General features: G+C 43.6%; 2 protein-coding genes across 3 annotated transcripts in view; both read left to right on the top strand.

Annotated features, from left to right (window-relative positions):
- Nucleotides 1–10,435, top strand: part of pidd1 (p53-induced death domain protein 1) — a 104,022-nt gene extending 93,587 nt beyond the window's left edge. Inside the window, exon 16 of the mRNA XM_055924283.1 lies at nt 6,431–10,435. Within this exon, the coding sequence (XP_055780258.1) occupies nt 6,431–6,719 (289 nt within the window). The 3' untranslated portion in view covers nt 6,720–10,435. The remainder of the gene's footprint in view (nt 1–6,430) is intronic.
- A 4,436-nt stretch (nt 10,436–14,871) lies between these two features.
- Nucleotides 14,872–60,369, top strand: LOC129856198 (mitochondrial glutamate carrier 1-like). Of its 2 annotated transcripts, none has more exons than XM_055924338.1 (11): nt 14,872–15,147; nt 28,790–29,047; nt 30,048–30,173; nt 32,337–32,392; nt 32,973–33,063; nt 35,668–35,725; nt 46,221–46,281; nt 49,254–49,398; nt 50,314–50,468; nt 50,794–50,869; nt 52,216–60,369. In XM_055924338.1, the coding sequence occupies exons 2-11, from the start codon at nt 29,028–29,030 to the stop codon at nt 52,361–52,363; spliced, it is 936 nt and encodes a 311-aa protein (XP_055780313.1). In that variant the 5' UTR covers nt 14,872–15,147; nt 28,790–29,027; the 3' UTR covers nt 52,364–60,369. The 2 variants fall into 2 exon arrangements, with proteins under 2 accessions (XP_055780313.1, XP_055780314.1); XM_055924339.1 differs by lacking the exon at nt 14,872–15,147 and adding an exon at nt 15,359–15,699.
- Nucleotides 60,370–62,496: the final 2,127 nt, after the last annotated feature.

Below are 62,496 nucleotides of genomic sequence, written 5' to 3' on the forward strand. Positions count from 1 at the left end.
TCTCTCTCTAAACAGTCTCTTTCTAAACAGTCTCTCTCTCTAAGCAGTCTCTCTCTAAGCAGTCTCTCTCTCTAAGCAGTCTCTCTCTAAGCAGTCTCTCTCTCTAAGCAGTCTCTCTCTAAACAGTCTCTCTCTCTAAGCAGTCTCTCTCTAAGCAGTCTCTCTCTAAGCAGTCTCTCTCTAAACAGTCTCTCTCTCTAAGCAGTCTCTCTCTAAGCAGTCTCTCTCTAAGCAGTCTCTCTAATCAGTCTCTCTCTAAGCAGTCTCTCTCTAAGTAGTCTCTCTCTAATCAGTCTCTCTCTAATCAGTCTCTCTCTAATCAGTCTCTCTCTAATCAGTCTCTCTCTAAGCAGTCTCTCTCTAAGCAGTCTCTCTCTCTAAGCAGTCTCTCTCTCTAAACAGTCTCTCTCTAAACAGTCTCTCTCTCTAAGCAGTCTCTCTCTCTAAGCAGTCTCTCTCTCTAAGCAGTCTCTCTCTCTAAGCAGTCTCTCTCTCTAAGCAGTCTCTCTCTCTAAGCAGTCTCTCTCTCTAAGCAGTCTCTCTCTCTAAGCAGTCTCTCTCTCTAAGCAGTCTCTCTCTCTAAGCAGTCTCTCTCTCTAAGCAGTCTCTCTCTCTAAGCAGTCTCTCTCTAAACAGTCTCTCTCTAAACAGTCTCTCTCTAAGCAGTCTCTCTCTAAGCAGTCTCTCTCTAAGCAGTCTCTCTCTCTAAACAGTCTCTCTCTAAGCAGTCTCTCTCTAATCAGTCTCTCTCTAATCAGTCTCTCTCCTAGCAGTCTCTCTCCTAGCAGTCTCTCTCTAAGCAGTCTCTCTCTCTAAACAGTCTCTCTCTAAACAGTCTCTCTCTCTAAGCAGTCTCTCTCTAAGCAGTCTCTCTCTAAGCAGTCTCTCTCTCTAAGCAGTCTCTCTCTCTAAGCAGTCTCTCTCTCTAAGCAGTCTCTCTCTCTAAGCAGTATCTTTCTCTAAGCAGTCTCTCTCTAAGCAGTCTCTCTCTCTAAGCAGTCTCTCTCTCTCTAAGCAGTCTCTCTCTAAACAGTCTCTCTCTAAGCAGTCTCTCTCTAAGCAGTCTCTCTCTCTAAGCAGTATCTCTCTCTAAGCAGTCTCTCTCTCTAAGCAGTATCTCTCTCTAAGCAGTATCTCTCTCTAAGCAGTCTCTCTCTCTAAGCAGTCTCTCTCTAATCAGTCTCTCTCTAAGCAGTCTCTCTCTAAGCAGTCTCTCTCTCTAAACAGTCTCTCTCTCTAAACAGTCTCTCTCTCTAAGCAGTCTCTCTCTCTAAGCAGTCTCTCTCTCTAAGCAGTCTCTCTCTAAACAGTCTCTTTCTAAACAGTCTCTCTCTCTAAGCAGTCTCTCTCTAAGCAGTCTCTCTCTCTAAGCAGTCTCTCTCTAAGCAGTCTCTCTCTCTAAGCAGTCTCTCTCTAAACAGTCTCTCTCTCTAAGCAGTCTCTCTCTAAGCAGTCTCTCTCTAAGCAGTCTCTCTCTAAACAGTCTCTCTCTCTAAGCAGTCTCTCTCTAAGCAGTCTCTCTCTAAGCAGTCTCTCTAATCAGTCTCTCTCTAAGCAGTCTCTCTCTAAGTAGTCTCTCTCTAATCAGTCTCTCTCTAATCAGTCTCTCTCTAATCAGTCTCTCTCTAATCAGTCTCTCTCTAATCAGTCTCTCTCTAAGCAGTCTCTCTCTAAGCAGTCTCTCTCTCTAAGCAGTCTCTCTCTCTAAACAGTCTCTCTCTAAACAGTCTCTCTCTCTAAGCAGTCTCTCTCTCTAAGCAGTCTCTCTCTCTAAGCAGTCTCTCTCTCTAAGCAGTCTCTCTCTCTAAGCAGTCTCTCTCTCTAAGCAGTCTCTCTCTCTAAGCAGTCTCTCTCTCTAAGCAGTCTCTCTCTCTAAGCAGTCTCTCTCTCTAAGCAGTCTCTCTCTCTAAGCAGTCTCTCTCTCTAAGCAGTCTCTCTCTCTAAGCAGTCTCTCTCTCTAAGCAGTCTCTCTCTAAACAGTCTCTCTCTAAACAGTCTCTCTCTAAGCAGTCTCTCTCTAAGCAGTCTCTCTCTAAGCAGTCTCTCTCTCTAAACAGTCTCTCTCTAAGCAGTCTCTCTCTAATCAGTCTCTCTCTAATCAGTCTCTCTCCTAGCAGTCTCTCTCCTAGCAGTCTCTCTCTAAGCAGTCTCTCTCTCTAAACAGTCTCTCTCTAAACAGTCTCTCTCTCTAAGCAGTCTCTCTCTAAGCAGTCTCTCTCTAAGCAGTCTCTCTCTCTAAGCAGTCTCTCTCTCTAAGCAGTCTCTCTCTCTAAGCAGTCTCTCTCTCTAAGCAGTATCTCTCTCTAAGCAGTCTCTCTCTAAGCAGTCTCTCTCTCTAAGCAGTATCTCTCTCTAAGCAGTCTCTCTCTCTAAGCAGTATCTCTCTCTAAGCAGTATCTCTCTCTAAGCAGTCTCTCTCTCTAAGCAGTCTCTCTCTCTAAGCAGTCTCTCTCTCTAAGCAGTATCTCTCTCTAAGCAGTCTCTCTCTAAGCAGTCTCTCTCTCTAAGCAGTATCTTTCTAAACAGTCTCTCTCTCTAAGCAGTCTCTCTCTAAGCAGTCTCTCTCTAAGCAGTCTCTCTCTCTAAGCAGTCTCTCTCTAAGCAGTCTCTCTCTCTAAGCAGTGTCTCTCTCTAAACAGTCTCTCTCTCTAAACAGTCTCTCTCTCTAAACAGTCTCTTTCTAAACAGTCTCTCTCTAAGCAGTCTCTCTCTAAGCAGTCTCTCTCTAAGCAGTCTCTCTCTCTCTAAGCAGTCTCTCTCTCTAAGCAGTATCTTTCTAAACAGTCTCTCTCTCTAAGCAGTCTCTCTCTAAGCAGTCTCTCTCTAAGCAGTCTCTCTCTCTAAGCAGTCTCTCTCTAAGCAGTCTCTCTCTCTAAGCAGTCTCTCTCTAAACAGTCTCTCTCTCTAAGCAGTCTCTTTCTAAACAGTCTCTCTCTCTAAGCAGTCTCTCTCTAAGCAGTCTCTCTCTAAGCAGTCTCTCTCTCTAAACAGTCTCTCTCTCTAAACAGTCTCTTTCTAAACAGTATCTCTCTCTAAGCAGTCTCTCTCTCTAAGCAGTCTCTCTCTCTAAGCAGTCTCTCTCTCTAAGCAGTATCTCTCTCTAAGCAGTCTCTCTCTAATCAGTCTCTCTCTCTAAGCAGTCTCTCTCTCTAAGCAGTCTCTCTCTCTAAGCAGTCTCTCTCTCTAAACAGTCTCTCTCTCTAAGCAGTCTCTCTCTAAGCAGTCTCTCTCTCTAAGCAGTCTCTCTCTAAGCAGTCTCTCTCTCTAAGCAGTCTCTCTCTAAACAGTCTCTCTCTCTAAGCAGTCTCTCTCTAAGCAGTCTCTCTCTAAGCAGTCTCTCTCTAAACAGTCTCTCTCTCTAAGCAGTCTCTCTCTAAGCAGTCTCTCTCTAAGCAGTCTCTCTCTAAGCAGTCTCTCTAATCAGTCTCTCTCTAAGCAGTCTCTCTCTAAGTAGTCTCTCTCTAATCAGTCTCTCTCTAATCAGTCTCTCTCTAATCAGTCTCTCTCTAATCAGTCTCTCTCTAATCAGTCTCTCTCTAAGCAGTCTCTCTCTAAGCAGTCTCTCTCTCTAAGCAGTCTCTCTCTCTCTAAGCAGTCTCTCTCTAAACAGTCTCTCTCTAAACAGTCTCTCTCTCTAAGCAGTCTCTCTCTCTAAGCAGTCTCTCTCTCTAAGCAGTCTCTCTCTCTAAGCAGTATCTCTCTCTAAGCAGTCTCTCTCTCTAAGCAGTCTCTCTCTAAACAGTCTCTCTCTAAGCAGTCTCTCTCTCTAAGCAGTCTCTCTCTCTCTAAGCAGTCTCTCTCTCTAAGCAGTCTCTCTCTCTCTAAGCAGTCTCTCTCTCTAAGCAGTCTCTCTCTAAACAGTCTCTCTCTAAGCAGTCTCTCTCTCTCTAAGCAGTATCTCTCTCTAAGCAGTCTCTCTCTCTAAGCAGTCTCTCTCTAAACAGTCTCTCTCTAAACAGTCTCTCTCTCTAAGCAGTCTCTCTCTCTAAGCAGTCTCTCTCTCTAAGCAGTCTCTCTCTCTCTAAGCAGTCTCTCTCTAAACAGTCTCTCTCTAAACAGTCTCTCTCTCTAAGCAGTCTCTCTCTCTAAGCAGTCTCTCTCTCTAAGCAGTCTCTCTCTCTAAGCAGTCTCTCTCTCTCTAAGCAGTCTCTCTCTAAACAGTCTCTCTCTAAACAGTCTCTCTCTCTAAGCAGTCTCTCTCTCTAAGCAGTCTCTCTCTCTAAGCAGTCTCTCTCTCTAAGCAGTCTCTCTCTCTAAGCAGTCTCTCTCTCTAAGCAGTCTCTCTCTCTAAGCAGTCTCTCTCTCTAAGCAGTCTCTCTCTCTAAGCAGTCTCTCTCTCTAAGCAGTCTCTCTCTCTAAGCAGTCTCTCTCTAAACAGTCTCTCTCTAAACAGTCTCTCTCTAAACAGTCTCTCTCTCTAAGCAGTCTCTCTCTAAGCAGTCTCTCTCTAAGCAGTCTCTCTCTAAGCAGTCTCTCTCTCTAAGCAGTCTCTCTCTAAGCAGTCTCTCTCTAAGCAGTCTCTCTCTAATCAGTCTCTCTCTAAGCAGTCTCTCTCTAAGCAGTCTCTCTCTCTAAGCAGTCTCTCTCTAAGCAGTCTCTCTCTCTAAGCAGTCTCTCTCTCTAAGCAGTCTCTCTCTAAACAGTCTCTCTCTAAACAGTCTCTCTCTCTAAGCAGTCTCTCTCTCTAAGCAGTCTCTCTCTCTAATCAGTCTCTCTCTAAACAGTCTCTCTCTCTAAACAGTCTCTCTCTCTAAACAGTCTCTCTCTCTAAGCAGTCTCTCTCTAAGCTGGCTTGTCTCTCTCTAAGCAGTCTCTCTCTCTAAGCTGGCTTGTCTCTCTCTAAGCAGTCTCTCTCTCTAAGCAGTCTCTCTCTAAGCAGTCTCTCTCTAAGCAGTCTCTCTCTAAGCAGTCTCTCTCTAAGCTGGCTTGTCTCTCTCTAATCAGTCTCTCTCTAAGCAGTCTCTCTCTCTAAACAGTCTCTCTCTCTAAACAGTCTCTCTCTAAGCAGTCTCTCTCTAAGCTGGCTTGTCTCTCTCTAAGCAGTCTCTCTCTAAGCAGTCTCTTTCTAAGCAGGCTCTTTCTAAGCAGTCTATCTCTCTGACTGGATTGTGGAGGCTATTTATCTGGCATATGACAGGAATGACCTAGCGGTGTACGTTGTTTAAAAGGTTGCCTGTTGGAGATATTTGTGCTGCGGTGAGTTGACTATTCTTTTGGAGGTTTTATCTCTTAGATGCCAGAGTGCTGTAAGGAGAGAGTGTTTTATCTCTTGGATGCCAGAGTGCTGTAAGGAGAGAGTGTTTTATCTCTTAGATGCCAGAGTGCTGTAAGGAGAAACTGTTTTATCTCTTAGATGCCAGAGTGGTGTAAGGAGAGAGTGTTTTATCTCTTAGATGCCAGAGTGCTGTAAGGAGAGAGTGTTTTATCTCTTAGATGCCAGAGTGCTGTAAGGAGAGAGTGTTTTATCTCTTGGATGCCAGAGTGGTGTAAGGAGAGAGTGTAGCCCCACAGTGTGCTTATGGCTGGGACTGGAGAGGGTCATTAGACAGCGAGCGGATTTACGCCATACACGGGTAACTGTCGGGTTGTAACTCTGGGTGGTCTGTCGCGGGTCGTTTCATTTGGTGTCTACTGGGATCGGCTTTGGGGCTTATGTATTTCATATCCCCATAGCTGTGTTGTGCCGAGCCGACCGACTGAAAGGGAACGTATAGTTATAACTATAACACCTGTTTTGACTCGCGTCGCCCGGTTCTGGAATCGGTGAAGACCGCTACTGAAGGAATGAATCTGTACCTCGGGTTTATCGCCTGTGGAAGGCGGAGCTTCTGGTGAGGCACGGTGTTCATTGGCCTTTTCAGGCGTGATTCTAATGTTCTTCAGTAGAGGGCTTACCCCATAGCTGTGTTGAGCCTTATTTACCTCCTTCAGGGAACATAGTTATAGTCACCACTGTACGTTTCTCCTGCTGTTTTCTCTCCCTGTCTCTCTCTCTCTCTCGGTCTGTCTGTCTGTCTCTCTCTCTCTCTCTCAGTCTGTCTGTCTGTCTCTCTCTCTCACGCTGTCTGTCTGTCTGTCTGTCTCTCTCTCTGTCTGTCTCTCTCTCTCTCTCTCTCTGTCTCTCTCTCTGTCTCTCTCTCTCTGTCTGTCTCTGTCTGTCTCTCTCTTTGTCTCTCTCTCTGTCTGTCTGTCTGTCTCTCTGTCTCTCTGTCTTTCTGTCTCTGTCTGTCTCTGTCTGTCTCTTTCTTTCTTTCTTTCTTTCTTTCTTTCTTTCTTTCTTTAGATTCCCTATTGGTTACATAGAGGTCGTTTTGGTTACACGAAAACCCTACATTTGTGGAAGCCCGTACAGATACCTCTCTCTTGCTCTCTCCTTCTCCTCTCTCTCTCCATCTCTCTCGCCTCTCTCTCTCCTCTCTCTCTCCCCCAGAGACAACCTAGGGGCCCTGGTGTTGGAGATGCTGTTCCACTGGGCCCGGGGTCAGCAGCAGGAGGGTGTTGGGTCACGTCCCGCTGGAGGTCCAGGCCAGCAGGATATTGGTGCAGTGCCCAGGTTGGTAGATGCCATGGTGGAGAGCGGCAGGAGGGACCTGGCTGAGGAGATTAAAGACATAGTGAGGCTTGGAACCCGGAAGTATAATGAGTCACTGAGGAGGGTGGGCCTAGAAGAGGAAGAGAAGAGGCCTTCCACAGACACAGATCCCTCACCGTCACACTGAACCAACTGACAGAGGAAGTATAATGAGTCACTGAGAAGAGTGGGGTTACAGGAAGAGACCAGCTCATCTTCACACTGAGGAAGAGGGGGGTTACAGGAAGAGGAGATGACTGAAGTCAGTAAAACACTGGGGTTTAAAGTAACTGTTTCTATGAAATGTGACCTATAATTAATTACGATATGAGTGAAATAGTCTTCCTTCTAAATAGTTTTATTTAAATATGTTAAAAAGCAACTTTTCTGTGTTGTAATGGTGTGGGCGTATATGGTCATTGAAAATATTCACGTAAGTAGAACGCTGATTGGATATAGCAAGCATTTTTTAAACTTTCTGTTTTTAGATACAAGTTTAAAGTGGGTTTTTTAAAGTGTTTTGTCTCCAATTTATGCTCTGGCCACAAATACGAGTATTGAATAAGTCAACAACATTATTTGGGTATGAGTTAACAGAATATGGACTTTTAAATTTGAGATTTTCACTGGACAGTTACTTGAATCCCATGGAAAGCCTCAGGCCGGACCAACCGGTTCTGCAGTGGAAAGCCTCAGGCCAGACCAACCGGTTCTGCAGTGGAAAGCCTCAGGCCGGACCAACCGGTTCTGCAGTGGAAAGCCTCAGGCCGGACCGACCGGTACTGCAGTGGAAAGCTTTAGGCCGGACCGACCGGTACTGCAGTGGAAAGCTTTAGACCGGACCGACCGGTACCGCAGTGGAAAGCTTTAGGCCAGACCGACCGGTACTGCAGTGGAAAGCCTCAGGCCGGACCGACCGGTACTGCAGTGGAAAGCTTTAGGCCGGACCGACCGGTACCGCAGTGGAAAGCTTTAGGCCGGACCGACCGGTACTGTAGTGGAAAGCCTCAGGCCGGACCGGCCGGACCAACCGGTACTGCAGTGGAAAGCCTCAGGCCGGACCAACCGGTTCTGCAGTAGAAAGCCTCAGGCCAGACCGACCGGTTCTGCAGTGGAAAGCCTCAGGCCGGACCGACCGGTACTGCAGTGGAAAGCCTCAGGCCGGACCGACCGGTTCTGCAGTGGAAAGCCTCAGGCCGGACCAACCGGTTCTGCATTAGAGACATGGACAAACTGAGCTGAGAACATCAGCTGTAGAGAGACATGGACTATTTCAGTTGTTTGTTCCAGCCCTGCTCAGCTGCAGAGATGGTGGCTCCACACTAGGTACAGATGGCCGTCTTACACTTGACTAACTTGAACACCCGCCATGTGTGGTACGGTCTGGATGGTGTGTACCATCACCCAGCCGCCAGCCATTCAGCTGCTCTAATGGAGGCTGTTAGAACTGTAGCACAGAGAGGAAGGAAAACAACACATGCTGCTGACAAGGATGGGGTCAATGTCAATTCCAGTTCATTCAGGAAGCACACTGAAATTATTATTCTCTTTTTAAGTTTTCAATTAGCAAAATGTGGAATTTGAATTTTTGTTTACTTTCTGAATTGACTAGAATTGAAATTAAATTGACACCAAACCTGTTTGTTGGACTGGTGTTTTATTCAAATCCTGGCACCTCTATTGAACAGTGTGTTCTTGACTTGCTGATAAACAGACAGATGAAGGAATGGACTCATCACTCTTGTGTTCTAGTCCTGTTATTTGTGGCATAATTCCTGTCAGATATACAATATACACCTGTTGAAATCACCAGAGGAGGTCTTTGTAAACCTCCTGTTGCCTCTGAGCTGAACTGTGAAGTGATTCATTTGTGATGTTATGAAACAGTGCCTTGCAAAAGTATTCATCCCCCTTAGCATTTTTCCTATTTTGTTGCATTACAACCTGTAATTTAAATGGATTTTTATTTGGATTTCATGTAATGGACATACACAAAATAGTTCAAATTGGTGAAGTGAATTCAAAAAAAGAACTTGTTTAAAAAAAATCTAAATCTAAATGATTAAAAATGGAAAAGTGGTGCCTGCATATGTATTCACCCTCTTTGCTATGAAGCCCCTAAATATGATCTGGTGCAACCAATTACCTTCAGAAGTCACAGAAGCACCATTAAATCCATTATTAACAAATGGAAATAATATGGCACTACAACAAACCTGCCAAGAGATGGCTGCCCACCAAAACTCACGGACCGGACAAGGAAGGCATTAATCAGAGAGGCAACAAAGATAACCCCGGAGGAGCTGCAAAGCTCCACAGTGAAGAGTATCTGTCCATAGGACCACTTTAAGTGGACCACTCCATAGAGCTGGGCTTTACGGAAAAGTGTCCAGAAAAAAGCCATTGCTTGAAGAAAAAAATAAGCAAACACGTTTGGTGTTCGCCAAAAGGCATGTGGGAGACTCCCCAAACATATGGAAGAAAGTACTCTGGTCAGATGAGACTAAAATTGAGCTTTTTGTCCATCAAGGAAAACGCTATGTCTGGCGCAAACCCAACATCTGTCATCACCCCGAGAACCTCATCCCCAGTGAAGCATGGTGGTGGAAGCATCATGCTGTGGGGATGTTTTTCATCAGCACGGACTGGGACACTGGTCGCTCTGGATAAGAGCGTCTGCTAAATGACTTAAATGTAAATGTAATGTAAATGGTCAGAATTGAAGGAATGATGGATGGTGCTAAATATAGGGAAATTCTTGAGGGAAACCTGTTTCAGTATTCCAGAGATTTGAGACTGGGACGGAGGTTCACCTTTCAGCAGGACAATGACCCTAAGCATACTGCTAAAGCAACACTCGAGTGGTTTAAGGGGAAACATTTAAATGTCTTGGAATGGCCTAGTCAAAGCCCATACCTCAATCCAATTGAGAATCTGTGGTATGACTTAAAGATTGCTGTACACCAGCGGAACCCATCCAACTTGAAGGAGCTGGAGCAGCTTTGCCTGGAAGAATGGGCAGAAATCCCAGTGGCTAGATGTGCCAAGCTTATAGAGACATACCCCAAGAGACTTGCAGCTGTAATTGCTGCAAAAGGTGTCTACAAAGTATTGGCTTTGGGGGGGTGAATAGTTATGCACCCTTAAGTTCTGTTTTTCTTGTCTCATTTCTAGTTTGTTTCACAATAAAACATATTTTTCATCTTCAAAGTGGTAGACATGTTGTGTAAATCAAATGATACAAACCCCCCCCCAAAAAAATTGTTTTTATTTTAATTCCAGGTTGTAAGGCAACAAAATAGGAAAAATGCCAAGGGGGGTGAATACTTTCGCAAGTCACTGTATGCCTAAGAGTTGTGTATGAGTTGTGTACGAGATGTGTACGAGATGTGTATGAGTTGTGTACGAGATGTGTATGAGTTGTGTACGAGTTGTGTACGAGATGTGTATGAGTTGTGTACGAGATGTGTACGAGTTGTGTACGAGATGTGTATGAGTTGTGTACGAGATGTGTATGAGTTGTGTACGAGATGTGTTCGAGATGTGTATGAGTTGTGTACGACGTGGTCCCGTGTGGCTCAGTTGGTAGAGCATGGCGCTTGCAACGCCAGGGTTGTGGGTTCATTCCCCACGGGGGGACCAGGATGAATATGTATGAACTTTCCAATTTGTAAGTCGCTCTGGATAAGAGCGTCTGCTAAATGACTTAAATGTAATGTAATGTACGAGATGTGTACGAGATGTGTACGAGATGTGTACGAGATGTGTATGAGTTGTGTACGAGATGTGTATGAGTTGTGTATACCTCTACCTGGTTTATATGTATTTGTACTCACATGTTCTGTAAGTAAACCACGATGATGACGTCCTGTAAATGTCTGTTATCTCGATCCTCTACTCTATTCCTGTAAATGCCTGTTACCTCGATCCTCTACTCTATTCCTGTAAATGCCTGTTACCTCGATTCTCTACTCTCTTCCTGTAAATGTCTGTTACCTCGATTCTCTACTCTCTTCCTGTAAATGTCTGTTACCTCGATTCTCTACTCTATTCCTGTAAATGTCTGTTACCTCGATTCTCTACTCTCTTCCTGTAAATGCCTGTTACCTCGATCCTCTACTCTATTCCTGTAAATGCCTGTTACCTCGATTCTCTACTCTCTTCCTGTAAATGTCTGTTACCTCGATTCTCTACTCTATTCCTGTAAATGCCTGTTACCTCGATTCTCTACTCTATTCCTGTAAATGCCTGTTACCTCGATTCTCTACTCTATTCCTGTAAATGCCTGTTACCTCGATTCTCTACTCTCTTCCTGTAAATGCCTGTTACCTCGATTCTCTACTCTATTCCTGTAAATGTCTGTTACCTCGATTCTCTACTCTCTTCCTGTAAATGCCTGTTACCTCGATTCTCTACTCTCTTCCTGTAAATGTCTGTTACCTCGATTCTCTACTCTATTCCTGTAAATGCCTGTTACCTCGATTCTCTACTCTCTTCCTGTAAATGCCTGTTACCTCGATTCTCTACTCTCTTCCTGTAAATGTCTGTTACCTCGATTCTCAACTCTCTTCCTGTAAATGACTGTTACCTCGATTCTCTACTCTATTCCTGTAAATGCCTGTTACCTCGATTCTCTACTCTCTTCCTGTAAATGCCTGTTACCTCGATTCTCTACTCTATTCCTGTAAATGTCTGTTACCTCGATTCTCTACTCTATTCCTGTAAATGCCTGTTACCTCGATTCTCTACTCTATTCCTGTAAATGCCTGTTACCTCGATTCTCTACTCTATTCCTGTAAATGCCTGTTACCTCGATCATCTACTCTATTCCATAATATTCTATTAGACCCCAGTCGATGGTAATCCATGCCGTCGGCGTCCCTATCAAGCGTCCCTCGATTTATCATCTTTCATTTTCCTATTTTTATACTCAAGGTCATTGGGTTCAGAATAACCTTCACAATGATGCCTTGTGTCTCCCTCCTCCCGTTCACCGTTCTACTACTAGGCTAGCTTTCTACTACTAGGCTAGCGTTCTACTACTAGGCTAGCGTTCTACTACTAGGCTAGCGTTCTACTACTAGGCTAGCGTTCTACTACTAGGCTAGCGTTCTACTACTAGGCTAGCGTTCTACTACTAGGCTAGCGTTCAGGTAACTGTTCTACTACTAGGCTAGCGTTCAGGTAACTGTTCTACTACTAGGCTAGCGTTCTACTACTAGGCTAGCGTTCAGGTAACTGTTCTACTACTAGGCTAGCGTTCTACTACTAGGCTAGCGTTCTACTACTAGGCTAGCTTTCTACTACTAGGCTAGCTTTCTACTACTAGGCTAGCGTTCTACTACTAGGCTAGCGTTCTACTGCTAGGCTAGCTTTCTACTACTAGGCTAGCGTTCTACTACTAGGCTAGCGTTCTACTACTAGGCTAGCGTTCTACTACTAGGCTAGCGTTCTACTACTAGGCTAGCGTTCTACTACTAGGCTAGCGTTCTACTACTAGGCTAGCGTTCTACTAATAGGCTAGCGTTCTACTACTAGGCTAGCTTTCTACTACTAGGCTAGCGTTCTACTACTAGGCTAGCGTTCTACTACTAGGCTAGCGTTCTACTACTAGGCTAGCGTTCTACTAACAGGCTAGCGTTCTACTACTAGGCTAGCTTTCTACTACTAGGCTAGCGTTCTACTACTAGGCTAGCGTTCTACTACTAGGCTAGCGTTCTACTGCTAGGCTAGCGTTCTACTGCTAGGCTAGCGTTCTACTGCTAGGCTAGCGTTCTACTACTAGGCTAGCGTTCTACTACTAGGCTAGCGTTCTACTACTAGGCTAGCGTTCTACTACTAGGCTAGCGTTCTACTACTAGGCTAGCGTTCTACTACTAGGCTAGCGTTCTACTACTAGGCTAGCGTTCAGGTAACTGTTCTACTACTAGGCTAGCGTTCTACTACTAGGCTAGCGTTCAGGTAACTGTTCTACTACTAGTCTAGCGTTCCTACTACTAGGCTAGCGTTCTACTACTAGGCTAGCGTTCTACTACTAAGCTAGCGTTCTACTACTAGGCTAGCGTTCTACTACTAGGCTAGCGTTCTACTACTAGGCTAGCATTCAGGTAACTGTTCTACTAGGCTAGCGTTCTATTACTAGGCTAGCGTTCTACTACTAGGCTAGCGTTCTACTGCTAGGCTAGCGTTCTACTACTAGGCTAGCGTTCAGGTAACTGACTAAATAACGAAAACACTTGAGTTAAATGAGGGATACAAAGTCTATTGAAAGCGGGGTGCTTCCACACAGGTGTCAAATCAAATCACATTTTGTCGCATGTCGCATGTTCCCGAATACAGGCTTACTTACAAGCCCTTAACCAACAAGATGTTTTAAGAAAATGGAGTTAAGAAATTATTTACTAAGTAAAAAAAAAAAAAAAAAAAGTAACACAATAAAATAACAATAACGAGGCTATATACAGGGGGTACCGGTACTGAGTCAATGTGCGGGGGTACAGGTTAGTCGAGATAATATGTACATGTAGGTAGGGGTAAAGTGACTATGTATAGATAATAAACTGAGTAGCAGCAGTATAAAAACAAAGGGGGGGGGGGGGGTCAGTGCAAATAGTCCGGGAGGCCATTTGATATTTGTTCATGGCTTGGGGTTAGAAGCTGTTAAGGAACCTTTTATGGTTCCTGAGTTAATTAAGCAGTTAACATCCCATCATGCTTAGGGTCATGTTTACGTCCCATCATGCTTAGGGTCATGTTAACATCCCATCATGCTTAGGGTCATGTTAACATCCCATCATGCTCAGGGTCATGTTAACATCCCATCATGCTCAGGGTCATGTTAACATCCCATCATGCTTAGGGTCATGTTAACATCCCATCATGCTCAGGGTCATGTTAACATCCCATCATGCTTAGGGTCATGTTAACATCCCATCATGCTCAGGGTCATGTTTACGTCCCATCATGCTTAGGGTCATGTTAACATCCCATCATGCTTAGGGTCATGTTAACATCCCATCATGCTTAGGGTCATGTTAACATCCCATCATGCTCAGGGTCATGTTAACATCCCATCATGCTTAGGGTCATGTATAAAAATTCACAGTTGCCCATTATGGCTAGAAGAAGAGATCTCAGTGACTAAAAGAGGGTTCTCAAAGGAATATAGAGGATGTGTCTCAGTCACCAGATCTCAGTGACTGAAAGAGGGCTCTCAAAGGAACATAGAGGATGTGTCTCAGTCACCAGATCTCAGTGACTGAAAGAGGGCTCTCAAAGGAACATAGAGGATGTGTCTCAGTCACCAGATCTCAGTGACTGAAAGAGGGCTCTCAATGGAACATAGAGGATGTGTCTCAGTCACCAGATCTCAGTGACTGAAAGAGGGCTCTCAAAGGAACATAGAGGATGTGTCTCAGTCACCAGATCTCAGTGACTGAAAGAGGGCTCTCAAAGGAACATAGAGGATGTGTCTCAGTCACCAGATCTCAGTGACTGAAAGAGGGCTCTCAAAGGAACATAGAGGATGTGTCTCAGTCACCAGATCTCAGTGACTGAAAGAGGGCTCTCAATGGAACATAGAGGATGTGTCTCAGTCACCAGAGTGACTGAAAGAGGGCTCTCAAAGGAACATAGAGGATGTGTCTCAGTCACCAGATCTCAGTGACTGAAAGAGGGCTCTCAAAGGAACATAGAGGATGTGTCTCAGTCACCAGATCTCAGTGACTGAAAGAGGGCTCTCAAAGGAACATAGAGGATGTGTCTCAGTCACCAGATCTCAGTGACTGAAAGAGGGCTCTCAATGGAACATAGATTGTATGTCTCAGTCACCAGATCTCAGCCCAATTGAACACTTATGGTAGATTCTGAAGCAGCGCCCGAGACAGCGTTTTCCACCACCATCAAGAAAACACAAAATTATGGAATTTCTCGTGGAAGAATGGTGTTGTATGCCTCCAATAGATTTCCAGACTTGTAGAATCTATGCCGAGGTGCATTGAAACATGGCCGCGGTCAATGTGTGGGGTCGGGTTGCTGCATTTTCTTCTTTGACGGGCAGAATGTAATTTTTTGGGGCCTGCACTACCAAAGGCTATATCGGTCTGCTAATACTAGACTAGTAAAGGCCCAGTGCACTACTTTTGTGAGGATTATTATTATCCTTTTTTTAAAAATGTATTATATTTTTTTCTCCTGATTTTTCACGGAGCCATTGTGCATTGAAGTTGTGCTGACGTGACGTGGTGACCCAACATCCTATTAAGAACCTCCATTATTTTGTCAGTTACCTCGGCTGTACACCTTTGCAGTCACTGGAAATCTACCGGCCACTAGAGGCCATATATCCTCATTTCCCTTTAAAAAAAAATTATATATATATAAATCTCTCTTCCATCATCACCCCTTCTCTTCTCCCTCCCACCCCTTCTCTCTACCTCCCTCCAAGGGACACAAATGCTAGTAACACCGGCAGGTTAGCGAGCAGACTGCCAGCAAGCGAGAAGGACACCAGAGGAAAACGGTTCATTTCAACCCCAGATAATATCCATCTGAATTAACGGAAACTGCACCACACGGTATGTGAATAGTGCTTGAGTAAGGATTATCGAATCATTTCTGATAAAGCATGTCTTCATGGATAACGGAGAAATAGCGCGTTGTGATATTAGGCTAACCTCAACTACTTGATAAATATAGGATGCATTTTTTTGTTGTTGAGTTTACAGAATAGAGAATTGTTGTAATGCATGTGTAGTGAGTACCCGGTAGTTAACGTTTCATCTAATTCCAGCAATCTGTTCTGCGCAACGGCGATGCGCTGCTACCCTTCCTCTTCGGTCAAAAGAGCCAATCCTTTCCCGTTATGTGGCAGGATATGATTCCCTGTTGTGATTTGACATGAATACAGTTTGATTTAGGTCTTATGGAAGATGATTTGAAATAACGGTAACACTACCGGTGGCCTATCAATTTAAATAGCGGATGATTATTGCGACTTTTACCGTCCCTCACACGCTGAAGCGGGGATGTAGCCTAAAGCCTACCGTAGGCTACGATGATGCTGTGGTTTAGGTAACATCCAATACCACTAGAAGTAGCCGTGAGGACACGGATTTCATCTCTCGTTGGTAATAATTTAGCAGCAAATTTGCTAGGAAATGCCGATTTGGTGTACATGTTAGTTTGCTAGCTCCGACCGGGTCGAGATGTGTCTTTATCCCCTGATTAGCGGTTCGACAGGGGGATATACATGTTTCCCTTGCAGTCCCAGGAGACCTTGGAGGGTGGGCGTAACGATTGTCGTGTGACAGCCTGCCTGAAGCCGATTTCAGACACAGGCGTGTGTGTGTGTGTGTGAGAATCGGGGACTAGGAGCTCTGCGCATGTGTAGAGAATATGGAACTCAAATTGCTGGCGTCGTGATCGTTGCGTAATTGCCTGCGTGCATAGTTTGACATGTTGGTTATCATCATCGTTATGCTACATTCCCGACTTAAAGCATCATTTATAGCATGTCAGACAGTGCAGGACTGCTGTGTTGCTAGTCCCAGTCGTGTGTCAACCATTCTATTGCAGCTGTGAAATTATTTATCCTGTCCTTGGAGTCCTGTCCTTGGACTGACACGCGGAACGGTCCATGTCTTAGTTTGAATTGAAAGGTGTCTCATGTGGGTAGACCTACTTAACCTATAGAGAATTATCCACATGTTTGTCCTTTGGGTGTTTTCAGCTAAATTCCTTTTTTTTCTCCAAAATATAAATAAGTTATAGACAACCTTTGAGTAGAAGGTCCTCACAGCAATCAGTAGGCTATTGTATCTGTTGTTTTTACATTCCATTTGAATGAGGAGCAACTCTGCACAAGGCGTAGGACTAAACCTCACATGTGTTGCCTTCTCACTCTGTCTGGCTGGAAGATAAATGGATGTGTTGCCGGCCAGTGAGAGGAGACATTCAAGGCCACACAGTGTCTAGTAACAAAGACAAATACATAAAAAAAACCACAAGGCAGTTGATTCTCTCTATTTGTTAAAGTCACCGTAGGCGATCCACCTTTTCTGACACTGAGAAAATGCTAAATGCTGCTGTCTGTAAGACTGAAACACAACGATGTCCATAGACATAAACAGACTATTCTGAAGCTTCTCAATTAGAGGCTTGACAGGTCTATACCTCTCAGTCCAGATGTTGTAGAGAGATAGAGGAGATAGAGAGAGGCAGACAGAGGGAAAGAGATGGAGGTAGACAGACTAATCTGAAGCATACCTTCTCAATTAAAGGTGTACAGGCTTGACAGGTCTATACCTCTCAGTCCAGATGTTGTATACAGAGAGAGGCAGACGAAGAGAGAGAGGCAGACACAGAGAGAGAGAGAGAGAGGCATACAGAGCGAGGTAGACAGGGAGAGAAAGCGCGGGGGGAACAGACATACTGATCGAGAGAAAGAAGCACAGACAAAGAAGGGAAAAAAGGCAGACCGAGAGACGGACGGATAGACACACAGAGAAGGGAGAGGTCGATTATAGACAGAGAGAGAGAAATAGAAATAAAGGGAGAGAGTGATTCTGTAGATGGGTTTCAGGTTAATAATCCTTACTCTAGAGCAGGAAGAGGAAAGAGTCATCGGATTTATTTGTGAAACCACAAATATGATCCTTCCTGGTGCATAACTCTTGTCTAGTAGCCCCTATGCCCATAAATATAATCACACTCTAGCGTCCAAACCTGAGAGACCTTGACATCTCGGCTGAGGTTACGGTACACGGTGCTCTTTCAAACAGATGTGATTCAACAGTAGTGTAGAGATTGAGTCCTGTGTGGCTCGTGGAGCAGGCAACACCAAGGTGGTGGGTTCAATCCTTACAGGAATCTCGTAAATACAAAAATGATGTATGCACTCACTGTAACAACTGTAAATCACTTAGGGATGAAAGTGTCAGCTAAGTGTCCTAGCCTATATGTTATTAGATGCCAAATAATATCAAAGATTTAAGGCATGCCTGGTATCTACTGTAATCAACTGTAGTCTACTGATAACATAACAATAAATGGTCTGTGTCTATTTGTCAACAACAGCTGGTGTGTGATCACTAATATTAAGGAAGTGTCAAGGTATTGCTCACCTGAGGTAGAATACCTCATAATAAGCTGTAGACTACACTATTAACCAAGAGAGTTTTCATCTATAGTTTTCATAGCTGTCTATTTACCACCACAAACCGATGCTGGCACTAAGACCGCACTCAACGACCTGGTATAAGGTCAAAAGCAAACAGGAAACCGCTCATCCAGAAGTGGCGCTCCTAGTGGCCGTTGACTTTAATGCAGGAAAACTTAAATCCGTTTGACCTCATTTCTATGAGCATGTCACATGTGCAACCAGAGGGAAAAAAACTCTAGACCACCTTTACTCCACACACAGAGATGCTTACAAAGCTCTCCCTCACCCTCCATTTGGCAAATCTGACCATAATTCTATCCTCCTGATTCCTGCTTACAAGAAAAAAAACTCAAGCAGGAAGTACCGGACTCGCTCAATACAGAAGTGGTCAGATGAAGCAGATGCTAAGCTACAGGACTGTTTTGTTATCACAGACTGGAACATGTTCCGGGATTCTTCTAATGGCATTGAGGAGTATAACTCCTCAGTCAATAAGTACATCGACGACGTCATCCCCACAGTGACCGTACGTACATATCCCAACCAGAAGCCATGGATTACAGGTAACATCCTCACTGAGCTAAAGGCTAGAGCGGCCGCTTTCAAGGAGCGGGACACTAATCCGGACGCTTATAAGAAATCCCGCTGTGCCCTCAGACGGACCATCAAACAGGACTAAGATTGAATCCTACTACACCGGCTCTGACGCTTGTCGGATGTGACAGGGCTTGCAAACTATTTCCTCCAGATGTGACGCTTGGCATTCAGGCCAAAGAGTTCAATCTTGGTGTCATCAGACTAGAGAATCTTGTTTCTCATGGTCTGAGAATCCGTTAGGTGCCTTTTGGTAAACTCCAAGCGGGCTGTCATGTGCCTTTTACTGAGGAGTGGCTTCCGCCTGGCCACTCTACAATAAAGGTCTGATTGGTGGAGTGCTGCAGAGATGGTTGTCCTTCTGGAAGGTTCTCCCATCTCCACAGAGGAACTCTAGAGCTCTGTCAGAGTGACCATTGGGTTCTTGGTCACCTCCCTGACCAAGGCCTTTCTCTCCCGATTGTTCAGTTTAGCCGGCGGCCAGCTCTAGGAAGAATCTTGGTGGTTCCAAACTTCTTCCATTTAAGAATAATGGTGGCCAATGTGTTCTTTGGGACCTTCAATGCAGAAATGTTTTGCTACCCTTCCCCAGATGTGTGCCTCAACACAATCCTGTCTTGGAGCTAAGGACAATTCCTTCGACCTCATGGCTTGGTTTTTGCTCTGACATGCACTGTCAACTGTGTGACCTTATATAGTGACCTTTCCAAATCATGTCCAATCAATTGAATTTACCACAGGTGGACTCCAATCAAGTTGTAGAAACATCTCAACGATGATCAATGGAAACAGGATGCACCTGAGCTCAATTTCGAGTCTCATAGCAAAGTGTCTGAAAATTTCTCAAAACCTTTTTTAATTTTTTATTATGGGGTATTGTGTGTAGATTGAGAGAAAATATATTTTATCCATTTTATAATAAGGCTGTAATGTAATAAAATGTGTAAAAAGGGAAGAAGTCTGAATACTTTACTAATGCACTCATTCCCCCCTCCTATTGGTTATTGATCAGCGTCATCAGTCTTTAAAGGACAGATAGTCTGTGTCCTCTAACCTGAGCTCCCTACTCCATCTGGATTCCCTTTACTCTCTATGTACACCATCAGCTGTTTCCTGTCCCTGTCAGCTGTTTCCTGTCCCTCAGCTGTTTCCTGTCCCTCAGCTGTTTCCTGTCCCTGTCCCTCAGCTGTTTCCTGTCCCTCAGCTGTTTCCTGTCCCTGTCCCTCAGCTGTTTCCTGTCCCTCAGCTGTTTCCTGTCCTCAGCTGTTTCCTTTCCCTCAGGTGTTTCCTGTCCCTCAGCTGTTTCCTGTCCCTGTCCCTCAGCTGTTTCCTGTCCCTCAGCTGTTTCCTGTCCCTGTCCCTCAGCGGTTTCCTGTCCTCAGCTGTTTCCTGTCCCTCAGGTGTTTCCTGTCCCTCAGCTGTTTCCTGTCCCTGTCCCTCAGCGGTTTCCTGTCCTCAGCTGTTTCCTGTCCCTCAGCTGTTTCCTGTCCCTCAGCTGTTTCCTGTCCCTCAGGTGTTTCCTGTCCCTCAGCTGTTTCCTGTCCCTGTCCCTCAGCGGTTTCCTGTCCTCAGCTGTTTCCTGTCCCTCAGGTGTTTCCTGTCCCTCAGCTGTTTCCTGTCCCTCAGCTGTTTCCTGTCCCTCAGCTGTTTCCTGTCCCTCAGGTGTTTCCTGTCCCTCAGCTGTTTCCTGTCCCTGTCCCTCAGCGGTTTCCTGTCCTCAGGTGTTTCCTGTCCCTCAGGTGTTTCCTGTCCCTCAGCTGTTTCCTGTCCCTCAGCTGTTTCCTGTCCCTCAGCTGTTTCCTGTCCCTGTCCCTCAGCTGTTTCCTGTCCCTCAGCTGTTTCCTGTCCCTGTCCCTCAGCTGTTTCCTGTCCTCAGCTGTTTCCTTTCCCTCAGGTGTTTCCTGTCCCTCAGCTGTTTCCTGTCCCTGTCCCTCAGCTGTTTCCTGTCCCTGTCCCTCAGCGGTTTCCTGTCCTCAGCTGTTTCCTGTCCCTCAGGTGTTTCCTGTTCGTCGGCTGTTCTAAAGAGAACATCTGGCTTATACTCTTTCTAACATTATTGTTGTTTACTAGTATGTACACCTACTTATTGTTGTTTACTAGTATGTACACCTACTTATTGTTGTTTACTAGTATGTACACATACTTATTGTTGTTTACTAGTATGTACACCGACATGTTGTTGTTTACTAGTATGTACACCTACTTATTGTTGTTTACTAGTATGTACACCGACATGTTGTTGTTTACTAGTATGTACACCTACTTATTGTTGTTTACTAGTATGTACACCTACTTATTGTTGTTTACTAGTATGTACACCTACTTATTGTTGTTTACTAGTATGTACACCGACATGTTGTTGTTTACTAGTATGTACACCTACTTATTGTTGTTTACTAGTATGTACACCGACATGTTGTTGTTTACTAGTATGTACACCTACTTATTGTTGTTTACTAGTATGTACACCTACTTATTGTTGTTTACTAGTATGTACACCTACTTATTGTTGTTTACTAGTATGTACACCTACTTATTGTTGTTTACTAGTATGTACACCTACTTATTGTTGTTTACTAGTATGTACACCGACATGTTGTTGTTTACTAGTATGTACACCTACTTATTGTTGTTTACTAGTATGTACACCGACATGTTGTTGTTTACTAGTATGTACACCGACATGTTGTTGTTTACTAGTATGTACACCGACATGTTGTTGTTTACTAGTATGTACACCTACTTATTGTTGTTTACTAGTATGTACACCTACTTATTGTTGTTTACTAGTATGTACACCTACTTATTGTTGTTTACTAGTATGTACACCGACATGTTGTTGTTTACTAGTATGTACACCTACTTATTGTTGTTTACTAGTATGTACACCGACATGTTGTTGTTTACTAGTATGTACACCTACTTATTGTTGTTTACTAGTATGTACACCGACATGTTGTTGTTTACTAGTATGTACACCTACTTATTGTTGTTTACTAGTATGTACACCGACATGTTGTTGTTTACTAGTATGTACACCTACTTATTGTTGTTTACTAGTATGTACACCTACTTATTGTTGTTTACTAGTATGTACACCTACTTATTGTTGTTTACTAGTATGTACACCTACTTATTGTTGTTTACTAGTATGTACACCTACTTATTGTTGTTTACTAGTATGTACACCTACTTATTGTTGTTTACTAGTATGTACACCTACTTATTGTTGTTTACTAGTGTGTACACCGACATGTTGCTGGTACTGTCGTAGTTGTATGGTTCAGATGATGTCGCTAATATGTCATGTTTGACTACATAGCTACATGTTACAACTGTGACAGTAAAATCATTCTCCAGATGGATTCTAGTGGTGAGTCAGTGTTGAATCTCTCTCTCACACACACGCGTCAGATAGAAAACTATTATCCCTGCGTGGGAGTGCGTTCCTGGTAGGACTAATAGATATTAGTTCAGAGGATTGAGAGAGCCAGAGAGAGAGGCAGACAGATAGAACTCGCTGCATGAATATATCTATCTAGAAAGGAGGCGTGGTCTGGTCTAGGAAGGAGGCGTGGTCCGGTCTAGGAAGGAGGCGTGGTCCGGTCTAGGAAGGAGGCGTGGTCCGGTCTAGGAAGGAGGCGTGGTCCGGTCTAGGAAGGAGGCGTGGTCCGGTCTAGGAAGGAGGCGTGGTCCGGTCTAGGAAGGAGGCGTGGTCCGGTCTAGGAAGGAGGCGTGGTCCGGTCTAGGAAGGTGGCGTGGTCCGGTCTAGGAAGGAGGCGTGGTCCGGTCTAGGAAGGAGGCGTGGTCCGGTCTAGGAAGGAGGCGTGGTCCGGTCTAGGAAGGAGGCGTGGTCCGGTCTAGGAAGGAGGCGTGGTCCGGTCTAGGAAGGTGGCGTGGTCCGGTCTAGGAAGGAGGCGTGGTCCGGTCTAGGAAGGAGGCGTGGTCCGGTCTAGGAAGGTGGCGTGGTCCGGTCTAGGAAGGAGGCGTGGTCCGGTCTAGGAAGGAGGCGTGGTCCGGTCTAGGAAGGAGGCGTGGTCCGGTCTGGAAAGGAGGCGTGGTCCGGTCTAGAAAGGAGGCGTGGTCCGGTCTAGGAAGGAGGCGTGGTCCGGTCTAGGAAGGAGGCGTGGTCCGGTCTAGGAAGGTGGCGTGGTCCGGTCTAGGAAGGAGGCGTGGTCCGGTCTAGGAAGGAGGCGTGGTCCGGTCTAGGAAGGAGGCGTGGTCCGGTCTAGGAAGGAGGCGTGGTCCGGTCTAGGAAGGAGGCGTGGTCCGGTCTGGAAAGGAGGCGTGGTCCGGTCTAGAAAGGAGGCGTGGTCCGGTCTAGAAAGGAGGCGTGGTCCGGTCTAGGAAGGAGGCGTGGTCCGGTCTAGGAAGGAGGCGTGGTCCGGTCTGGAAAGGAGGCGTGGTCCGGTCTAGAAAGGAGGCGTGGTCAGGTCTGGAAAGGAGGCGTGGTTAGATCTTTCTTTTTGTTTCAAAGAAAAGTCAGCTAAAGAAAGGAAGCCCTGTGTTGGAGATGGAGGAGGGAGGGGAGGGAGGTAGAGAAGGAGGAGGGAGGGGAGGGAGGTAGAGAAGGAGGAGGGAGCTGGATATGGAGGAGGGAGGGGGGAGCTGGATATGAAGGAGGGAGGGGGGAGGTAGATATGGAGGGGGGAGGAAGGGGGAGATGGAGAAGGAGGAGGGAGGACGGGAGGGGGGAGGTAGATATGGAGGAGGGAGGGGGAGGTAGAAATGGAGGAGGGAGGGCGAGATGGAGAAGGAGGGGAGAGGGGGAGGTAGATATGGAGGGGGGAGATGGAGGGGGAGGTAGATATGGAGGAGGGAGATGGAGGGGGAGGGGGGAGATGGAGGAGGGAGGGGGAGGTAGATATGAAGGAGGGAGGGGGGAGGGAGAGAAGGAGGAGGGAGGCAGGGATGGAGATAGAGAAGGAGGGGGAGGTAGATATGGAGGAGGGAGGGGGAGGTAAAGAAGGAGGAGAGGTAGGTGGGTCACAGCTGGCAGAGAGAGACGTCGTGATTGGTTGAGGAAGGGGGTGGAGCGTGTGGAGGGGGAAATGGAAACAGATTTGCTGTGTTCACCGCTCTCTGTAGGCCACATCTCTCCTTCTCTCTACATCCTCCCACCAGTTTCAGATTTAAAACCATTACATGGAGATTTGTCCTTTCTGGTTCACCAATTCAACTCTGATTGCTGAAGAACATACATTTGAATGTAGGCTACCCTGTAAACGCATAACTTGCACGCAAGCGAGGCAAAACCCATGCAAATCAAATTGTATTGGTCACATACACATGGTTAGCAGATGTTAATGCGAGTGTAGCGAAATGCTTGTGCTTCTAGTTCCGACCGTGCAGTAATATCTAAGTAATCTAACCATTTCACAACAACTACTTATACACACACAAGTGTAAAGGATCGAATAAGAATATGTACATATATATGGATGAGTGATGGCCGTTGTGATGGCCGAACGGCATAGGCAAGATGCAGTAGATGGTATAGAGTACAGTATATACATATGAAATGAGTAATGTAGGGTATGTAAACATTATATAAAGTGGCGTTGTTTAAAGTGACTTGTGATACATTTATTACATCCAGATATTGTCTGTTATCAAGGCAAAACAAACGTATTGTCAGTACAGTATCCTGTGAGTTTTGGCATCATGTCACCCATCAATACCTACTGATTATTGTTACACATATTGATAAGCAGGAAATTATGCAAGATTATATACTGTAATAGCTTACCTAAATAAGTAATAACGAAGTACCTAAATACTGTAATAACGAAGTACCTAAATACTGTAATAACGAAGTACCTAAATACTGTAATACATAAGTACCTAAATACTGTAATACCTAAGTACCTAAATACTGTAATAACAAAGTACCTAAATACTGTAATAACTAAGTACCCAAATAGCCATAGCACTATTTTAGGAGAGCTGTTAGTCATGTTTTCACAAATATCTCATACTGTGGTTAGGTGGTTCTGGAATGTTCCCCTGACTAAAACCCACATTGTCACTATATTAGACCTGACACACCTGTAGTTCAGTGGACATAGACAGAATCCGAGGGAGAGAGGGACAGTTATCATTGCGTTAGCTGTAATTATGTTCCCCTCATTAAAACCCACATTGTCAATATATTAGACCTGACACACCTGTAGTTTAGTGGACAAAGACAGAATCCGAGGGAGAGAGGGACAGGTATCATTGCGTTAGCTGTATTCATTGATACACAGTATGTCAAACTGAGTAGCTCTTTACCTATCCCACACTTCAAGCCTGCACATATAATGCCTTATAACTTGCTATAAGCCTGCATAACCCTTTATAACAACCGTTTGGCGTGAGGATACTGTCAACTGAATGCATGTAGCAGCTCATGATAAGGGTACTTAGTCCATGTTGGAAACATCTTAGGAAATAATGTTGTATGATTACTGTGTGTGTGTTTACGTGTGTGGGTGTGTGTGCGGATGTGTGTGTGTCTGAGTGTGTATGCGTGTGTGTGTGTGCGGGTGCGTGTTCGGTTGTTTGTATGTTTATGTGTGTGCCAGACTTATCAAGCCACCAGTTGTTGACACATATCAGTGGACAGCTCTTTTATGTTATTAACCAACTCCTTTATGTTATTAACCAACTTCTTTATGTTATTAACCAACAACTCCTTTATGTTATTAACCAACTTCTTTATGTTATTAACCAACAACTCCTTTATGTTATTAACCAACTCCTTGATGTTATTAACCAACAACTCCTTTATGTTATTAACCAACTCCTTGATGTTATTAACCAACTTCTTTATGTTATTAACCATTCTTATGTTATTAACTAACAACTCCTTGATGTTATTAACCAACTCCTTTATGTTATTAACTAACAACTCCTTTATGTTATTAACCAACAACTCCTTTATGTTATTAACCAACAACTCCTTTATGTTATTAACCAACAACTCCTTTATGTTATTAACCAACAACTCCTTTATGTTATTAACCAACAACTCCTTTATGTTATTAACCAACTCCTTTATGTTATTAATTAACTAACTCCTTTATGTTATTAACCGACAACTCCTTTATGTTATTAACCAACAACTCCTTTATGTTATTAACCAACAACTCCTTTACGTTATTAACCAACAACTCTTTTACTTTATTAACCAACAACTCCTTTATGTTATTAACTAACAACTCCTTTATGTTATTAACTAACAACTCCTTTATGTTATTAACCAACAACTCCTTTATGTTATTAACCGACAACTCCTTGATGTTATTAACCAACTCCTTGATGTTATTAACCAACTCCTTTATGTTATTAACTAACAACTCCTTTATGTTATTAACCAACAACTCCTTGATGTTATTAACTAACTCCTTTATGTTATTAACTAACTCCTTTATGTTATTAACAGACAACTCCTTTATGTAATTAACTAACAACTCCTTTATGTTATTAACTAACAACTCCTTTATGTTATTAACTAACTCCTTGATGTTATTAACCAACTCCTTTATGTTATTAACTAACAACTCCTTTATGTTATTAACCAACAACTCCTTTATGTTATTAACCAACAACTCCTTTATGTTATTAACCAACAACTCCTTTACGTTATTAACCAACAACTCCTTTACGTTATTAACTAACAACTCCTTTATGTTATTAACTAACAACTCCTTTATGTTATTAACTAACAACTCCTTTATGTTATTAACCGACAACTCCTTTATGTTATTAACCGACAACTCCTTGATGTTATTAACCAACTCCTTGATGTTATTAACCAACTCCTTTATGTTATTAACTAACAACTCCTTTATGTTATTAACCAACAACTCCTTGATGTTATTAACTAACTCCTTTATGTTATTAACTAACTCCTTTATGTTATTAACAGACAACTCCTTTATGTAATTAACTAACAACTCCTTTATGTTATTAACTAACAACTCCTTTATGTTATTAACTAACTCCTTGATGTTATTAACCAACTCCTTTATGTTATTAACTAACAACTCCTTTATGTTATTAACCAACAACTCCTTTATGTTATTAACCAACAACTCCTTTATGTTATTAACCAACAACTCCTTTATGTTATTAACCAACAACTCCTTTATGTTATTAACTAACAACTCCTTTATGTTATTAACCAACTCCTTTATGTTATTAACCGACAACTCCTTTATGTTATTAACCAACTCCTTTATGTTATTAACCAACTCCTTTATGTTATTAACCAACAACTCCTTTATGTTATTAACTAAATCCTTTATGTTATTAACTAACAACTCCTTTATGTTATTAACCGACAACTCCTTTATGTTATTAACCGACAACTCCTTGATGTTATTAACCAACTCCTTGATGTTATTAACCAACTCCTTTATGTTATTAACTAACAACTCCTTTATGTTATTAACCAACAACTCCTTGATGTTATTAACTAACTCCTTTATGTTATTAACTAACTCCTTTATGTTATTAACAGACAACTCCTTTATGTAATTAACTAACAACTCCTTTATGTTATTAACTAACAACTCCTTTATGTTATTAACTAACTCCTTGATGTTATTAACCAACTCCTTTATGTTATTAACTAACAACTCCTTTATGTTATTAACCAACAACTCCTTTATGTTATTAACCAACAACTCCTTTATGTTATTAACCAACAACTCCTTTATGTTATTAACCAACAACTCCTTTATGTTATTAACTAACAACTCCTTTATGTTATTAACCAACAACTCCTTTATGTTATTAACCAACAACTCCTTTATGTTATTAACCAACAACTCCTTTATGTTATTAACCAACAACTCCTTTATGTTATTAACCAACAACTCCTTTATGTTATTAACCAACTCCTTTATGTTATTAATTAACTAACTCCTTTATGTTATTAACCGACAACTCCTTTATGTTATTAACCAACAACTCCTTTATGTTATTAACCAACAACTCCTTTACGTTATTAACCAACAACTCTTTTACTTTATTAACCAACAACTCCTTTATGTTATTAACTAACAACTCCTTTATGTTATTAACTAACAACTCCTTTATGTTATTAACCAACAACTCCTTTATGTTATTAACCGACAACTCCTTGATGTTATTAACCAACTCCTTGATGTTATTAACCAACTCCTTTATGTTATTAACTAACAACTCCTTTATGTTATTAACCAACAACTCCTTGATGTTATTAACTAACTCCTTTATGTTATTAACTAACTCCTTTATGTTATTAACAGACAACTCCTTTATGTAATTAACTAACAACTCCTTTATGTTATTAACTAACAACTCCTTTATGTTATTAACTAACTCCTTGATGTTATTAACCAACTCCTTTATGTTATTAACTAACAACTCCTTTATGTTATTAACCAACAACTCCTTTATGTTATTAACCAACAACTCCTTTATGTTATTAACCAACAACTCCTTTACGTTATTAACCAACAACTCCTTTACGTTATTAACTAACAACTCCTTTATGTTATTAACTAACAACTCCTTTATGTTATTAACTAACAACTCCTTTATGTTATTAACCGACAACTCCTTTATGTTATTAACCGACAACTCCTTGATGTTATTAACCAACTCCTTGATGTTATTAACCAACTCCTTTATGTTATTAACTAACAACTCCTTTATGTTATTAACCAACAACTCCTTGATGTTATTAACTAACTCCTTTATGTTATTAACTAACTCCTTTATGTTATTAACAGACAACTCCTTTATGTAATTAACTAACAACTCCTTTATGTTATTAACTAACAACTCCTTTATGTTATTAACTAACTCCTTGATGTTATTAACCAACTCCTTTATGTTATTAACTTACAACTCCTTTATGTTATTAACCAACAACTCCTTTATGTTATTAACCAACAACTCCTTTATGTTATTAACCAACAACTCCTTTATGTTATTAACCAACAACTCCTTTATGTTATTAACTAACAACTCCTTTATGTTATTAACCAACTCCTTTATGTTATTAACCGACAACTCCTTTATGTTATTAACCAACTCCTTTATGTTATTAACCAACTCCTTTATGTTATTAACCAACAACTCCTTTATGTTATTAACTAAATCCTTTATGTTATTAACTAACAACTCCTTTACGTTATTAACCGACAACTCCTTGATGTTATTAACCGACAACTCCTTGATGTTATTAACCAACTCCTTGATGTTATTAACCGACAACTCCTTTACGTTATTAACCGACAACTCCTTTACGTAATTAACTGACAACTCCTTGATGTTATTAACCAGCAACTCCTTGATGTTATTAACCAACTCCTTGATGTTATTAACCAACTCCTTTATGTTATTAACTAACTCCTTTATGTTATTAACCAACTCCTTTATGTTATTAACTAACAGGCTCTCTCTTTCTCATCTTCTATCTGTTTCAGATATCCCCTCAACCTCTACCGGCCAGCGCTTCAGACACCAGTTGACAGACAAGCAAACTGACTGACTGACAGAAACAAATAGAGTTTGAAAGACACAGAAACTAAGAAAGAGCTGACAAGCAGCGACGTGTCTCTATTAATAGACTAGAGAAAGAAACAACTGTTATCCTGCCTGGCTCAAACCTTCAGACAGACGGGACAGGTTGTATTGTGGAACACATCAACACAGAGAAATTAAATGGCTGACAAGCAGATCAGGTTAGCATGCATTAGCTGTTACCATTTAACTGTGGTGTCTCCCTCAAATGGCACCCTATTCCCTATATTGTGCACTAATATGCAGACCCTGGTAAAAAAAAAGTAGTGCACTATATAGGGAAAAGGGTGCCATTTCAGACACAACTTCTGTATAAGAAAACAGATCTGAAAATTGTTAAGCATGGCACTATATTCTTCAATGTTAAACAAGTGTGCTTCTGTCGCCTCCCTCGCAGTTTATTCAAGGTCCCCGTGTTCTATAAAATCTACATGTTGCATGTATCATATTTGTACCATAGCTGATAAAATTCACATGGCGCCACATTTGGTGTCAGCTGTGTGATATTGTCCCCTATGTAACCTTTTGGTGTCAGCTGTGGGATATTGTCCCCTATGTAACCATTTGGTGTCAGCAGTGTGATAATGTCCCCTATGTAACCATTTGGTGTCAGCAGTGGGATATTGTCCCTTATGTAACACTATAAAAGTGACAGCTGTGATCTGCAGCGATATTTCACCACAGCATTATTTCTCTCCTTCTTTTCCCCTAATTCCTTCTCTTCCTTCCTCCCTCCCTCCCCTCCTTCTTCCTCCTCTTCCTCCCTCCCCCTCCCTCCCCCTCCCTTCCCCTCCCTCTTTCTCCTCTCTCCATCTCCCTCCCTCTTCCTCCTCTCTCCATCTCCCTCCCTCTTCCTCCTCTCTCCCTCCCTCTCCCTCCTCTCTCCATCTCCCTTTCTCCCTCCCTCCCTCTTCCTCCTCTCTCCATGTCCCTTCCTCCCTCCCTCTTCCTCCTCTCTCCATCTCCCTCCCTCCCTCTTCCTCCTCTCTCCATGTCCCTTCCTCCCTCCCTCTTCCTCCTCTCTCCATCTCCCTCCCTCCCTCTTCCTCCTCTCTCCATCTCCCTTCCTCCCTCTCCCTCCTCTCTCCATCTCCCTCCCTCCCTCTTCCTCCTCTCTCCATGTCCCTTCCTCCCTCCCTCTTCCTCCTCTCCTCCCCCCAGTTTGCCTGCCAAGTTGATAAATGGTGGGATCGCAGGGCTGATCGGTGTGAGCTGTGTGTTTCCCATTGACTTGGCCAAGACCCGCCTGCAGAACCAGCAAAATGGATCACGCCTCTACACCAGCATGTATGTACACACTCACTCACTCACTCACTCACTCACTCACTCACTCACTCACTCACTCACTCACTCACTCATGCCAAGAGTGTGCAAAGCTGTCATCAAGGCAAATGCAGTTATGTTATGTTGTAGTAACTAGTTGTAGTAACTAGTTGTAGTAACTAGTTGATGGTGTAGTAACTAGTTGTAGTAACTAGTTGATGTTATATACTGTAGTAACTAGTTGTAGTAACTAGTTGTAGTAACTAGTTGTAGTAACTAGTTGTAGTAACTAGTTGTAGTAACTAGTTGATGTTATATGTTGTAGTAACTAGTTGATGTTATATGTTGTAGTAACTAGTTGATGTTATATGTTGTAGTAACTAGTTGATGTTATATGTTGTATAGTAACTAGTTGATGTTGTAGTAACTAGTTGATTTTGTAGTAACTAGTTGATGTTGTAGTAACTAGTTGATGTTGTAGTAACTAGTTGTAGTAACTAGTTGATGTTATATGTTGTATAGTAACTAGTTGATGTTATATGTTGTATAGTAACTAGTTGATGTTATATGTTGTAGTAACTAGTTGATGTTGTAGTAACTAGTTGATGTTGTAGTAACTAGTTGATGTTATATGTTGTAGTAACTAGTTGATGTTGTAGTAACTAGTTGATGTTGTAGTACCTAGTTGTAGTAACTAGTTGATGTTATATGTTGTAGTAACTAGTTGACGTTATATGCTGTAGTAACTAGTTGATGTTATATGCTGTAGTAACTAGTTGTAGTAACTAGTTGATGTTATATGTTGTAGTAACTAGTTGATGTTATATGTTGTAGTAACTAGTTGATGTTATATGTTGTAGTAACTAGTTGATGTTATAGTAACTAGTTGATGTTATATGCTGTGTAGTAACTAGTTGATGTTGTAGTACCTAGTTGTAGTAACTAGTTGATGTTATATGTTGTAGTAACTAGTTGATGTTGTAGTAACTAGTTGATGTTATATGTTGTGTAGTAACTAGTTGATGTTATATGTTGTAGTAACTAGTTGATGTTATATGTTGTGTAGTAACTAGTTGATGTTATATGTTGTAGTAACTAGTTGATGTTATAGTAACTAGTTGATGTTATATGCTGTGTAGTAACTAGTTGATGTTATATGTTGTGTAGTAACTAGTTGATGTTGTAGTAACTCGTTGATGTTATATGTTGTGTAGTAACTAGTTGATGTTATAGTAACTAGTTGATGTTGTAGTAACTAGTTGATCTTATATGTTGTGTAGTAACTAGTTGATGTTATATGTTGTAGTAACTAGTTGATGTTATATGTTGTGTAGTAACTAGTTGATGTTATATGTTGTAGTAACTAGTTGATGTTGTAGTAACTAGTTGTAGTAACTAGTTGATGTTATATGCTGTAGTAACTAGTTGATGTTATATGTTGTGTAGTAACTAGTTGATGTTATATGTTGTAGTAACTAGTTGATGTTATATGTTGTGTAGTAACTAGTTGATGTTATATGCTGTAGTAACTAGTTGATGTTATATGTTGTAGTAACTAGTTGATGTTATATGTTGTAGTAACTAGTTGATGTTATATGCTGTAGTAACTAGTTGATGTTGTAGTAACTAGTTGATGTTATATGTTGTAGTAACTAGTTGATGTTATATGTTGTAGTAACTAGTTGATGTTATATGTTGTAGTAACTAGTTGATGTTATATGTTGTGTAGTAACTAGTTGATGTTGTAGTAACTAGTTGATGTTATATGTTGTAGTAACTAGTTGATGTTATATGTTGTAGTAACTAGTTGATGTTATATGTTGTAGTAACTAGTTGATGTTGTAGTAACTAGTTGATGTTATATGTTGTGTAGTAACTAGTTGATGTTATATGTTGTGTAGTAACTAGTTGATGCTATATGTGTTGTAGTAACTAGTTGATGTTATATGTTGTAGTAACTAGTTGATGTTATATGTTGTGGTAACTAGTTGATGTTATATGTTGTAGTAACTAGTTGATGTTATATGTTGTAGTAACTAGTTGATGTTATATGCTGTGGTAACTAGTTGATGTTATATGCTGTAGTAACTAGTTGATGTTATATGTTGAAGTAACTAGTTGATGTTATATGTTGTAGTAACTAGTTGATGTTATGTGTTGTACTAACTAGTTGGTTGTGTCTTGTAGGTCAGACTGCCTTATCAAGACCATCCGCTCAGAGGGATACTTCGGGATGTACAGAGGTAGGTTCGGGTGAGGATGTGGAAGTGTATGTGTGTGTGTGTGTGTGCACTAGAAAGTTCCAGGTACATACTAAAGACAAACATAGCACAGTGAGGTCCTATTGAAAGTTGCTGAACACTGAGAGTATCAGAGCTGCTTAGTCGTGAGACATCTCACTCTCACCAGCACACTGCTAACCACAGCCTCAGGTATACAGGACTGACAATGTCCTTTATTTGGGAACATGATGGACACAGACATGTTACCACCATACATCACAACATGCCTGCTGTGTGTAATTCCTCTCTCTGTCTCTCTGTCTCTCTCTCCCTCCCTCCCCTCTCTCTGCCTCTCTCTTTTTCCCTCTCTCACTCTCTCTCCCCCTCTCTCTCCCTCCCCTCTCTCTGCCTCTCCTTTCTTTCTCACCCTCCCTCCATCTCTCTCTGCCTCTCCTTTCTTTCTCACCCTCCCTCCCTCCCTCCATCTCTCTCTGCCTCTCCTTTCTTTCTCACCCTCCCTCCCCCCCTCCCTCCATCTCTCTCTCGTTCCCTCTCCTTCCATCTCGCTCTCTCTGTCTCTCACGTCCTTTCCTTGTTACAGGGTCTGCGGTGAACCTAACCTTGGTCACGCCAGAGAAAGCCATCAAGCTAGCAGCAAATGACTTCTTCAGACAATACCTCTCCAAGGATGGGTAAGATGTGATGACTAAGATACACACACACACACACACACACACACACACACACACACACACACAGACACATAGACATAGACACATAGACACATAGACACATAGACACACACAGACACACAGACACACATAGAGAGAAAGAGAGGTCTCTGAGCCAACACAATCCCTGACACGTTGGGCTGTCTGTGCCACTGTTTGACTGTGGCTTTTTTTCCAAATGGTACCCTATTCCCTTTTATAGTGCACTTCTTTTGACCTGACCCCTATGGGCCCTGGTACAAAGTAGTGCACTATATAGGGAATAGGTTGCAATTTGGGACACATTCCATTTCTTTGATTGGTTTTCTAATTTAACTTTCTGCTTTAGTTAATCTTTGAACATACTGACATCAAGGATTAGACATATACATTGTTGCTTTCTATCCTATCTCTGTCAAACTACTGGAAAATTACTGGAAAACCATCTCTGTCAAACTACTGGACAACTACTCTAAAAGTATCCCATCCTATCTCTGTCAAACTACTGGACAACTACTCTAAAAGTATCCCATCCTATCTCTGTCAAACTACTGGACAACTACTCTAAAAGTATCCCATCCTATCTCTGTCAAACTACTGGAAAACTACTCTAAAAGTATCCCATCCTATCTCTGTCAAACTACTTTATAACTATCTCTGGGCTGGGGGTTTCTATCCTTTCTCTGGAAAACTACTGGAAAACGATCCCATTTTATCTCTGGAAAATCAATAATATGTCATAATGAGGTGAAGTAGAGCATGTGAGAGCAGACCACTATCACATGACAAATATCAATACTGCACATCTGTTGTTACTGAGGCCTCTATCCTCCGCTGTCCAATGGTGTGTTCCATGGTATGTGTGTGTGTTTTGTTTGTGTGCCGTGTGTGTGTGCATGGGTGAAATTGAATATATTTCTAGCGCATCTATCTGTCTCTGTCTCTATGGTGAGACACACCGCACACACACACACACACACACACACACTGGACCACGGCTGAGCAGGCGAACGATTGACTGTGAATGATTACCCAGTCTGCTGACGGTTAGGCCATCTTGTAAATGATTCATGGTATCTCTGTTCAGTGTTCCAAACGTTTGTTATCATTGGTCACAGATCAGCTACAGCACTTAGACACAGTGGACATGTGATGTCTTCCTTTTGTTATGACAAGAGGCTGATCTCTCTCTCTCTCTCTCTCTCTCTCTCTCTCTCTTTCTCTCTCTCAATCAATCAATCACCTTTAGTTATAAAGCCCTTTTTTACATCAGCCGATGTCACAAAGTGCTTATCTTTTGCACCATCTATAACCACTGTGATAATTATTTGACCCTGCTGGTCATCTATGAAAGTTTGAACATCTTGAAGAACAATCTGGGCTTAAGGGCCATATGTTCTTATAATCTCCACCCGGCACAGCCAGAAGAGGACTGGCCACCCCTCATAGCCTGGTTCCTCTCTAGGTTTCTTCCTAGGTTCCTGCCTTTCTAGGGAGTTTTTCCGAGCCACCATGCTTCTACATCTGCATTGCTTTCTGTTTGGGGTTTTAGGCTGGGTTTCTGTATAAGCACCCGCTAAATGTCAGTTGGCTTTTCATAGTTGAGCATTGCGGTCGAGACAGCAGGTGCAGTAGGGAGAGAGAGAGAGTGAGGAGAGAGAGGGAGCGAGAGGGAGAGAGGGAGAGAGAGGGAGGAGAGAGAGGGTCAAAAACAGAATGTCCGGGACAAGGTAGCACATCTGGTGAACAGGTCAGGGTTACACAGCCACAGGCAGAACAGCAGAAACTGGAGCAGCAGCACAACCAGGTGGACTGGGGACGGGGACAGCCAGGAGTCATCAGGCCAGGTAGTCCTGAGACATGGTCCTATAGCTCAGGTCCTCTGTGAAGGGAGAGAGAGAGAGAGAGAGAGATAAATTAGAGGTAGCATACTTATGATCACCCAGGACACCAGAGAAGACAGGAGAATGATACCAGATAGGACAGACTGACCCTAGCCCCCCGGCACACAGACTATTGCAGTACATATACTGAAGACTGAGACGGGGGGTTGGGGGACACTGTGGCCATGTCCGACGAGACCCCTGGACAGGGCCAACCAGGCAGGATATAACCCCACCCCCTTTGGCAAAGGACAGCCCCCACACCACTAGAGGGATATCAACCAACCACCATCTCTCTCTCTCTCTCTCTCTCTCTCTCTCTCTCTCTCTCTCTCTCTCTCTCTATCTCTCTCTCTCCCTCTCTCTCTCTCTCACACAGTTGCTGTATGACTCTCAAGCATATATATATTGATTCCCTTTTCTTTTGTTTACTTCTCTCCCCTTCTCTCTCTCTCTCTCTGTCTGTCTGTCTGTCTGTCTGTCTCTCTGTCTGTCTATTTCTCTCTATCTCTCTCTCTCTCTCTCTCTCTCTCTCTCTCTCTCTCTCTCTCTCTCTCTCTCTCTCTCTCTCTCTCTCTCTCTCTCTCTCTCTCTCTCTCTCTCTTCTCTCTCTCTCTCTCTCTCTCTCTCTCTCTCTCTCTCTCTCTCTCTCTCTCTCTCTCTCTCTCTCTCTCTCTCTCTCTCTCTCTCTGTCTCTCTCCAGTCAGAAGCTCACCCTCGTCAAAGAGATGCTGGCGGGGTGTGGGGCAGGTACATGTCAGGTGAGTGGGTAGGTACATGTCAGGTGAGTGGGTGGTGGGCAGGTAGATGTCAGGTGAGTGGGTGGTGGGCAGGTACATGTCAGGTGAGTGGGTAGGTACATGTCAGGTGAGTGGGCAGGTACATGTCAGGTGAGTGGGTAGGTACATGTCAGGTGAGTGGGTGGTGGGCAGGTAGATGTCAGGTGAGTGGGTGGTGGGCAGGTACATGTCAGGTGAGTGGGAAGGTACATGTCAGGTGAGTGGGTAGGTACATGTCAGGTGAGTGGGTAGGTACATGTCAGGTGAGTGGGCAGGTACATGTCAGGTGAGTGGGTAGGTACATGTCAGGTGAGTGGGTAGGTACATGTCAGGTGAGTGGGTAGGTACATGTCAGGTGAGTGGGTAGGTACATGTCAGGTGAGTGGGTAGGTACATGTCAGGTGAGTGGGTAGGTACATGTCAGGTGAGTGGGTAGGTACATGTCAGGTGAGTGGGTAGGTACATGTCAGGTGAGTGGGTAGGTACATGTCAGGTGAGTGGGTAGGTACATGTCAGGTGAGTGGGTAGGTACATGTCAGGTGAGTGGGTAGGTACATGTCAGGTGAGTGGGTAGGTACATGTCAGGTGAGTGGGTAGGTACATGTCAGGTGAGTGGGTAGGTACATGTCAGGTGAGTGGGTAGGTACATGTCAGGTGAGTGGGCAGGTACATGTCAGGTGAGTGGGTAGGTACATGTCAGGTGAGTGGGTAGGTACATGTCAGGTGAGTGGGTAGGTACATGTCAGGTGAGTGGGTAGGTACATGTCAGGTGAGTGGGTAGGTACATGTCAGGTGAGTGGGCAGGTACATGTCAGGTGAGTGGGTAGGTACATGTCAGGTGAGTGGGTAGGTACATGTCAGGTGAGTGGGTAGGTACATGTCAGGTGAGTGGGTAGGTACATGTCAGGTGAGTGGGTAGGTACATGTCAGGTGAGTGGGTAGGTACATGTCAGGTGAGTGGGCAGGTACATGTCAGGTGAGTGGGTAGGTACATGTCAGGTGAGTGGGTAGGTACATGTCAGGTGAGTGGGTAGGTACATGTCAGGTGAGTGGGTAGGTACATGTCAGGTGAGTGGGTAGGTACATGTCAGGTGAGTGGGTGGTGGGCAGGTAGATGTCAGGTGAGTGGGTGGTGGGCAGGTAGATGTCAGGTGAGTGGGTGGTGGGCAGGTAGATGTCAGGTGAGTGGGTGGTGGGCAGGTAGATGTCAGGTGAGTGGGTGGTGGGCAGGTACATGTCAGGTGAGTGGGTGGTGGGCAGGTACATGTCAGGTGAGTGGGTGGTGGGCAGGTACATGTCAGGTGAGTGGGTGGTGGGCAGGTAGATGTCAGGTGAGTGGGTGGTGGGCAGGTAGATGTCAGGTGAGTGGGCAGGTACATGTCAGGTGAGTGGGTAGGTACATGTCAGGTGAGTGGGTGGTGGGCAGGTACATGTCAGGTGAGTGGGTGGTGGGCAGGTAGATGTCAGGTGAGTGGGTGGTGGGCAGGTAGATGTCAGGTGAGTGGGTGGTGGGCAGGTACATGTCAGGTGAGTGGGTGGTGGGCAGGTACATGTCAGGTGAGTGGGTGGTGGGCAGGTACATGTCAGGTGAGTGGGTGGTGGGCAGGTACATGTCAGGTGAGTGGGTGGTGGGCAGGTACATGTCAGGTGAGTGGGTGGTGGGCAGGTACATGTCAGGTGAGTGGGTGGTGGGCAGGTAGATGTCAGGTGAGTGGGTGGTGGGCAGGTACATGTCAGGTGAGTGGGTGGTGGGCAGGTACATGTCAGGTGAGTGGGTGGTGGGCAGGTAGATGTCAGGTGAGTGGGTGGTGGGCAGGTACATGTCAGGTGAGTGGGTGGTGGGCAGGTACATGTCAGGTGAGTGGGTGGTGGGCAGGTACATGTCAGGTGAGTGGGTGGTGGGCAGGTAGATGTCAGGTGAGTGGGTGGTGGGCAGGTACATGTCAGGTGAGTGGGTGGTGGGCAGGTACATGTCAGGTGAGTGGGTGGTGGGCAGGTAGATGTCAGGTGAGTGGGTGGTGGGCAGGTACATGTCAGGTGAGTGGGTGGTGGGCAGGTAGATGTCAGGTGAGTGGGTGGTGGGCAGGTACATGTCAGGTGAGTGGGTGGTGGGCAGGTACATGTCAGGTGAGTGGGTGGTGGGCAGGTACATGTCAGGTGAGTGGGTGGTGGGCAGGTACATGTCAGGTGAGTGGGTGGTGGGCAGGTACATGTCAGGTGAGTGGGTGGTGGGCAGGTACATGTCAGGTGAGTGGGTGGTGGGCAGGTACATGTCAGGTGAGTGGGTGGTGGGCAGGTACATGTCAGGTGAGTGGGTGGTGGGCAGGTACATGTCAGGTGAGTGGGTGGTAGGCAGGTACATGTCAGGTGAGTGGGTGGTGGGCAGGTACATGTCAGGTGAGTGGGTGGTGGGCAGGTAGATGTCAGGTGAGTGGGTGGTGGGCAGGTAGATGTCAGGTGAGTGGGTGGTGGGCAGGTACATGTCAGGTGAGTGGGTGGTGGGCAGGTACATGTCAGGTGAGTGGGTGGTGGGCAGGTACATGTCAGGTGAGTGGGTGGTGGGCAGGTACATGTCAGGTGAGTGGGTGGTAGGCAGGTACATGTCAGGTGAGTGGGTGGTAGGCAGGTACATGTCAGGTGAGTGGGTGGTGGGCAGGTACATGTCAGGTGAGTGGGTGGTGGGCAGGTAGATGTCAGGTGAGTGGGTGGTGGGCAGGTACATGTCAGGTGAGTGGGTGGTGGGCAGGTACATGTCAGGTGAGTGGGTGGTGGGCAGGTACATGTCAGGTGAGTGGGTGGTGGGCAGGTACATGTCAGGTGAGTGGGTGGTGGGCAGGTACATGTCAGGTGAGTGGGTGGTGGGCAGGTACATGTCAGGTGAGTGGGTGGTGGGCAGGTACATGTCAGGTGAGTGGGTGGTGGGCAGGTACATGTCAGGTGAGTGGGTGGTGGGCAGGTACATGTCAGGTGAGTGGGTGGTAGGCAGGTACATGTCAGGTGAGTGGGTGGTGGGCAGGTACATGTCAGGTGAGTGGGTGGTGGGCAGGTAGATGTCAGGTGAGTGGGTGGTGGGCAGGTAGATGTCAGGTGAGTGGGTGGTAGGCAGGTACATGTCAGGTGAGTGGGTGGTGGGCAGGTACATGTCAGGTGAGTGGGTGGTGGGCAGGTACATGTCAGGTGAGTGGGTGGTGGGCAGGTAGATGTCAGGTGAGTGGGTGGTGGGCAGGTAGATGTCAGGTGAGTGGGTGGTGGGCAGGTACATGTCAGGTGAGTGGGTGGTGGGCAGGTAGATGTCAGGTGAGTGGGTGGTGGGCAGGTAGATGTCAGGTGAGTGGGTGGTGGGCAGGTACATGTCAGGTGAGTGGGTGGTGGGCAGGTAGATGTCAGGTGAGTGGGTGGTGGGCAGGTAGATGTCAGGTGAGTGGGTGGTGGGCAGGTACATGTCAGGTGAGTGGGTGGTGGGCAGGTACATGTCAGGTGAGTGGGTGGTGGGCAGGTAGATGTCAGGTGAGTGGGTGGTGGGCAGGTACATGTCAGGTGAGTGGGTGGTGGGCAGGTACATGTCAGGTGAGTGGGTGGTGGGCAGGTAGATGTCAGGTGAGTGGGTGGTGGGCAGGTAGATGTCAGGTGAGTGGGTGGTGGGCAGGTAGATGTCAGGTGAGTGGGTGGTGGGCAGGTAGATGTCAGGTGAGTGGGTGGTGGGCAGGTACATGTCAGGTGAGTGGGTGGTGGGCAGGTAGATGTCAGGTGAGTGGGTGGTGGGCAGGTACATGTCAGGTGAGTGGGTGGTGGGCAGGTACATGTCAGGTGAGTGGGTGGTGGGCAGGTACATGTCAGGTGAGTGGGTGGTGGGCAGGTAGATGTCAGGTGAGTGGGTGGTGGGCAGGTACATGTCAGGTGAGTGGGTGGTGGGCAGGTACATGTCAGGTGAGTGGGTGGTGGGCAGGTACATGTCAGGTGAGTGGGTGGTGGGCAGGTACATGTCAGGTGAGTGGGTGGTGGGCAGGTAGATGTCAGGTGAGTGGGTGGTGGGCAGGTAGATGTCAGGTGAGTGGGTGGTGGGCAGGTACATGACAGGTGAGTGGGTGGTGGGCAATATATCTAGTCTAGTCTAGGTCTCCACAGCATAACCACTATGTCTAGTCTAGGTCTCCACAGCATAACCACTATGTCTAGTCTAGGTCTCCACAGCATAACCACTATGTCTAGTCTAGTCTAGGTCTCCACAGCATAACCACTATATCTAGTCTAGTCTAGGTCTCCACATCATAACCACTATGTCTAGTCTAGTCTAGGTCTCCACAGCATAACCACTATGTCTAGTCTAGGTCTCCACAGCATAACCACTATGTCTAGTCTAGGTCTCCACAGCATAACCACTATGTCTAGTCTAGTCTAGGTCTCCACAGCATAACCACTATGTCTAGTCTAGTCCAGGTCTCCACATCATAACCACTATGTCTAGTCTAGTCTAGGTCTCCACAGCATAACCACTATGTCTAGTCTAGGTCTCCACAACATAACCACTATGTCTAGTCTAGGTCTCCACATCATAACCACTATATCTAGTCTAGTCTAGGTCTCCACAACATAACCACTATGTCTAGTCTAGTCTAGGTCTCCACATCATAACCACTATATCTAGTCTAGGTCTCCACATCATAACCACTATGTCTAGTCTAGGTCTCCACATCATAACCACTATGTCTAGTCTAGGTCTCCACATCATAACCACTATATCTAGTCTAGTCTAGGTCTCCACATCATAACCACTATATCTAGTCTAGTCTAGGTCTCCACATCATAACCACTATGTCTAGTCTAGTCTAGGTCTCCACATCATAACCACTATGTCTAGTCTAGGTCTCCACATCATAACCACTATGTCTAGTCTAGTCTAGGTCTCCACATCATAACCACTATGTCTAGTCTAGGTCTCCACATCATAACCACTATGTCTAGTCTAGGTCTCCACATCATAACCACTATGTCTAGTCTAGTCTTGGTCTCCACATCATAACCACTATGTCTAGTCTAGGTCTCCACATCATAACCACTATGTCTAGTGTAGTCTAGGTCTCCACATCATAACCACTATGTCTAGTCTAGGTCTCCACATCATAACCACTATGTCTAGTGTAGTCTAGGTCTCCACATCATAACCACTATGTCTAGTGTAGTCTAGGTCTCCACAGCATAACCACTATGTCTAGGTCTCCACAACATAACCACTATGTCTAGTCTACTCTAGGTCTCCACAACATAACCACTATGTCTAGTCTAGGTCTCCACAACATAACCACTATGTCTAGTCTAGGTCTCCACAACATAACCACTATGTCTACTCTAGGTCTCCACAACATAACCACTATGTCTAGTCTAGGTCTCCACATCATAACCACTATGTCTAGTCTAGGTCTCCACATCATAACCACTATGTCTAGTCTAGTCTAGGTCTCCACAACATAACCACTATGTCTACTCTAGGTCTCCACAACATAACCACTATGTCTAGTCTAGGTCTCCACATCATAACCACTATGTCTAGTCTAGTCTAGGTCTCCACAACATAACCACTATGTCTAGTTTAGGTCTCCACAGCATAACCACTATATCTAGTCTAGTCTAGGTCTCCACAACATAACCACTATGTCTAGTCTAGGTCTCCACAACATAACCACTATGTCTAGTCTAGGTCTCCACAACATAACCACTATGTCTAGTCTAGGTCTCCACAGCATAACCACTACATCTAGTCTAGTCTAGGTCTCCACAACATAACCACTATGTCTAGTCTAGGTCTCCACATCATAACCTCTATGTCTAGTCTAGTCTAGGTCTCCACATCATAACCACTATGTCTAGTCTAGGTCTCCACATCATAACCACTATGTCTAGTCTAGGTCTCCACATCATAACCACTATGTCTAGTCTAGGTCTCCACATCATAACCACTATGTCTAGTCTAGGTCTCCACATCATAACCACTATGTCTAGTCTAGGTCTCCACATCATAACCACTATATCTAGTCTAGTCTAGGTCTCCACATCATAACCACTATGTCTAGTCTAGTCTAGTCTAGGTCTCCACATCATAACCACTATGTCTAGTCTAGGTCTCCACATCATAACCACTATGTCTAGTCTAGGTCTCCACAGCATAACCACTATGTGTAGTCTAGGTCTCCACATCATAACCACTATATCTAGTCTAGTCTAGGTCTCCACATCATAACCACTATATCTAGTCTAGTCTAGGTCTCCACATCATAACCACTATGTCTAGTCTAGTCTAGGTCTCCACATCATAACCACTATGTCTAGTCTAGTCTAGGTCTCCACATCATAACCACTATGTCTAGTCTAGGTCTCCACATCATAACCACTATGTCTAGTCTAGGTCTCCACATCATAACCACTATATCTAGTCTAGTCTAGGTCTCCACATCATAACCACTATGTCTAGTCTAGTCTAGTCTAGGTCTCCACATCATAACCACTATGTCTAGTCTAGGTCTCCACATCATAACCACTATGTCTAGTCTAGGTCTCCACAGCATAACCACTATGTGTAGTCTAGGTCTCCACATCATAACCACTATATCTAGTCTAGTCTAGGTCTCCACATCATAACCACTATATCTAGTCTAGTCTAGGTCTCCACATCATAACCACTATGTCTAGTCTAGTCTAGGTCTCCACAACATAACCACTATGTCTAGTCTAGGTCTCCACATCATAACCACTATGTCTAGTCTAGTCTAGGTCTCCACATCATAACCACTATGTCTAGTCTAGTCTAGGTCTCCACAACATAACCACTATGTCTAGTCTAGGTCTCCACAGCATAACCACTATGTGTAGTCTAGGTCTCCACATCATAACCACTATATCTAGTCTAGTCTAGGTCTCCACATCATAACCACTATGTCTAGTCTAGTCTAGGTCTCCACAACATAACCACTATGTCTAGTCTAGGTCTCCACATCATAACCACTATGTCTAGTCTAGTCTAGGTATCCACAGCATAACCACTATGTCTAGTCTAGTCTAGGTCTCCACATCATAACCACTATGTCTAGTCTAGTCTAGGTCTCCACATCATAACCACTATGTCTAGTCTAGTCTAGGTCTCCACAGCATAACCACTATGTCTAGTCTAGGTCTCCACATCATAACCACTATGTCTAGTCTAGGTCTCCACAGCATAACCACTATGTCTAGTCTAGGTCTCCACAGCATAACCACTATGTCTAGTCTAGTCTAGGTCTCCACAGCATAACCACTATGTCTAGTCTAGTCCAGGTCTCCACATCATAACCACTATGTCTAGTCTAGTCTAGGTCTCCACATCATAACCACTATGTCTAGTCTAGTCTTGGTCTCCACAGCATAACCACTATGTCTAGTCTAGGTCTCCACAGCATAACCACTATGTCTAGTCTAGGTCTCCACATCATAACCACTATGTCTAGTCTAGGTCTCCACAGCATAACCACTATGTCTAGTCTAGGTCTCCACATCATAACCACTATGTCTAGTCTAGGTCTCCACAGCATAACCACTATGTCTAGTCTAGGTCTCCACATCATAACCACTATGTCTAGTCTAGGTCTCCACATCATAACCACTATGTCTAGTCTAGGTCTCCACATCATAACCACTATGTCTAGTCTAGGTCTCCACATCATAACCACTATGTCTAGTCTAGGTCTCCACATCATAACCACTATGTCTAGTCTAGGTCTCCACATCATAACCACTATGTCTAGTCTAGGTCTCCACATCATAACCACTATGTCTAGTCTAGGTCTCCACATCATAACCACTATATCTAGTCTAGTCTAGGTCTCCACATCATAACCACTATGTCTAGTCTAGTCTAGTCTAGGTCTCCACATCATAACCACTATGTCTAGTCTAGGTCTCCACATCATAACCACTATGTCTAGTCTAGTCTAGGTCTCCACATCATAACCACTATGTCTAGTCTAGGTCTCCACAGCATAACCACTATGTGTAGTCTAGGTCTCCACATCATAACCACTATATCTAGTCTAGTCTAGGTCTCCACATCATAACCACTATATCTAGTCTAGTCTAGGTCTCCACATCATAACCACTATGTCTAGTCTAGTCTAGGTCTCCACATCATAACCACTATGTCTAGTCTAGTCTAGGTCTCCACATCATAACCACTATGTCTAGTCTAGGTCTCCACATCATAACCACTATGTCTAGTCTAGGTCTCCACATCATAACCACTATATCTAGTCTAGTCTAGGTCTCCACATCATAACCACTATGTCTAGTCTAGTCTAGTCTAGGTCTCCACATCATAACCACTATGTCTAGTCTAGGTCTCCACATCATAACCACTATGTCTAGTCTAGGTCTCCACAGCATAACCACTATGTGTAGTCTAGGTCTCCACATCATAACCACTATATCTAGTCTAGTCTAGGTCTCCACATCATAACCACTATATCTAGTCTAGTCTAGGTCTCCACATCATAACCACTATGTCTAGTCTAGTCTAGGTCTCCACAACATAACCACTATGTCTAGTCTAGGTCTCCACATCATAACCACTATGTCTAGTCTAGTCTAGGTCTCCACAACATAACCACTATGTCTAGTCTAGGTCTCCACAGCATAACCACTATGTGTAGTCTAGGTCTCCACATCATAACCACTATATCTAGTCTAGTCTAGGTCTCCACATCATAACCACTATGTCTAGTCTAGTCTAGGTCTCCACAACATAACCACTATGTCTAGTCTAGGTCTCCACATCATAACCACTATGTCTAGTCTAGTCTAGGTATCCACAGCATAACCACTATGTCTAGTCTAGTCTAGGTCTCCACATCATAACCACTATGTCTAGTCTAGTCTAGGTCTCCACATCATAACCACTATGTCTAGTCTAGTCTAGGTCTCCACAGCATAACCACTATGTCTAGTCTAGGTCTCCACATCATAACCACTATGTCTAGTCTAGGTCTCCACAGCATAACCACTATGTCTAGTCTAGGTCTCCACAGCATAACCACTATGTCTAGTCTAGTCTAGGTCTCCACAGCATAACCACTATGTCTAGTCTAGTCCAGGTCTCCACATCATAACCACTATGTCTAGTCTAGTCTAGGTCTCCACATCATAACCACTATGTCTAGTCTAGTCTTAGTCTCCACAGCATAACCACTATGTCTAGTCTAGGTCTCCACAGCATAACCACTATGTCTAGTCTAGGTCTCCACATCATAACCACTATGTCTAGTCTAGGTCTCCACAGCATAACCACTATGTCTAGTCTAGGTCTCCACAGCATAACCACTATGTCTAGTCTAGGTCTCCACAGCATAACCACTATGTCTAGTCTAGGTCTCCACAGCATAACCACTATGTCTAGTCTAGGTCTCCACATCATAACCACTATGTCTAGTCTAGGTCTCCACATCATAACCACTATGTCTAGTCTAGGTCTCCACATCATAACCACTATGTCTAGTCTAGGTCTCCACATCATAACCACTATGTCTAGTCTAGGTCTCCACATCATAACCACTATATCTAGTGTAGTCTAGGTCTCCACATCATAACCACTATGTCTAGTCTAGGTCTCCACAGCATAACCACTATGTCTAGTCTAGGTCTCCACAGCATAACCACTATGTCTAGTCTAGGTCTCCACAGCATAACCACTATGTCTAGTCTAGGTCTCCACATCATAACCACTATATCTAGTCTAGTCTAGGTCTCCACAACATAACCACTATGTCTAGTCTAGGTCTCCACATCATAACCACTATGTCTATTCTAGTCTAGGTCTCCACATCATAACCACTATGTCTAGTCTAGGTCTCCACATCATAACCACTATTTCTAGTCTAGGTCTCCACATCATAACCACTATGTCTAGTCTAGGTCTCCACAGCATAACCACTATGTCTAGTCTAGGTCTCCACATCATAACCACTATGTCTAGTCTAGGTCTCCACATCATAACCACTATGTCTAGTCTAGGTCTCCACATCATAACCACTATGTCTAGTCTAGGTCTCCACATCATAACCACTATGTCTAGTCTAGGTCTCCACAGCATAACCACTATGTCTAGTCTAGGTCTCCACAGCATAACCACTATGTCTAGTCTAGGTCTCCACATCATAACCACTATGTCTATTCTAGTCTAGGTCTCCACATCATAACCACTATGTCTAGTCTAGGTCTCCACATCATAACCACTATGTCTAGTCTAGGCTTCCTCTACATAACCACTATGTCTAATCTAGGTCTCCAAATCATAACCACTATTTTTTAGTCTAGGTCTCCACAACATAACCACTATATCTAGTGGTTAAGATCCTACACCTGTACCTATCCCCCAGAAAATATCCCACCCCTGGTTATAACACCTTGTCAAATGTTGCTGTCAGATATTTTCATTTTGTATTTGTGTTTATCATCACAGGTTATCGTCACGACTCCTATGGAGATGTTGAAGATTCAGCTTCAAGATGCTGGAAGAATTGGTAAGAGATTTAGAGATGGAGGAGAATCTGTTAGAGATTTAGAGATGGAGGAGAATCTGTTAGAGATTTAGAGTTGGAGGAGAATCTGTTAGAGATTTAGAGGGTTGGAGGAGAATCTGTTAGAGATTTAGAGGGATGGAGGAGAATCTGTTAGAGAGAGATGGAGGAGAATCTGTTAGAGATTTAGAAGGATGGAGGAGAATCTGTTAGAGATTTAGAGATATGGAGGAGAATCTGTTAGAGATTTAGAGGGATGGAGGAGAATCTGTTAGAGATTTAGAGAGATGGAGGAGAATCTGTAAGAGATTTAGAGGGATGGAGGTGAATCTGTAAGAGATTCAGAGAGATGGAGGAGAATCTGTTAGAGATTTAGAGAGATGGAGGAGAATCTGTTAGAGATTTAGAGAGATGGAGGAGAATCTGTTAGAGATTTAGAGAGATGGAGGAGAATCTGTTAGAGATTTAGAGAGATGGAGGAGAATCTGTTAGAGATTTAGAGAGATGGAGGAGAATCTGTTAGAGATTTAGAGAGATGGAGGAGAATCTGTTAGAGATTTAGAGAGATGGAGGATAATCTGTTAGAGATTTAGAGGGATGGAGGAGAATCTGTTAGAGATTTAGAGAGATGGAGGAGAATCTGTTAGAGATTTAGAGAGATGGAGGAGAATCTGTTAGAGATTTAGAGGGATGGAGGAGAATCTGTTAGAGATTTAGAGAGATGGAGGAGAATCTGTTAGAGATTTAGAGGGATGGAGGAGAATCTGTTAGAGATTTAGAGAGATGGAGGAGAATCTGTAAGAGATTTAGAGGGATGGAGGTGAATCTGTAAGAGAGAGATGGAGGAGAATCTGTTAGAGATTTAGAGAGATGAGGAGAATCCGTTAGAGATTTAGAGAGATGGAGGAGAATCTGTTAGAGATCTAGAGAGATGGAGGAGAATCTGTTAGAGATTTAGAGGGATGGAGGAGAATCTGTAAGAGATTTTGAGGGATGGAGGAGAATCTGTAAGATTTTTAGAGGGATGGAGGAGAATCTGTTAGAGATTTAGAGGGATGGAGGGGAATCGGTTAGAGATTTAGGGAGATGAGGGAGAATCTGTAGGAGATTTAGAGAGATGGAGGAGAATCGATAAGAGAGAGATGGAGGAGAATCGATAAGAGAGAGATGGAGGGGAATCGGTAGGAGAGAGATGGAGGGGAAACGGTAAGAGTGAGATGGAGGGGAATCGGTAGGAGAGAGATGGAGGGGAATCGATAAGAGAGAGATGGATCAGTAAAATGGAGAGATGGCTGATATGGAGGGAGGAACAAAGAAGATCCTGAGCAGAGATAGTTTTGAGGAATCTCCATTGGAATCGTATTACGTTGCCCGTGCATCGTCAATGGGCCGTGAAGTGCATTCTGGGTGATTCTGGGACAAGGAGAGCACTCCTTCAAGGAGTGAATGGGAGTCGGAGTACACATCCTGGTAATCCGTCTGGCCCTGCGGCCTTGTGAATATTGACCTGTTTAAAGATCTTACTCACATCGGCTATGGTGAGCGTGATCACACAGTCATCAAGAACAACTGGTGCTTTCATGCATGCTTCAGTGTTGCTTGCCTCTAAGCGCACATTGAAGTCATTTTTGTCTTGTCTGGTGGGCTTGTCTGGTGTCTGGTGGGCTCCTGTCACTGGGCAGCTTGCGGCTGGGCTTCCCTTTGTAGTCCATAATAGTTTGCAAGCCTTGACACATCCGACGAGCGTCGGAGCCGGTGTAGTAGGATTTAATCTTCGTCTTTTATTGACAATTTGCCTGTTTGATGGTTCGTCAGAGGGCATAGCGGGATTTCTTATCCGGGTTAGAGTCCCGCTCCTTGAAAACGGAAGCTCTACCCTTTAGCTCAGTGCAGATGTTGCCTGTAATCCATGGCTTCTGGTTGGGGTATGTGCGTACGGTCACCTTGGGGACGACATCATCAATGCACTTATTTGACGAAGTCGGTGACTGATGTGGTGTACTCCTCAATGCCATCGGATGAATCAGGAAAATAGAATTATGGTCAAATTTGCCAATTGGAGGGCGAGGTAGAACTTTGTCTACGTGTTTCTGTGTGTGGAGTAAAGGTGGTCTAGAGTTTTCCTCCATTTATTTTTCCCCATAAGGGATTTTAGAAACTTAAAATAAGGACTGTGTTTCGTGTAGGCTAACCCTGGCGGGATGTTTTGATAACCGTGTAAATCTCTCTCGGGCAAAGTGACTTTTATCAATATATTCAGCTAGATTTACTCTCAGATTCGAAAATGCAAATTAGCACCGAGGTACAGTAGACTTCATCCAAAACTACAAATCCCAGCATGCTCCTGCACGTCATCTCTAGCTGACATCTTTGCTAACAGGTATTGTGTCAATTTAAAATTAGCATAAGACATTTCACAAAATGGTCCATTTAAAGACATTTAGCCAATTTATTAATTACTACATTTAGCTATAATTAGTTAATCCAGAGATTCTCACCTTTGCCTCGATTCGGCATTTTCGTCCGGATCATCATGCATTTGTAGTTCTTTATGATAGCCACATTAGCAGCTAATTAGCATTTCATTTTGGGAGGGGGGGGGGTGATACAGGCAAATATATTGATAAAAGTCAACCTTGTCAGAGAGACATTTACACGGTTATCAAAACATCACACCAGGGTAAAAACACAGCCCTCTTATTAAGTGTTTCTAAAATTCTCTGTGGGGATTCCTCTCTCCAACTCTCTGTAATATTTCTGAAATATGGATAAATGCTGCCTTCGTGTGGTCAATAATGGAATCACATAGGCTGTTGACCTGCTAGTAACAAGCCTTATAATGATTTATAATCTCATAATAATCTCGCCAAAATAAATACCAGCAAACTAGTTAGTTAGATATATAGATAGATAGAGATAGATACTATGCCCCACAGCGAGAACAATTTAACACCATGCTCCCCCCCCACCCTCAGAGGCCCAGAGGAAGCTGATGCCAGAGACAGTAGTACCAGGGACCGTGCCGACAAAGTCCCCCACCGCCATGCAGCTGACCAGGGAACTACTGAAAGAGAAGGGCATCGCTGGGCTGTACAAGGGCCTAGGGGCCACACTGCTCAGGTAGGGCTCTATACAAGGACCTGGGGGCCACACTGCTCAGGTAGGGCTCTATACAAGGGCCTGGGGGCCACACTGCTCAGGTAGGGCTCTATACAAGGACCTGGGCGCCACACTGCTCAGGTAGGGCTCTATACAAGGGCCTGGGGGCCACACTGCTCAGGTAGGGCTCTATACAAGGACCTGGGAGCCACACTGCTCAGGTAGGGCTCTATACAAGGACCTGGGAGCCACACTGCTCAGGTAGGGCTCTATACAAGGACCTGGGAGCCACACTGCTCAGGTAGGGCTCTATACAAGGGCCTGGGGGCCACACTGCTCAGGTAGGGCTCTATACAAGGGCCTGGGAGCCACACTGCTCAGGTAGGGCTCTATACAAGGACCTGGGGCGCCACACTGCTCAGGTATGGCTCTATACAAGGACCTGGGGGCCACACTGCTCAGGTAGGGCTCTATACAAGGACCTGGGGGGCCACACTGCTCTGATACACTGCCTGACACCATTTAGAAACATACACTGCTCTAACCACCAAGCACTACACCACTCTAGACTCTAGCATTGTCTTAACTTGATTCTTTACCTCCTCTCTCCTTGCCTCCTTTCTCCTTGCCTCCTCAAAATGCTTTGGAGGAGAAGGTCCAAGGCGAAGTGACCTTGGATCTTCTCCTCCAGGATGTTTTGAGAAGGGGTCGAGGAAAGAGGACGCAAGGAATCAAGGAAATATAACTACAGTCTATCTATAGAGACACAGACACAATGCTCTGTCCGCTGAGGTTTGACAAAATGATCAACTCTACTCTGCTGATTTCTAATTCTCTCATTCCCCTACCTCCCCTCCCCTACCTTCCCCCCTCCCCTCCCCTCCCCTCCACTACCCCTGCCCCTGCCTCCTCTCCTCTCCTCTCCTCTCCTCTCAGGGATGTTCCATTTTCCATCATCTATTTCCCTCTGTTTGCCAACCTGAACACCCTGGGGAAGAGAGGAGCAGAGGGCCCCGCCCCGTTCTATGTGTCATTCCTGGCAGGCTGTCTGGCTGGCAGCACGGCCGCTGTGGCTGTCAACCCTGTAGATGGTGAGACATAATATCCAGTATATAATTAGTAATACTGTAGTAATATGGGCTGGCAGTAACGGCCGCTGTGGCTGTCAACCCTGTAGATGGTGAGACATAATATCCAGTATATAATTAGTAATACTGTAGTAATATAGGCTGGCAGTACGTGGGACATGGGTCTTTCTTTAGAACTTCTTATCACTTCTTATGAGACCCTAGAATGTCGTACAATAAGGCTTATACTATGTTCTATATTTAGTCTGGCTCTTACACCAATCATATGTTCTTAGTTGCGTTAGTGTGTGTTTTGTTGTGTTAACATGGTGTTGTTGTGTATTTACAGTGATTAAGACCAGAATCCAGTCTATGAACAGGGGGAGTACAGAGGAAACGTACAGTGGTGTGACTGATTGTATCAGGTAACCTCAATCGCACCAACACATATCTTAACTAGGCTAGTTTACAACATATCTTAACTAGGCTAGTTTACAACATATCTTAACTAGGCTAGTTTACAACATATCTTAACTAGGCTAGTTTACAACATATCTTAACTAGGCTAGTTTACAACATATCTTAACTAGGCTAGTTTACAACATATCTTAACTAGGCTAATTTACAACATATCTTAACTAGGCTAGTTTACAACATATCTTAACTAGGCTAGTTTACAACATATCTTAACTAGGCTAGTTTACAACATATCTTAACTAGGCTAGTTTATAACATATCTTAACTAGGCTAGTTTATAACATATCTTAACTAGACTAGTTTACAACATATCTTAACTAGACTAGTTTACAACATAACAACATATCTTAACTAGGCTAGTTTACAACATATCGTAACTAGGCTAGTTTATAACATATCTTAACTAGGCTAGTTTACAACATATCTTAACAAGGCTAGTTTACAATATATCTTAACTAGGCTAGTTTACAACATATCTTAACTAGGCTAGTTTACAACATATCTTAACTAGGCTAGTTTACAACATATCTTAACTAGGCTAGTTTACAACATATCTTAACTAGGCTAGTTTACAACATATCTTAACTAGGCTAGTTTACAACATATCTTAACTAGGCTAGTTTACAACATATCTTAACTAGGCTAGTTTATAACATATCTTAACTAGGCTAGTTTATAACATATCTTAACTAGGCTAGTTTACAACATATCTTAACTAGGCTAGTTTATAACATATCTTAACTAGGCTAGTTTATAACATATCTTAACTAGGAACATGTTACAACATGTTACCTTATGTCAGTCGTTATGAACATATGTGTGTTGGTCGTTTTTGATGCTGCAGAAGTGATCAACTCTAATGTTGAGGTGATTCATGTATCTAATTACAGGCTGTATTAAGACCATATTTAAGAGCCCTCCAAACCAAAAATGGGTCAACCATCAAATCAACAATTTGTTTTGTTTTGCTGGGGGGGGGGGGGGGGGGGGGGGGGGTTCAAAATAACTTGCATATATTCAAATAATTTTAACTATTATTATTTGGTTTTCTGAGAGGTATTCAAGATACTTTTCTGAGACCTTTATTTGAATAATATAAACTATATAAACTATATTAACTATATAAACTATATAAACTATATAAACTCCGGGGGGGAGGCGGACACAATTTAGCAGCTGTGGTGCGTTGCCATATTCAATTAAAAGACATCATTAGTAACGAGGTAAAACTATTCACTGATATCTTGTTGCTAATCTGTGTTGCCCGTGTCTCTCCTCTCTTCTCTTCCATCAGTAAAATCATGAAGAACGAGGGTCCCTCAGCGTTCCTGAAGGGGGCGTACTGCCGTGCCCTGGTCATCGCGCCCTTATTTGGTATCGCCCAGGTGGTCTACTTCTTCGGCGCGGGAGAATACATCCTCAGCTTCCTGCCTGGCAACTAAGTGACAAGAACATCAACCATTCAGATCTCTGCCTTTCCCTCCTCCCTTACAAAATCACAACTACATCATGCACGGACCACACACCTCTAGGATCCAGTCACCTCTAGGATCCAGTCACCTCTAGGATCCAGTCCCCGCTAGGATCCAGTCCCCGCTAGGATCCAGTCACCTCTAGGATCCAGTCCCCGCTAGGATCCAGTTCCCGCTACGATCCAGTCCCCGCTACGATCCAGTCCCCGCTACGATCCCCGCTACGATCCAGTCACCTCTAGGATCCAGTCCCCGCTACGATCCAGTCCCCGCTACGATCCAGTCCCCGCTACGATCCAGTCCCCTCTAGGATCCAGTCACCTCTAGGATCCAGTCCCCGCTACGATCCAGTCCCCTCTAGGATCCAGTCACCTCTAGGATCCAGTCACCGCTAGGATCCTCGCTAGGATCCAGTCCCCGCTAGGATCCAGTCACCTCTAGGATCCCCGCTACGATCCAGTCACCTCTAGGATCCAGTCCCCGCTAGGATCCAGTCACCTCTAGAATCCAGTCCCCGCTAGGATCCAGTCCCCTCTAGGATCCCCGCTAGGATCCAGTCCCCGCTAGGATCCAGTCCCCTCTAGGATCCAGTCCCCGCTACCATCCAGTCACCTCTCGGATCCAGTCACCTCTAGGATCCCCGCTAGGATCCAGTCCCCGCTAGGATCCCCGCTAGGATCCAGTCACCTCTAGGATCCCCGCTAGGATCCAGTCCCCACAACGTTTGCCTACGTTGATGTGACCCAACTCTCTGCCTCTCTTTCCCCCTTCACTACACCGATAGGATCCAGGAGATCACCTGTCATCACGAAAATAAGCTTTTGATCACATCCACCAATTTGGGATTTATTTATTTGACCCTCTAGAGGTGAACAAGTTGCGTGTAGCCTCTTTCAGTGTCCCCATTGTGTTGAATGTAATGTCATGGTTGTGAGCACACTAACAGGAACACTGGGCCAAACGGTCTAATGTCGGCAACACAAATGAAGCCACAAATATCACGTTCTTAAATTACGTTGTTGTTTTTTTGGATTTAAAAAAATAGATATATTTTTGTTTTTAGATGTCGCCGTGGTTACGCAGCCATATCGGAAGTGAGATGTTTCTGTCAGTACAGCCATAGCAGCAGAATGGTCACATGATGACATCTGTTGCCTATTAATCACAATTAACATTTAACAACATATCTTGTAATAATATAAGTAGTAAAAAAAAAATTGTTGATCCGAATGAAGAAGGATTTAATGAGACACAGGATCAGTTAGATAGATTACCCAGCATGCTCTTTAACCCTGTACACTCGTGGGAATTGGCCTTTGTGGATAGGGTTAAATTAAAAAAAAAATGAAAAAAAATGAAATATGAAGAGCATAACGATGGTAGCAACAGTTTAGAGATAATCCAATTATTAGACCAAAAGGTGAGGACACAACAGTTCACCTGACACAAGACTGAATCCAAAAACATTACACTGTTGATTTGATGTGTATTTGATATGTACTGTACTTTTCACAGCATTTGTTGATAAGGACGTCTGAAAATACTCTGGGTACGTTCAGTAACATGATCAGATTATTCCTGGAAAATGTGGGGTAGATACAACATAAGACAGAACAATGACAAGGGTTTGAGTGAGAGGACTAACCGGTGTCTCCAAGTGGACACACACACACCTCTCCAAAGTGTGCACAGTTCCTAAGCAATTTCAATGCACTTTTATGACTCAAAGAAGAGTCTTCAACTATAAGGTACTTTTTATTTTTGAGCTCTCCCCGCTGTGCCGTTGATAAACTAGAGTAAGGACACTTGTAGTTGGAACACAACCCTGCATCCCGTCATCACACAATTACTGTTGTTGTTTATGCAATCCCAAAAATGTCCATTTATATAAATCGCTATCTGAGTCAGGAGGGCATGATTTGAAGGCTTGTTCTATTGGCAACACGACTAGCAAAGTTATAAAATATGATATTACAGTGTTAGGCTTTCAACAAGGCAGTTCAGGGAAACACATCATTATTTAGTTGGCTCATAGAAAGAACTAATGAACACATTCAGGTGTGTGTTCCACGGTAGATTGTCTTCACAATAGACAAACACAGGCTCATTCTGTTCAGCACAACCCAGGGGTTATGACCCCATGTGATCTTGGAGCTGTACATCAGACATGGTGATCATAAACGTTGGCACTGTATATGTACATGACATCAGTTTTAGGATTTGGAAATGTGAAGTTCACATTTGGGACTCAGGTGTTTGGCTTGTATGACGTCAAAGCGGTATTTATTATTAATCCTCAACGTCTCATCTTTCAAAATACTCCGGACTTGCTATTAAGAATTAGAATGATGAATGAGATATTAAATGTATATTTAAATGTCTGTGTTTCAGGCCCAAATCGGTATAATGTGCTAAAGCAACACACTCGTTTTGGATCTCACCTGAACAGCTCAATGATCCATGCCTTTAATGGGTTGTAAAATCAGCCAATCACCTTCTAGCTCTGAGTGCACCATGATAGGCCTTGTCCCCGGTGGTTTCTCCTCTCTAGGGACCAGCGTAAATGCGGTACCGTGACATAGAAGGAAAGTAGAACTATCGTAACGTACGTCGATATTGGTGTTTGTGTTAGAAACAAACTATAAATAGAGACGGTCATCTTTCCCACAGAATTATAGAACGCAGATAACCAGAGTAGTCTTCATGCCTCTTTAGACCCTACATGATTATCGGTTTTTATTTATTTATTTTTTATTTCACTTTTATTTAACCAGGTAGGCGAGTTGACAACAAGTTCTCATTTACAACTGGCACCTGGTCAAGATAAAGCAAAGCAGTGCGACAACAACACAAACAACACAGAGTTACACATAAACAAACGTACAGTCAATAACACAATAGAAAAAATCTATATACAGTGTGTGCAAAAGGCAAGCTATAATACATTATGTCTCAATAATACAAAAAATGATTTGGTCCAGTGACAGTACTAATACTATACCTATACAAACACATCTGTTAAGTTTCCACTGTACTAGAGAAAAGAATCAATGATAATTGAGGTTTCCACAGTATATTAAAGATAAACGGGACCCTAGAATTGTTGTTATTCCAACCGTTGTCAAATGCAGACTATCTATGTGTTAGTAGGTGTTCTTGGTTTTTCTCTAGACTCTACGTTGTGCATGCGTTTGTTACATCATCGAAGGCCTGCCGCGCCATTGGCCGATCTCTCCGGGGAGATCAAGGTGACTTTGATGTGTCATATCCAATGGAGATTCTGTCCTCTGAGGCTCTGTTCCCAGCGTCTCTAAAGCAACTCTTCAGTTGTACTGGTCACGGGCCAATAGGGTACACTATTCCCTATATAGTGCACTACTTTGGACCAGAACCCATAGTACTCTGGTCAAAAGTAGTGCACTATATTTAAACGTTTATTCGGATCCCCATGACGTCAGCTAATCTTCCTGGGGTCCATAATGCTGTCCACTGTTTAGGGCCAATAGGGTACACTATTCCCTATATAGTGCACTACTACTTCCTGGGGTCCATAATGCTGTCCACTATTTAGGGCCAAAAGGGCATTTTCCATTTGAAACGTTCATATGCAAAACAACTCCTCAATGTATTATAATTATTATTATCATCAATATTCCTTTCTATATATCTATAGCTCTATATCTATAGTTCTATATATCTATAGCTCTATATCTATAGCTCTATATCTATAGCTCTATATCTATAGTTCTATATATCTATAGCTCTATATCTATAGTTCTATAGCTCTATATCTATAGCTCTATATCTATAGCTCTATATTTATAGCTCTATATCTATAGTTCTATATATCTATAGCTCTATATCTATAGTTCTATATATAGCTCTATATCTATAGCTCTATATATCTATAGTTCTATATATCTATAGCTCTATATCTATAGTTCTATATATCTATAGCTCTATATATCTATAGTTCTATATATCTATAGCTCTATATCTATAGTTCTATATATCTATAGATCTATATCTATAGCTCTATATATCTATAGTTCTATATCTATAGCTCTATATCTATAGTTCTATATCTAGTTCTATACATCTATAGTTCTATATATCTATAGCTCTATATATCTACAGTATATCTATAGCACTATATATCTATATCTCTATACATCTATAGCTCTCTCTATACATCTATAGCTCTATATATATATACCTCTATATATCTATAGCTCTATATATCTATATATTTATAGCTCTATATATCTACAGCTCTATATCTATAGCACTATATATCTATAGCTCTATACATCTATAGCTCTATATATATATATATATAAATATATATATATCTATACATCTATATATATTTATATATATTTATATATATATACATATCTCTCTGTCTCTCTCCCTCTCTCTCTCTCTCACTCTCTCTGTCTGTCTCTCTCTCTATATATATATATATATATAGTTATATAGCTCTATATCTATATATGTATGTATTGTTTACTATATTGTACATATGCAGATGATTTGAACGGTGTCTTTATTGTTTGTTTTATTGATGGCTTTATGTTCTACCTCTCCAGTCCCCCTTCCTTCTGTCAATCAATATAGTTGTTGATTTTATGTTCATTATTATTATTATATTGTTGTCGAAACATTCCAGTGAAGGAATTGATGTTTATTTGAATGTAAAAAAATAATATAATTTGAATGCAGGAAGCAGAAAGGGTCATGTTTATCTTTATACTCTTAATTGTATACAACGGGGCGACGATAATGTTTTCACTCTGTGATCTCATCATTTATGACCAAATACATGTTTACTACTATGCCACCAGGAATTAGCTTCTGAAGAAAATAGAATAAACAATGTGCTTATCATTATAAATTAATGTGAAATCAAACATATTTCTTTATTTTTTATATTTTTAGTTTTTTAGCTTACAGCAGTGGAGAAATGGAGCCAACAAAAATAATACTTGAATCTATTTAGTAAATCTAATTCTTAAATTCATTACATGTACTAGTCGTGAAAACGACTTGATTTTAGCTGGTTAGCTCCTATACCTGGTTAGCTCCTATTCTGTAGAGGCGAGGTAGCTAGGGAAGCTCTCCTATAGGAGAACTGGGACCGGTCCCTGCCATGACCAGAGAGACATACCTGCATCCCAAATGGCACCCTATCCCCTATGTAGTGCACTAGTCCCTATGGGGCCCTGGTCAAAAGTAGTGCACTAGTCCCTATGGAGCCCTGGTCAAAAGTAGTTCACCAGTCCCTATGGGGCCCTAGTCAAAAGTAGTTCACTAGTCCCTATGGAGCCCTGGTCAAAAGTAGTTCACTAGTCCCTATGGGGCCCTAGTCAAAAGTAGTTCACTAGTCCCTATGGGGCCCTAGTCAAAAGTAGTTCACTAGTCCCATGGAGCCCTAGTCAAAAGTAGTGCACTAGTCCCTATGGGGCCCTGGTCAAAAGTAATTCACTAGTCCCTATGGGGCCCTAGTCAAAAGTAGTGCACTAGTCCCTATGGAGCCCTAGTCAAAAGTAGTGCACCAGTCCATATGTGGCCTTGGTCAAAAGTAGTGCACTAGTCCCTATGGGGCCCTGGTCAAAAGTAGTGCACTAGTCCCTATGGGGCCCTGGTCAAAAGTAGTGCACTACATAGGGAATAGAGTGCCATTTGGGATGGAGATTATTGACCTCAAAATGTTATTTCATTCGTGTTGTTTATTCCTCAAAACGTTCCGATCGCTTAACTCGTCTCGAATGATGTCATCATTGATATTACAAATGGCTGTTGTTATTAATGCTGTTGTTGTTATTGTTGACAATTGTTATTGTTTTCTTTATTTTTTTTAACCCTTTTTCCTATGATTTATTTTTACGGTTTAAATCTTCAAACATGTTGAATTAATGATGTAATTTCCATTTCGTTTGATCAGCTGTGAATTTGCACTGACCGCTTCGATCTGCTTGTGAGTGTACAGTAGAATATGTGTGTGTGTGTGTGTGTCTGACTGTGTCGTAATGCCCGTAGTTTTTAGTCGGTTACTGTGACACCGTATGGCAGCAGGTAGCCTAGCGGTTAAGAGCGTTTGGGCCATTAACCAAAAGGTTTATTGGTTCGAATCCCTGAGCCGACTAGGTGGGAAAAAAATGTGTTGACGTTTCCTTGAGCGAGGTGCTTCACCATAACTGCTCTGGATGAGAGCGTCTGCTAAATGACTATCATGTACATTTCTGTCTGTCAGTTGTACTTTCTCTCTTTTCTCTCTCCTTCTGTCTATCACACTCCTCTGTTATCTGTCCATCCGCGTGGTGTGTATCTCAGGGGGCGGGGAGGACCGATGGGGGGAAACGAGGAACTCTGAACACCAAAATAAGACATTTAGAGTGTATACGATTATTATTATTTTTTAAAGCACAAAGGAATATTAGGCACAAGATCACATCACAACTCACTATGATACTAGTCATACAAAGATAATATCCTATCACTGAAACACTAGACAACACAAGGTAATGAGCTCTATTTGAGAGGACCTTCTTGATGCTGGAACAGTGTCATCTTGGAATGAGAAGGGCGCCATTTTGAACACGGGGTATCACACCATGTATTTACCAGTAGTAACTCTCTAAGTCAGAGTCCGCTCCACACACCCGTAAGGCCTTGGGGCTGGGAGATCTCTAGGGATCTCTGTATTCCTCCAAGAGGAACTGTTGTTGTGCATTAAAGGACTCCGGGGGCTCCATCCAATCCGTACGGCGGTAGTTCAGTGCTGTGGTGGGATTGAAATGTGATGGTTTACCATGAATGCATTATTCACGAATAAGGGAACATTGCCTTTTTACATTTCAATTGCGCTATAGTGCTGAATTTACGCAATACAGATTGAATCATCCCTAAATATAACATGACAATGGACTGACAGCGTTGTGTATGGACCGCCCCACACCCCCTCTAATGCCAGTCTATACACAACACCCCCTCTGTCAGTCTATACACAACACCCCCTCTGTCAGTCTATACACAACACCCCCTCTGTCAGTCTATACACAACACCCCACACCCCCTCTAATGCCAGTCTATACACAACGCCCCACACCCCCTCTGTCAGTCTATACACAACACCCCCTCTGTCAGTCTATACACAACACCCCACACCCCCTCTAATGCCAGTCTATACACAACGCCCCACACCCCCTCTAATGCCAGTCTATACACAACACCCCCTCTGTCAGTCTATACACAACACCCCACACCCCCTCTAATGCCAGTCTATACACAACACCCCCTCTGTCAGTCTATACAACACCCCACACCCCCTCTAATGCCAGTCTATACACAACGCCCCACACCCCCTCTAATGCCAGTCTATACACAACACCCCACACCCCCTCTGTCAGTCTATACACAACGCCCCACACCCCCTCTAATGCCAGTCTATACACAACACCCCCTCTGTCAGTCTATACACAACACCCCACACCCCCTCTAATGCCAGTCTATACACAACACCCCCTCTAATGCCAGTCTATACACAACGCCCCCTCTAATGTCAGTCCGTACACAACGCCCCACACCCCCTCTAATGTCAGTCCGTACACAACGCCCCACACCCCCTCTAATGTCAGTCCGTACACAACGCCCCACACCCCCTCTAATGTCAGTCCGTACACAACGCCCCACACCCCCTCTAATGTCAGTCCGTACACAACGCCCCACACCCCCTCTAATGTCAGTCCGTACACAACGCCCCACACCCCCTCTAATGCCAGTCCTTACACAACGCCCCACACCCCCTCTAATGTCAGTCCTTACACAACGCCCCACACCCCCTCTAATGTCAGTCCATACACAACGCCCCACACAATAAGATGAAGAAAATGAAAATGAAAAACATAAATAAGAAGATATTGTATTCCCTGTTGTTCACTGTTTGCTGTTTAATAAAATGAGATGTAACTAGACTGGTCATGTCTGTTTAATTCATTTAGACATATTATTAATACACACAGCTTCGTCTCATTCAGGTACACGGCTCTTTTAAAGAAAGACTTATTCAAGATGGCGGCTGTCGACGTGCTATGTCCTTTGTTGTGAACAAGATATTATTTTATTTCATTCAAGATTCCAGTCTTTCAGCAATAGAACTAAACAACATCACACGAATAGTATAAAATAAAGTAAATTGAATATGATTTGAAGCCAACGCTACACATGGCCAATGACCATGTTACAAACCTGTAACCTTGTATCATAGCTGAGCGTTACAAACCTGTAACCTGGTATCATAGCTGAGCGTTACAAACCTGTAACCTTGTATCATAGCTGAGCGTTACAAACCTGTAACCGTGTATCATAGCTGAGCGTTACAAACCTGTAACCTTGTATCATGGCTAAGCGTTACAAACCTGTAACCGTGTATCATAGCTGAGCGTTACAAACCTGTTACCTTGTATCATAGCTGAGCGTTACAAACCTGTAACCTGGTATCATAGCTGAGCGTTACAAACCTGTAACCTGGTATCATAGCTGAGCGTTACAAACCTGTAACCTTGTATCATAGCTGAGCGTTGTAAACCTGTAACCTTGTATCATAGCCGAGCGTTACAAACCTGTAACCTTGTATCATAGCTGAGCGTTACAAACCTGTAACCTTGTATCATAGCTGAGCGTTACAAACCTGTAACCTGGTATCATAGCTGAGCGTTACAAACCTGTAACCTGGTATCATAGCTGAGCGTTACAAACCTGTAACCTGGTATCATAGCGGAGCGTTACAAACCTGTAACCTGGTATCATAGCTGAGCGTTACAAACCTGTAACCTGGTATCATAGCTGAGCGTTACAAACCTGTAACCTTGTATCATAGCTGAGCGTTACAAACCTGTAACCGTGTATCATAGCTGAGCGTTACAAACCTGTAACCTTGTATCATGGCTGAGCGTTACAAACCTGTAACCGTGTATCATAGCTGAGCGTTACAAACCTGTTACCTTGTATCATAGCTGAGCGTTACAAACCTGTAACCTGGTATCATGGCTGAGCGTTACAAACCTGTAACCTGGTATCATAGTTGAGCGTTACAAACCTGTAACCTGGTATCATAGCTGAGCGTTACAAACCTGTAACCTTGTATCATAGCCGAGCGTTGTAAACCTGTAACCTTGTATCATAGCCGAGCGTTACAAACCTGTAACCTTGTATCATAGCTGAGCGTTACAAACCTGTAACCTTGTATCATAGCTGAGCGTTACAAACCTGTAACCTTGTATCATAGCTGAGCGTTACAAACCTGTAACCTTGTATCATAGCCGAGCGTTACAAACCTGTAACCTGGTATCATAGCCGAGCGTTACAAACCTGTAACCTTGTATCATAGCTGAGCGTTACAAACCTGTAACCTTGTATCATAGCTGAGCGTTACAAACCTGTAACCTGGTATCATAGCTGAGCGTTACAAACCTGTAACCTGGTATCATAGCCGAGCGTTACAAACCTGTAACTGTGTATCATGGCGGAGCGTTACAAACCTGTAACCTTGTATCATAGCTGAGCGTTACAAACCTGTAACCCGGTATCATAGCCGAGCGTTACAAACCTGTAACCTTGTATCATAGCTGAGCGTTACAAACCTGTAACCTGGTATCATAGCCGAGCGTTACAAACCTGTAACCTGGTATCATAGCCGAGCGTTACAAACCTGTAACTGTGTATCATGGCTGAGCGTTACAAACCTGTAACCTGGTATCATAGCTGAGCGTTACAAACCTGTAACCTTGTATCATAGCTGAGCGTTACAAACCTGTAACCTGGTATCATAGCAGAGCGTTACAAACCTGTAACCTTGTATCATAGCTGAGCGTTACAAACCTGTAACCTGGTATCATAGCCGAGCGTTACAAACCTGTAACCTGGTATCATAGCCGAGCGTTACAAACCTGTAACTGTGTATCATAGCCGAGCGTTACAAACCTGTAACCTTGTATCATAGCTGAGCGTTACAAACCTGTAACCTGGTATCATAGCTGAGCGTTACAAACCTGTAACCTGGTATCATAGCCGAGCGTTACAAACCTGTAACTGTGTATCAT

Source organism: Salvelinus fontinalis, chromosome 5, assembly GCF_029448725.1.
Source record: "Salvelinus fontinalis isolate EN_2023a chromosome 5, ASM2944872v1, whole genome shotgun sequence".
In the NCBI taxonomy this organism is placed as follows: Eukaryota; Metazoa; Chordata; class Actinopteri; order Salmoniformes; family Salmonidae; genus Salvelinus; species Salvelinus fontinalis.

What these genes read in the sequence shown, in the direction of transcription:
- LOC129856198 (XM_055924338.1), top strand. Translation starts at nt 29,028, where the DNA reads ATGGCTGACAAGCAGATCAG. An exon ending in GTGGGGCAGGTACATGTCAG is followed by an intron (nt 35,726 to 46,220) that starts GTGAGTGGGTAG and finishes TTATCATCACAG; the next exon opens with GTTATCGTCACGACTCCTAT. An exon ending in CTAGGGGCCACACTGCTCAG is followed by an intron (nt 49,399 to 50,313) that starts GTAGGGCTCTAT and finishes CTCTCCTCTCAG; the next exon opens with GGATGTTCCATTTTCCATCA.